Source organism: Vipera ursinii (assembly GCF_947247035.1).
Source record: "Vipera ursinii genome assembly, chromosome: 2".
Classification (NCBI taxonomy): domain Eukaryota; kingdom Metazoa; phylum Chordata; class Lepidosauria; order Squamata; family Viperidae; genus Vipera; species Vipera ursinii.
The window spans coordinates 252,055,191-252,127,279 of NC_139513.1; positions in this window are offsets into that span (position 1 = coordinate 252,055,191).

Sequence of the window (72,089 nt, forward strand, 5' to 3'; positions counted from 1 at the left end):
CATTATAAGAATCTGGTTCTGATTAAAATACCTTTGAAGCAACCTAGGACTGGATACTTAATAGAGCAAGGGTAGAGCACTGACTCTCCAGAGATTATTGAGACAATTCCCATCATGCCTAAATGTTATATTCAACATCAGAAATGCTAAAAGTTAGTGTTCAACAAAATTTTAAAAAGTACTTTAATACAAATACTTTTGGACCAGTGATTCTTGGGCTTAGAAAATAAGCATTGGCAAGCCATTTTTAAAAATCTTGCCAAGGAAATAGCAGGAACTATTATCAGATAGTCAAGACTGACTGACAGGCATACATCTACATATATATTTAGCATACTTATCATTAACAAGTATTCTTCAGAAATCTAATTTCTACCAATCAAGCCAACAAAGAACTGCTTCAGAATTTTTTATCTCACCCTGCAAATGTAAATCTAAGATTTTTAGGATTAACCCTATTCTTGATGAACTCATCATCCTTGTATACAAATATATGGTAATTCTGGTTGAGAATTCTGGACTTTGTAGATTGGGAATAGCACAAGTAGATACCTCTCGCTGCAAGTTATTACTTGAATGTTTGTTATCAGTGAAAATGGAATTCAGTAAATCTGCATTTTGGATAACAGGTTTCCACTGGAAACTCTGAGATTTTTAGATGTTCTGGCAGCCTTTCAATGAGATTTCATATTTCCCAGGAAAGTCTTCCAATCTAAAATGCACTACATCCATTTGTTCTAAGTTAACTGTCAATGATGAGTGATCAAAAGTCTATGGTAGGCATAAAGACTGTCATAACTGTCATCTATACCCTTTGATACATGAAATAATCCTCAGCCGAAGTTGCTGGCTGCCATCCCAACAAAGGCTCAGTGCTCTAACAACTGAGTGGCAGGAAAAAATTTAGTGCATGATGCATTATTCATCATGCCAGAAAAACTTGCAGTTGTTGAACGTGGATCTTTTTGTCAAAGACCAGATCCAATAGCAAGTGGGCAGGGGAGAGGAGCTGAAAGACATTTCTCTATTTATAATGAAACCAGTATAAAGATTTGGTGATGTTTACTTAGCTTACTCAGCGTTAACAGTTGCTTCTCCTAAAATTAATTTCTAGATGCAGTCTTATTAAAACAGTCATGTTCTTCACTTCTCTCTCAATCACAAGGGACATAAGGTCTCCTAAGGGAAAAAGGCAGTTCCAATGTACTGATATTTACATTTTGTTCTAAATTATGATATGGAATTAAGATCCCAATAGCTCCACCTTATTTCCCAGTGTTGCTCAAATTAGTTTGTATCAAAGTATATGATGTCCAATCTTATAATGACTTTAGATGGCTTATATCCATACAATTTAAAACAATCCTTAAATCTTGAATAATAACATTAAACCTCCACTGAGAGTCAGTGTGGTGTAGTGGAATAGACGTTGTCTATTCTAGACCACCTTTAGCAATGGAAGTTCAGCGGATGACTTTAATGACTCATTATTAACATGCAGAGAGCCATATTTTTACAAACTGAAGCTTCTAAATCATCTTTAAGGGAGGTTACAGCTGCAAGGTGATGGGAGCATGGACTCACCAAAATCCACTGATAAGGAAAGAATATAACTGGTGCACTAGTTGAAGCAGGGCAGAAGATCCCTTGTCCACAATAGCTATCTGTTGTACTGCTGATCAGGAATCATGAAGAACTCCAAACCTCAAATCCAATCCAAAGTTTTATCATGGGCTCTCTGCAATTGCTGCCTTCTGAACAGGGCAGGTTGGAAACAAAGTTGTCATGGTGATATTAGTCAGAATTATTGTGTTGATGTATGGCATCTTTCAAAAGCGGTCATCTCTGTCTTAAGACATTCACTATTTTTCAAACCCAATCAAATCCAGTGGCAGGAAGAAGGTTTCAAACCAACAGATAATTTCACAGAGAGATTAATTTCATGTTTGTCTTCTTTGGGGTTCACAGAATTAAATAAATTCCAGATAACCTCATAAAAGACATTATCTCTATTATCTTATTTGATTCTGCCCAACTGGCATTTAATTCTGACAATGTGACCAGTTTTGTCACAAACTACCTATCAAAAGGTCAGAGTGGTCTAGAGGGAAAAACAATAAGGGCAGATCAGTATCAATGCTTCCCTTCCCTTGCCACTAAAATGTACTGTAGACCCAAACATGATATTGTACTTATGTCTGGTTATGTGCTTCTTGTGTTTCACCAGCAGTGAAGCCTGTATAATGTCTCGTTACCTGGATCTCCTTAAAAAACTAAGTAGCACCCTTGGAGCATTGTATAGAGAAAAGCCTCTCTGAAGTAATCTTGTCATGTGCTTTCACAGTATTCAGCTACCCAACTTAACTGCCCATTATGGGAAATTCTCAGGCACCCACCAGAAATGCATAGAAGCCATGAAGTGAATGTGGCAGACTATCTTAATCAGTTCCTCCTCTCCGCAAGAGTCAGAGATGCCAATTAGCCTTCAGCCTTCAATTTCGATATTCCCTCTCTCTGCCAGCAGTTTCCTATAATGTATATCTTCTTTTTCTTCCCTTATTTTTTCCAGTGTCTACTCTGCTAATCTCCATTTTCACAATCAACATTAACTTTCACAGGTTCCTCCAATATGTTCTCAACCACTTTTCTTTCTGCTTGTCTAGCTCCTGCACTAAATATTCTCAGAGAAGAAAATGAGCAGGCCATAGTGGCACAGGGAACATCAATAATTCAACAACTACTCCAATACTAGATCTCCATTGAGATGTAGGAAGTATATTAACAATAAATAGCACAGAAGGCTACTAGCTAGTAACATGGTGCTTTAAGAAATGAAGATCAACAAATTCTAGAGAATCTCAAATGTTCCATACCTTCCTGAAATATGTTTTCTGTCCACTAAGGACTTTTATGCCAAGTGAAGCTACAGTATGAGCCAACTGTGGAAAAGTTCTAGTATGCTCAGTGCTTTTTTTGTAAAAGAAAAAGGTGCCGGAACTCACACATGTCATACAACCCGCCTTGCCTACCCTACAAGGTTCCATCCAAAAAAGGTGCCGGAACTCCGTTCTGAGCGTTCTATGAGGAAAAAAGCCCTGAGTATGCTACTCATTACTTTGGGATGTTTTATTTGATTCCAAATACAGTCCTGTGCACATTCATTACAGAATCATTGCAAAGGAAACTACTGGATATGGTTAGTTTTGTTGTTTGTGACCAGTCACTTGAATATGTTCTTTTGTTCTTATCTTGGAAACTCATGGATGCAAACTTTCATTGATATTATAGAACTGACACTAATATATTAATGTCTTATTGAAGAATCTCTGCAGCTGCTCAGAAGCCCATTATTTGATTTGATTAAATAACTTCTGATATTTTTCTAAAAAGTCTTTCTTTCTCTGCAAAAATCAAACAGAGAGATATTCCTATGACCAGTGAATCACCTAGGTTTCTGCACATCTGCTGAAAAGAATAATTTGTCTTAAATTGACTATATCACATAAAACCATTCTGCAGTTATAATGTCCTAGACTCCATTTGACCTTTCCTGTGTTGGATGATAATTTTTCCCTGTAACTTTAAGGTTTCACTGACCTCACTTAAAAGTAAAAGTTATCCCTTCTACCAGAGAAAAATCTTCAGACAGTTTACTGCAGTACAGTCAATTTTTAGACTAAGTGGAAGGTGTTCTAAGGTTACACTCACATTTGAAAATAACAGGGTAACTATTTTGCTTCATTATAGTGTTTATATTTGGGACAGTGACATGACAAGTATTTGATTTCTTGTTACTTTGTTTCATCTGCTTTCTATCACAGAATCCTTTGGGGGAAGACAGTGGTGTATAGTACTACTTGGACGAAGAGAAATAAATTTTCATCCTTTTTTCAGATTGATTTCTTTTAGTCTGTGCTTAGAAAATCATCTTAGAACCCTCATCTATAACTGATCATTCTTTTTTTGTAAATGGTTCATAGCATTCTTTTAAAAAAGCTTTGAATTTCATATTCTCTGTATTTTGTTAATGCAAGGTGGTCACAAAGATGTCATAACAAAAGCAGAGTCATTTCTGTATATTACTTTCCTTGGATAAATGCAGGGATAGGAGCCCATGATACTGAAGAGTTTTATAGTTGGAAACAATTCAGAAGATACTGGTCCTGTCTGTGCATCCTTTGAGTAAGATAATGAAGGAATAGCAGTCAATATTTGCAATCAATCCTGCAATCGATATTTGCATATGGAGGATCTATTGTTCTTCATACGCAGAACTGTTTGACCTCCATTCTCCTGTAAATAATTACAGATACAGAAAAGGTTTGATAAAGATGATAAAAATGGGACAATTTTGTATTTTCTTTATAGTATATTGCTTTCCAATCTATGATTTCAGGACCTTATTGAGACTTCCTTTAACTGTAAGACCAAAATGACTATACCAGTAATTTTCATATTTTCATTATTGTTTGCTAAGCAGTCAAAGACCTAATAAACAGGAGACTTTAGCTGTAATTTAGCAGGAGAAATCAGTTTCTCTGCTCCAGTTATCCATAAATTGAGAAAACTATTCACATATTTTCCATAATTGTATGAATTAAATTACTGGCATATTTTCCATAATTGTATGCATTCAGAACTTTTCAAAACATGTAAATAAAAAATAGACATAGAGAATAATATTCTCATAGCAGGACAGTAATATATATATATATATATATATATATATATATATATATATATATATATATATATATATATATATATATATATATATATAGTGTGTGTGTGTTTGTGTGTGTGTGTGTGTGTGCATGTGTGTGTGTGTGTAAATTATTCAAATTGCTAATAAAGAATTTTAAGGGAGGCTGAAAATTAAAATTCTTTATTAGCAATTTGAATAATTTACACAAATAATGAGCTGTCATAAGTTGTGACTATATCCTGTGGATAGCCTTGAGTTAGGCCAAACAGGAAAGAAAGAGTTAATTAGCAAGGCATATTCAAATGACTTGACAAATATTTCACACACACACACACACACACACACACACACACACACACACATATATATATAACTACAGCTGCAACATCAGCCACTTTAAACCCCTCCAAACCACACAATAAGCAAACTGACACCCACTATAAAAACATGGCACCACCACAAACACGAAGCCGAACAAAAGCAGCACAACTCACCAGCTCAGTTCTGGAGCTGGCGGCTGAGACCAGCCCATCCACTCAGAACACACCCCCACCCAATCAGAACACACCCACCATTCAAAACACACTCCCACCCAATCAGAACACACTTGGTCCCCTACCCAATCAGAGCACACCTCCACAGAACACACCCCCTCTGGCAGTTTAAAAAAGAGGAACAAAGAGCAAGAGCCACATGCTTCTCCCAGAAGAAGGAAGCAGAAGCCTGATGATGACGGATGGGATTCCGTCGAAACGTTGCGCCTACACCTTTAATTCTACGCGGGGAAAAACCCGAAAAACCAAGGATCCACATACAGGCACCCGCGAAAACCTCAGAAAACAAATATCTTACCTCTACGGGGAGGAAATCTACCAGCTAACCAAGACCTACGAAAAACTCGAAGTACGAAGAGCTTCCATCCTGTGTGACCTCACATTCCTACGCAACTGCCGAGACCAAAATTTAATCCCCACATCCTTCCAATTGAAATTCCACTCCAACTCTGCAGCCATCAAACGCATCCTGATAAGAACAGAACTGGCCCTAATCAGAAACGAACTCCACACAAAAAGATTCCTCTTGGACCGAATCAACAGAGACCTCCTCACACTTCACCTCAAACTCAGCAACAAGATCCACCCCACACTTTGGGACAAATTCAAACAAATCGCTGTCTGGAGAGCTGAAACAGAGACTGCCTACAAAACAGACACACACACCAATAAACTCCGAAGACTAAAGGAACGCCAGAAACAAACCCCTCCTCTCCCACAGCAACACATGAAACAAACTGTGCACAACATCTCAGATAGGATTCTCACCATAGCCGAAACCAACGTCCTGTCTAAAGGATTTAATTTTGCAGTCACTCCCAAACACATTCCCACGGAAACCATTATATGCGGAGTCGAATCCAGCCTGACCAAAATTAACCCTGATGATGCCAACAAAATCAGACTCGAAGTTACCAACATCCTCTGCACCAGCAAACCACCCAAAAGCAACTTACCCAAAGAGGAACAGACAGCACTACTTAACCTAAAAAATGACACCAGCATAATCATTCTGCCAGCAGACAAAGGCAACGCCACGGTGGTAATGAACTCATCTGACTACCATACCAAATTATCCAACCTACTCCGAGACTCCACATACAAACTCCTCAAGACAGATCCCACCACCTACCTGAAAAAACCACAAAATCAAAAATAAAAGCCACACCCATCAGTGAAGAGATCCAGAAAACAATCATTCCCAGAGAAAAATCATCCAGATGTCCTAAGCTCTATGGTCTGCCCAAGATACACAAAGAAGGAACCCCACTCAGACCCATAGTCAGCTCCATAGGCTCACCTCTACAAAATCTAGCCAAATTTCTTGCCAAACAACTACAGCCTTATGCAAATTCCATCACCTCACACGTACAAAACTCATTCCAATTCATAGAGATCATAAGTAAACTAAACTTACAGCCCTGGGACCTACTTGTGAGCTTCGATGTTGTATCCCTCTTCACCCAAGTACCAATCAAAGAAGCCTTGACAGCTATCCTAAATAAATACAACCCCCCAAAACACATCCTAGATCTGACCAACCACTGCCTATCTAACACATACTTCATCTACAATGGAAAAAGATACAAACAAATGGAAGGAGCACCCATGGGATCACCCCTCTCACCTGTCATCGCAAACCTCTACATGGAACACTTTGAAACCCTCGCTCTGGAAAAATCCAACCACAAACCCAAACTCTGGCTCAGATACGTAGATGACACCTTCGTAATCTGGCCACACGGCAAAGAAAAACTGGATGACTTCCTCATACACCTCAATAGCCTACACCCCAAAATACAATTCACCATGGAAACAGAAGCTAACAATCAACTTCCCTTCCTTGATGTCTTAGTCTACAAGAAATCCAACGGCTCCCTAGGACACACTATCTACCATAAAAAAACACACACAAACCGCTATCTGAACGCACTCTCACACCACCACCCAGCACAGATCAACTCCGTAGCCAAGACACTCATCTCCAGAACAAAACACCTAGCTGACGAACAACACCTAAAAACCGAACTACACACTCTCACTAATGTACTAACAGCCAATGGATTCCAAAGAAACACGATTACCAACTTAATCCAAAGAGAGACACCCACAAAAACCCAAGACAGAGAACAAGAAAATGGCAAAGCCCTCCTCCCATACTTAAAAGGGACCACAGACAGAATCAGCAAGGTCCTCCAAAAACACAACATCAAAACAGCATTCTACACAGACAGAAAAATATCCACCATCCTAAGAAACCCCAAGGACATAATTGGGTTAGAAAACCAAGGAGTATACGAAATCCCATGCACCACCTGCCCCACCACATACATCGGACAGACCAACAGAAGAATAAGTGCACGCATTGAAGAGCACAAAAACTCACTCAGAAAGGGAGAACAAACTTCATCCCTGGTCCAACACTTTGAAGCCACGGGACATGAAATTGATTTTAAAAAAACCAAAACTATCGCCAAAATTGAACATTTTAACAACAGAATAATCAGAGAAGCCATTGAGATAGAAAAACGCCCCCACAGCATGAATAAACGAGATGATACCTCTCGTCTACCAGCCATTTGGAAACCCGCCTTGATTGACAGACGAAGCCCAACCACCAAGAATGATACCAGACCCAAACTCATGATAACATCACATGACATCACCACCACACAACCATTCAAAAAGCAAATCCGAACCCACAACGATAAAGACACACAACCACAAAACAGAAACCTAACTACAGCTGCAACATCAGCCACTTTAAACCCCTCCAAACCACACAATAAGCAAACTGACACCCACTATAAAAACATGGCACCACCACAAACACGAAGCCGAACAAAAGCAGCACAACTCACCAGCTCAGTTCTGGAGCTGGCGGCTGAGACCAGCCCATCCACTCAGAACACACCCCCACCCATTCAGAACACACCCACCATTCAAAACACACTCCCACCCAATCAGAACACACTTGGTCCCCTACCCAATCAGAGCACACCTCCACAGAACACACCCCCTCTGGCAGTTTAAAAAAGAGGAACAAAGAGCAAGAGCCACATGCTTCTCCCAGAAGAAGGAAGCAGAAGCCTGATGATGACGGATGGGATTCCGTCGAAACGTTGCGCCTACACCTTTAATTCTACGCGGGGAAAAACCCGAAAAACCAAGGATCCACATACAGGCACCCGCGAAAACCTCAGAAAACAAATATCTTACCTCTACGGGGAGGAAATCTACCAGCTAACCAAGACCTACGAAAAACTCGAAGTACGAAGAGCTTCCATCCTGTGTGACCTCACATTCCTACGCAACTGCCGAGACCAAAATTTAATCCCCACATCCTTCCAATTGAAATTCCACTCCAACTCTGCAGCCATCAAACGCATCCTGATAAGAACAGAACTGGCCCTAATCAGAAACGAACTCCACACAAAAAGATTCCTCTTGGACCGAATCAACAGAGACCTCCTCACACTTCACCTCAAACTCAGCAACAAGATCCACCCCACACTTTGGGACAAATTCAAACAAATCGCTGTCTGGAGAGCTGAAACAGAGACTGCCTACAAAACAGACACACACACCAATAAACTCCGAAGACTAAAGGAACGCCAGAAACAAACCCCTCCTCTCCCACAGCAACACATGAAACAAACTGTGCACAACATCTCAGATAGGATTCTCACCATAGCCGAAACCAACGTCCTGTCTAAAGGATTTAATTTTGCAGTCACTCCCAAACACATTCCCACGGAAACCATTATATGCGGAGTCGAATCCAGCCTGACCAAAATTAACCCTGATGATGCCAACAAAATCAGACTCGAAGTTACCAACATCCTCTGCACCAGCAAACCACCCAAAAGCAACTTACCCAAAGAGGAACAGACAGCACTACTTAACCTAAAAAATGACACCAGCATAATCATTCTGCCAGCAGACAAAGGCAACGCCACGGTGGTAATGAACTCATCTGACTACCATACCAAATTATCCAACCTACTCCGAGACTCCACATACAAACTCCTCAAGACAGATCCCACCACCTACCTGGAAAAAACCACAAAATCAAAAATAAAAGCCACACCCATCAGTGAAGAGATCCAGAAAACAATCATTCCCAGAGAAAAATCATCCAGATGTCCTAAGCTCTATGGTCTGCCCAAGATACACAAAGAAGGAACCCCACTCAGACCCATAGTCAGCTCCATAGGCTCACCTCTACAAAATCTAGCCAAATTTCTTGCCAAACAACTACAGCCTTATGCAAATTCCATCACCTCACACGTACAAAACTCATTCCAATTCATAGAGATCATAAGTAAACTAAACTTACAGCCCTGGGACCTACTTGTGAGCTTCGATGTTGTATCCCTCTTCACCCAAGTACCAATCAAAGAAGCCTTGACAGCTATCCTAAATAAATACAACCCCCCAAAACACATCCTAGATCTGACCAACCACTGCCTATCTAACACATACTTCATCTACAATGGACAAAGATACAAACAAATGGAAGGAGCACCCATGGGATCACCCCTCTCACCTGTCATCGCAAACCTCTACATGGAACACTTTGAAACCCTCGCTCTGGAAAAATCCAACCACAAACCCAAACTCTGGCTCAGATACGTAGATGACACCTTCGTAATCTGGCCACACGGCAAAGAAAAACTGGATGACTTCCTCATACACCTCAATAGCCTACACCCCAAAATACAATTCACCATGGAAACAGAAGCTAACAATCAACTTCCCTTCCTTGATGTCTTAGTCTACAAGAAATCCAACGGCTCCCTAGGACACACTATCTACCATAAAAAAACACACACAAACCGCTATCTGAACGCACTCTCACACCACCACCCAGCACAGATCAACTCCGTAGCCAAGACACTCATCTCCAGAACAAAACACCTAGCTGACGAACAACACCTAAAAACCGAACTACACACTCTCACTAATGTACTAACAGCCAATGGATTCCAAAGAAACACGATTACCAACTTAATCCAAAGAGAGACACCCACAAAAACCCAAGACAGAGAACAAGAAAATGGCAAAGCCCTCCTCCCATACTTAAAAGGGACCACAGACAGAATCAGCAAGGTCCTCCAAAAACACAACATCAAAACAGCATTCTACACAGACAGAAAAATATCCACCATCCTAAGAAACCCCAAGGACATAATTGGGTTAGAAAACCAAGGAGTATACGAAATCCCATGCACCACCTGCCCCACCACATACATCGGACAGACCAACAGAAGAATAAGTGCACGCATTGAAGAGCACAAAAACTCACTCAGAAAGGGAGAACAAACTTCATCCCTGGTCCAACACTTTGAAGCCACGGGACATGAAATTGATTTTAAAAAAACCAAAACTATCGCCAAAATTGAACATTTTAACAACAGAATAATCAGAGAAGCCATTGAGATAGAAAAACGCCCCCACAGCATGAATAAACGAGATGATACCTCTCGTCTACCAGCCATTTGGAAACCCGCCTTGATTGACAGACGAAGCCCAACCACCAAGAATGATACCAGACCCAAACTCATGATAACATCACATGACATCACCACCACACAACCATTCAAAAAGCAAATCCGAACCCACAACGATAAAGACACACAACCACAAAACAGAAACCTAACTACAGCTGCAACATCAGCCACTTTAAACCCCTCCAAACCACACAATAAGCAAACTGACACCCACTATAAAAACATGGCACCACCACAAACACGAAGCCGAACAAAAGCAGCACAACTCACCAGCTCAGTTCTGGAGCTGGCGGCTGAGACCAGCCCATCCACTCAGAACACACCCCCACCCAATCAGAACACACCCACCATTCAAAACACACTCCCACCCAATCAGAACACACTTGGTCCCCTACCCAATCAGAGCACACCTCCACAGAACACACCCCCTCTGGCAGTTTAAAAAAGAGGAACAAAGAGCAAGAGCCACATGCTTCTCCCAGAAGAAGGAAGCAGAAGCCTGATGATGACGGATGGGATTCCGTCGAAACGTTGCGCCTACACCTTTAATTCTACGCGGGGAAAAACCCGAAAAACCAAGGATCCACATACAGGCACCCGCGAAAACCTCAGAAAACATATATATATATATATATCATAATTACCTGGAACAGAGATGCTAGAAACAAGGCTGACAACAAAGCACATCCACTAACCAGAAAGAGCGATTTCAAGTGACTGATACTATTGTGGTATGCAATACATATTCCATGTATGCGCTTATGTCCAAAGAATACCAAAATTATACATGCATTAGATGGAAATTATGTAAACTGCTACAGGAAAAAGTAAGGGGCAACTCTAGGCAAACCCCAACCTATGAAAGAAAGCTCCACCCAAACCGAACCAAATAATGAACAAATAACTCCCAGAGGATTTGACCCTACTGATAAACCCGCTGAGGAAGACAAATGGAGGTATGTCACACACAGAAGGAAACACAATACTTAAAGAAAGAAACAGCAGACAAAAAAACAAACCCCTTCTGCAGCCCCATTAAAACTGAGCAATTGATTTTTCCCCTTAGACGGAAAGACACAAACCTACAACCTCCCCCTCAAAGAAAACATGCAGACATCTAGCAAATAAACAACTTTAAATAACCCTTAAAAAGTCACATCAACAAACACAACTGAGATAAACAGAAAGGCACCCCAGACTGCAGCCCCCCCAAAAGGAAGGTGAGTGTTGGTAATAGGAGATTCTATTCTCAAAGGAACAGAATCATCCATCTTCAGACCATACATACAGTCCAGGGAGGTATGTTGTCTCCCTGGAGCAAAAATCAAAGATGTGGCTGAGAACCTAACCAAAATAATTAGGCCTACAGACTACTGCCCCTTCCTCCTCCTCCACACTGGGATAAACGACACAACAAAGAACCTGAGTACAATAGTGAGACATTACAAACAACTAGGCAATAAAGTTAAGAAGCTAGGAGCATAAGTAATGTTCTCATCAGTACTCCGAACGAAAGGCCAACACCCATTGAGGGGAAAAAGAATTCTAGAAATAAACCATTGGCTAAAGGGTTGGTTGTCACCAAGAAAACTTTGGTTTCCTGGATCATGGACTGCATTCTCTATGCGAAGGACTCTTGGCAAGGGTGATGGGCTGCACCTCATGAAAACAGGCAAAAATGTACTTGGAAAAAGACTGGCCCAACTTATCAGGAGGGCTTTAAACTAAAACTGAGAGGGAAGGATGACCAATCTCTAGAATCTCTAGAACCCAAAACCAATCACAAATCCCAAGAAAACAAATCAAACAATGAGGTAGGCAGTGATGAGAAAAAAAACCTCAAATAACAATAAGGAGATGCAGGAAAAATACCCATGGACAGGCATAAAAGTCTTAAATACTTATATACAAATGCTCAAAGCTTGGGGAACAAACAGGGCAAACTAGAAGCAATAGTACATGAGGGAGAATATGACATACTTGGGATAACAGAAACCTGGTGGGACGAAACCCATGAATGGAATGGACTGATGGATGGATACAAATTAAATTGTTCAAAAGAAACAGGTCTACAAAAAGAGAAGGGGGAGTTGCACTATATGTAAGAGAACACTACATATCTACAGAAAGGCACATGATCAAAGATAAAATCTCTCCAGAATGTATATGGGTCAATATAAGAGAAAAAATGTGACATTGCCATAGGTGTATATTACAGGCCACCCAACCAATCAGAAGAAATAGATGAACTCTTTGTCAACCAGTTAACAAACGTATGTAGGAAGCATATCACAGTAGTAATAGGAGACTTCAACTATTCAGATATCAACTTGGAGACAAATTCTGCAATGAGGGGTGGGGGGATCAAACAGATTCCTAACCAATCTAGGTGACAACTTTGCCACCCAAAAGATGGAGGAGGGAACTAGACTTAAAGCTATACAGGACTTAATCCTTACAAATAGAGAAGAAGTGATAGACAGAATTAAAATTGCCGGAACCTTGGGCGAAAGTGACCATGTCATACTGGAATTTAATATAATGCAAACACTAGGAATAGAAAACAATCCAACCAGTGTCTCAAACTTCAAAAGAGCCAATTTTAAACTCAGAGAGAAGCTAGGAAAGATCCCATGGATGAAAATCTTAAAGGGGAAAACAACCCAAGAAGTGTGGGAAACCCTGAAAACTATGATCATAAAAGCCCAGACCAGCACAGTACCATTGAGAAAGAAAAACAAGAAATTCAAGGAGAAACCAGCATGGCTACACAAAGATCTTTCTGACAAACTGAAAGACAAAAAGGACAAATACAAAAATTGGAAAGAGAGGCACATAACTAAGGCCAATTATCAGCAGACAGCCAGAACATTCAAAGATGAAGTCAGGAAAGCAAAGGCTCAGAACAAACAAAGACTTGCAACAGAAAACAAGAATAATTTAAAAAAAGTTTCTTCCAACATTTTAACAACAAGAAAAAAATCAAGGAAACTGTAGGCCCACTAAAGAGAGAAGATGGCAAGGAAATAACAAGCAACAAGGAGAAACCAGAGCTGTTTAACTCATACTTTGCATCAGTCTTCACACAAAAAAGAAACTATAGCCCAACATACCAAAAAAAATCACAAAAGACAAATTAGAAACAAAAATTAAACTAAGCAACAAAATGGTACGAGAATACCTATCTGACCTTGATGAGTATTGATCACCGGGACCCGACAGATTACATCCCAGAGTTCTGAAAGAGCTGGCAGATGTTATCTCAGAACCCTTTCACCACATCTTTCAAAAATCCTGAAGCACCAGGGAAGTACCTGAGGATTGGAAAAGGGCAGATGTAGTTCCCATCTTCAAGAAAGGGGGGGAAAATGGACCCAGGAAACTACAGACCAATCAGTTTAACATCAATACTTGGGAAGATCCTAAAAAAGATAATCAAAAAACAGATCTGCGAACAGCTAGAAGCAAACCAAGTCACAACTAGTAGCCAGCATGGGTTTGTTAAAAACAGGTCATACCAAACCAATCTTATTTCATTCTTTGATAAAGTGACTAAACTATAGACCAGCAAAATGCTGTGGACGTAGTATACTTAGATTTCAGTAAGGCATTTGATAAAGTAGACCACAACCTACTCCTTGGCAAGCTAGAAAAAGGTGGAATAGACCACATCACCCCCAGATGGATCTGTAGTGGGCTGGCAAACTGTATTCAATGAGTAGTCCTCACTGGCACTATATCAACACTGAGTGGAGTAAGCAGTAGTTTCCATCTTAGGCCCAGTTCTCAATAACTTCATCAATGACTTAGATGAGGGAATTGAAGGGTAACTCGTGAAACTTGCAGATGACACCAAATTGACAGGAGTATCCAATACCCTAGAAGACAAACTCAGGATCCAAAAAGATCTTGACAAACTTGACCAATGGGCCCTATCCAACAAAATGATTTTCAATGTGAAGAAAAGTAAAGTTTTACATTTAGGCAGGAAATATCAAGGGTACAAGTACAGATTGGACAAAACCTGGCTTAAAAACAGTAACTGTGAGAGGGACCTTGGAGTCCTAGCGGATGATCACTTGAATATGAGCCAGCAGTGTGCAGCAGCAACTAAAGAAGCTAATACAATCCTGGGTTGTGCAAACAGAGGCATAAAATCAAGATCACGTGAAGTACTAGTACCGCTTTATAAAATCCTAGTAAGACCACACCTGGAATATTGCAGCCAATTTTGGTCACCATATCACAGAAAAAGATGTTGAGAGTTTGGAAAAAAATTCAGAGATCAAAGGCCTGGAGACTAAAACATATGAAGAACAGCTGCGGGACTTGTGTTTGGCTAGTCTAAAGAAAAGAAGAAATAGGGGAGACATTGTAGCAGTATTCAAGTATCTGAGGGGCTGTCACAAGGAAGAGGGGATCACATTATTCACCAGAACACCAAAGGGAAGGATAAGAAACAATGGTTGGAAACTGATCAAAGAGAGAAGCAACCTGGAATTAAGGAGAAACTTCCTGACAGTGAGGACAATTTGTCTCCAGAAATCGTGGACACTCCATCACTGGAGATTTTTAAGAAGAGACTAGACTCTCACCTGTCTGAGATGGTGTACGTTCTCCTGCTTGAGCAGGGGGCTGGACTAGAAGACCTCCACGGTACCTTCCAGCTCTATTCTATTCTATTCTATTCTATTCTATTCTATTCTATTCTATTCTATTCTATTCTATTCTATTCTATTCTATTCTATTCTATTCTATTCTATTCTATTCTATTCTATTCTATTCTAATATTACAATTCAGTGATTTCACTGGGGTGGGGATGATTAAATCTCTTCCTGTGAAATCAGTAGGCCTATAAAGCTATTTATTTTGCCTGGATTCTGCCCTGATTGATAGCGTTGAACAAATACCATTAAGAGCTAGAATTGCAGCAAACTCTTCTCAAATGGTACAAGTATAATATGTTGAGCTTATAAGTCAATAAGCTACAGAAATGGAGGAAATGAATAATTATTGTAGAAAGGAAATTAACATTTTTTAAAAAAAAAAAAGTCAGGAAGATATAGAGCCAATATGACAACTATTGGGCTATTGTGAGTATCCTTTCCCAAATTGAAGTCAAATAATAGCTAATTATTACCCAAGAGAACAGTATATAGCATCTGTAGAGCAGAATATATTTATTGTGTCTGCTCAATTTCTAAAAGGGGAAAAATATATTTATTCATGGATCTATGTTGGAAAAAGACTATTATGTGTAATCAGTTCTTTTCTGAATGATTGCACTTGGTGACTAATGATGCCTGGTTTGTCCATTATCAGTGTAGGTGTGGCTGTTCAAATACGTTATCTGTTCAGAGTGAACATTACTTAATGTAATGGAACACATTTGCCATCCATATAGAGCCTACGCAACAATTTAGATTATCATTTTCAGAATCAATCAAATGTTAACAAGTACAAATTGGTGTCTTGTAATGGGAATGTACCCATCATGAATAAAAGCTTCCTGCATAATTTAGCCACAATATATGCATGCTTACCAAAATGTTCATGAAAACATGATGCTTTTTATTATTATTATTTTATTTTTCCCCATATGTAAGGGCATTCCTTGGAGTCTTCAACATAGATCTCCATTCTTGCCCAGTCTTCCCACAATTCAGCCCATTTACACTGAAATGTAGAAACAGTGCTCACAGACTCTAATTGCAGCTAAAAATCTGTCAGTTTGGGGAAATTAATTTAATCTATGTTGGATGAACAACCCAGTTTATGCCCAATTGATTTGAAAGGGAGCTAAATTGTTTATTTATTTAAGGTCAAAATTTTACCTGAGCCCCATGACCTATGCTAACCTTTCCAATTTAAAGAGGTCAAAATCTAGATCACTAAATTGAATCGATCAACAAAGCAAACCTAAAATTGTAGCCCAGTAATTCATAAAATATCCTGGAAATGGAAGAGAATAAATTAAGTCATAGAGTCTGACAAACTGCTCTGTGCAGGAATCTAAATGAAAGCACCCATCAGTAAAAACTACCACCTCCCTTGGTAATTCATCCTAACAGTCAATCAGAACCTGCCTTAATTCATCCGTTATGTTTTGTAATGTGGGGTGATAAAAAATAGGTCTTGGACCTCTTCTGTGTGATATCCTTCAGTTACTTGAAGAGTCCTATCAAAATATTCCTTCTCAGCTTTCTTTTCTCAGAACTAAATGCTCTGTTTTGCTTCAACCTCCCTCATAGGACTTAGTTTTAAGGGAAATTTTGGTTGATTTGGGGAATTAAAAAGACTCTCAGGTTGGAATTGGAGTGCTGGCTTTCTCAGGGCTTCTTTCTTACTCCCTCTACTGTTTTATTATTCATTCATTTGTTTGTGTGTTTGTTTTTTATGCTGCCCATTTCCTCTACAAATGACTCTGGGCTAAACGTAATTCTCTAAAAGAAATCAGATTTTGGTGAGAATGTCACCTTTTTGCTAGTTAAGACTGGACAGCTGCAAGCAGTAATGAAGCGGGTAATTGTATGGGCAAACTACATGTTACACCAAGACATGAATAATTGAAGCCTAAGATCTTTGGATATCACCTTAACAATGTACAACTGAGAATAAAGGCAAAGCAAATACTGTAGAACAGAGATCCCCAACCTTTTGGGCACTAGGGACCGGTTCCGTGGAGAGAGGTTTTTCTGTGGACCAGAGAGTGTGTAGTTTTGTGTGCTGCCTGCATGCCGCAGTCCGGTACTGATCCATGGAGCACTTGCTTGCTTTCATTCAGATCCAGTTTACCACACCATAAACACTCACCTTTGTGTTTCAGATGAGTTTTTCATTTCCAGTTTGTTTTTATGCAGCATGTGGTTTGAGCCAGCTCATCAGCTTTGTAACTATAGACTCATAAAAAACTTTTTTGGAATTTCTTCTAGATCTTCTGAATTATGGTATTCCAAGGTACAAATTCCATGCCTTCTCGAACAAGGTTCTCCCAAGATTTAAATGCCTTCCACCCTACTGGTATTTCTATGGGCCTTGAAGACATAGGTCCTTGCCGAGGCTTTTAACAGCGATGCCCTTTTCTTCTTTTCTTTGTCCCCATTCAGCTTTATTTTCTCTGCCATCTCTGTTTATTTGTTGCTTTAATTTTTTGGTGCTATTTCTTTGTTTTTAATCTTTTTTAACAATTTCTAAACCACCCAGAGTTGTTGGGAATCAGGCAGCATATATATTTAATGGATTATTGTTTTTTCTTGTTATAAATGATTTGTCTACAAATCTAATCACATAGGGATATGTCATATTTGTATCTATATTTTTTCATTTTTTTTAAAAAGGATAGCTATATTTAATTGCTATACTTATTCACTGCTGATTTCAGTTTCCTTGACATTGGACTGCTTTCTTGGAAACTAATGTTTATGCACAGGATGAAACAATATTACATATTTCTCAGAATTGTTGAGTATTTGTGAACTCATATATGTGTAACCATATTCCAATGCACATTGATTATAGAGAAATTATGGTAGCATAGCCAAAACATCAAGTCTGACATCTTTGGACCATTCCAATATACAATTCTGTCCACAAAAAGAATTCTGTCTAATTCAAAAAAGCAACACTACCAAAAGTTACAGAGGAAATTAAAAATATGTTGAATGAAGAAATTACAATGTCAGAGGTGATTACGGCCATTAATAAACAAAAAAATAATAAAGCATCGGGTCCTGACAGCCTCCCAATAGAAATCTATAAGGAACAACAAAACATTTTAGGACAACCTTTATTAGATGTGTTTAACGCGGTCCTGGATGAAGCAAAAACCCCAAAGTCATGGTCAGAGGTGAATATTGTCCTGATCCCAAAAGAAAACACAGACCATACATCAATTCAAAGCTATAGACCAATATCTTTACTTAATTCTGACTATAAGATATTTACAACAATTATAGCCAAGCGATTAAAAAGGTTTTTAAATGATTTTATACATGTGGATCAGAATGGATTTCTAGCCAAAAGACAAACTAAGCACAACATTAGGATAACATTGGACACGCTAGAATATATCAACAAATTAGGTATATGGATATAGGTGAAAAAATTATAAATATAATAAGGGCGATATATACTAATCAGGAAGCTAAAATAATAATAAATGGGGAAGCAACCAGGAAATTTCAAATACAAAAAGCAACACGACAAGGATGCCCTTTATCCCCATTACTATTTATACTGATGCTAGAGGTCCTAACGAGGATAATTAGAAATGAACCGCATATAAAAGAATTAGAAATTAAAAAATAAATTTTTAAACTTCAAGCATTTGCAGACAATTTTTTATTTATCATGGAGGATCCACAACAATCGGGACCGAAACTGTTGGAAGAACTAGATAAATATGGAGAAACCGCTGGGCTGAAAATAAATAAGGGTAAAACTAAAATGATTGTTAAAAATATGATGAATAAACAGAAAGAAAACCTGGCTAGGATTATGGATATACAAATAATTAAGAAGATAAAATATCTAGGAATTACTATTACGGCCAGATGCACTTCAATCAAAGAAGACAATTATGACAAAATAGTGAAACAAATAAAAGAAGACCTGGAAAGATGGGAAAACTTGAGCCTTTCACTGTTAGGGAGAATTGCTGTCGTAAAAATGAATGTACTACCTAAAATTCTATTCCTGTTCCAAAATATTCCTATACAACTTGATCAAAAATTTTTTGGGAACCTGAACAAATTGACACTAAATTTTATATGGCAAGGGAAAAGACTGAGGATTAAAATGAAATATCTGCAGGATGTTAAAGAAAATGGGGGTTTTGGACTACCGGACTGGGAAACATATTATCACGCAGCGGTGCTAACCTGGATTAGAGAATGGATAATTTTAAAGAATAAAAGATTATTAACTTTAGAAGGCCATGATTTGCAATTAGGCTGGCACGCATTCCTATGGAATGAGAAACAAGGGCTATATCATTTTCAAAACCATCGGATTAGGCAAGCGCTACTTAAAATTTGGAATAAAATTAGAAAACAAAATTACATTAAAGTACCAGTCTGGTTCTCCACCCTTGAAGCAATAGTTTACCCAAATTTGTTTAATTTGGAAAACAGCACTACATTCAAAGATATTACAAATGAAGTGGGAGAATTGAAATCTAGATAGGAACTAGAACAACAAGGGATAAAATTGGAATGGTGGGCTTACCTACAGAAACAAACACGATATGGGAAAGATAAGAAAGAGTGGGGGATAAATATTCAAGAAACTGCATTGGATAAAAGTTTATTGGGGCCAGATGAGAAACAAATAAGGAAATTGTATAGTTTGCTATTGGGGTATAAAATGATTGAGGAACAAGTTAAAGAACCAATGCTGATATGGGCTAAAAATTTGGGACATGGCATTGATTTTGATATATGGCAAACTCTCTGAGATAGAAATAAAAAGATAACGCAGGCCTCAGTTTATAAAGAAAATTTATATAAAATGTTTTACCGGTGGCATCTCCCCCCAGCACGATTAGCCAAAATGTACAAGACAATATCCTCTAGCTGTTGGAAATGTCCCGAAGAATTAGGTACTTATTTTCATGTTTGTTGGTCCTGTAATAAGACGCAAAAGTATTGGCAAAGGATACGGATATGGTTAGAAGAAATATCAGGACGGAGAGTAGATTATAGACCATAACTTTTCCTACTAGACATAACAACAGAGAGGCATACCAAAGAAGAGTTATATATAATGATACACATCATCACAGCAGCGAGAATGACGTTCGACCAGAAATGGAAAAATAGTGAAATACCGGACCAGAGTGAAGTGATAAATAAAATTTGGGCGTGCACAGAAATGGACAAGTTAACTTTGGAAATTAAAAACAAAGATCAGTCAGATTACTACAAAATTTGGAATACGTTTTACCTATGGTGGGAATAGAAAGGAAGGTCTCAATAGAAATATACAGGATGCTGATTTCACATATTACTAGAATAAGGTGGTTGATAAGATTGAATATTGTATAACTGTATATAAATGATATGTACATAAAGTGTATATATGTGTATAAAACACAAAAATGATGTAAGGCAAGAAGGAATGTCAGACTGTTAACACCTTGTCCAAAGTTTTAAATAATTAAATAATAAAATTTGCAATTAAAAAAAAGAATTCTGTCTAGTGTGATTTCAAATTTGCTTTTGAAAATTTATACTACTATTCTTGTCCTTCCTGTTCATCTACTTCTCTTTTTGTTTTCCTTCTCCTCTTTCGTCAGTCTTTCCAGAACTTTTTGAGTAACTGCTATAAAATTTCTTAGTTGAAAAACATTCTTCATTTAGCATCTTGTATTTTTTTCTGAACATTTTGCTGTTGCTATTTAGGCTATTTGTAGTTTCATTAATTTTACATATTTAATATTATTCCTATTGTGGTACAAAACCCAAGTTAAAATAACTGCAAAAAGAAGAACACTTTCATTTTATTGCAGCTGCCACAATTCCTTTTAATAATCTTTCATCATTAGTATTTATGTCTAACTTTTTAAATATATAGGGTTTTTTTATTTAAAAAGTTTTACAATACATTTTGACTTTAATGCCCCCCTCCCCCACCCCTATCTAGCCCTCCCTATCCCTCTCCCCCATTCCCTCCTCCCCCCCGACTTCCCAGAGCTAAATACAGGGTATAAAATCGAAAAACAAACGTAAGCACCCCTATGTTATCAACAATAAACTATTAATTCTATCTCCCTCTAGCTCATATAAAATGAATACAAACAATATTAATATTACAAATAAAGTAAAAAAGAAAAAGAGGAAAACAAAAAAAGAGCTTTACTCAGAATAGATTTTCTTAATCCCAGTCCTTATTCATATTAATTTCAAAAAAAAGAAAAAAAACCTTTCACCTACTATTTGCATTCTCCCACCTTTCTCTAATTTCTAAACAAATTCTCAGTTACACGCCAAAAGCGCCTATCTCTGTTAACCTTAATAATCTCCAACTAAACTAAACTATGATCAAAAATAATTCTTGCATGTATCACGCCAAATGTCTCGCAGTGTTCAACACATACCTTTAGTCCATAACCCTAATATACTTTTCTAGCAAGCAAATAACATCAATCTTAAATTGTGTTAAATATTAAAAAAACTTTCTTTCTCCTCTATGATAAATTTAATCCATTGACATTCTAATTTAAAAATTTAATCACCAATCTTAACGCTCCAAAGCTTTTGGAGCACGTCTGTCATGACCCCCAAAACTTCTTTGGACTGCGCCCCTCCCACAGCTTCACTGTATGTACACTTTGGAGATTCCATAACTTTCTGCTGGTCTCGCTCTTGCTCTCGTCTCGCTCTTCTTGGGGCGGCACGCGTCATCCTCTGGCCTCCTGCAACAACCGATGAAACTGTAACTTGATCCCCTCCAACACCATTGTCCTCTGTCTGTCTATCTGCAACATCTTGAAGCTTTCCCTCGCCGTATCCCTTTACAGCTTCCAAAAATGATAGGGGGGTTGCTTTTAACACATTGCTATAAAAATCACGTGCCTGAGCCACAGTAACCAGACGATGTCTTTTACTTTCGTGCGTCACCACCAGTCCAACTGGATTCTCCCATCTAAACTTAATATCACATTTCTTAAGTTCCTGTACTAGAAATGCAAAATCTTTCCTTCTTCTTAGGATCTTCGGAGGAATCTCTTTTAAAACCAAGACTTCTTGCTCAGCCACTACCAATTTAGTATCATAAGCAGCTTGAATGACTTCATCTCTAATTACTCTCTTTGTAAAATAGACCACCACATCTCTGGGTAACTTCCTCTGTCTTGCAATCCATGAATTTACACGAAAAATTTTGTCCATATTTCCCTCAATTTCAGATGCTGGCTGGCCCAGTACCCCTTCCAGAGCCTCAGAAATCAGCTGCTTTAAATCTTCTTTACAATTCTCCTTTAAACCCCTAATTCTAATAGCATACTGCATCTGATTATACTGAACAAGGCTCAATTCTCCGTCCATTTTATCCCTTATATTTTCATTTTCTAATACCTTTGCTTCTAATATAGAGTTCTTTTGACTGAGATCCTCCACTTTTACATCCAGCTGTTGCACACATTCAGCTACAGATTCAATCATAGACAACATGTCCACCCTCATTGCTCTAAATTTCTCTTCCATCTTCTTCTCCAATTTCTCCATTTTCTCCTCCAGCTTTTTCAACTTTTCATCCATCATGTCAGACATCAATTGTGAATGCTTTCCAAGAGCATCTTGTAAATCCTTAAGCGTCAATGTCGGAGGAGGTGTAGGAGGAAGCAAAGCTTGCAATGAGGTCTGTTGCACCAGGGAAGACCCCACATTCCGAAGAGCTTTAGAAGTTTTAGCCGCCATCTTCCCCCACTTTCACTTATTGCGCACTTTCACTTTAAAGCTATAAAATCCATTGAGCTAGAGAGTAAAGATAAGAGTCCACATCACCTTGACCTCCTGTACCGCTCTGCCTTCATCTTGATAATCAAAAGTATTTCCTTTTGGCAGGGGTGGTTGCTAATGCCTGGCTCTGCTCCAAAAATCCTGGAGCAGGGGCGCTGCGCAGCTCGGAGCAACCCAGGCTTCGGGGGGGCTCATCCTTCAGCCACCCAAACTCTCAGCTCAGGCAGCCCCGGAGAGCTCAACCCCTACCTGGGGCCTCACCCCCTCCTCTTCTCCTGAGGAGGGGGCTTCAAATCCATCTAAACAGCTGATCGGCGCTGTTTACGATGGAAAAACACAGCTGCGGAGCGGGCAGCCCGAAAATGGCTGTCTACGGCGTTGCGTCGCCACCGGAAGTCCCTATATAGGGTTTTTTATTTTGTGCCTTTGAAGTGAATTTACTCTGTCATATCCGTTGTCATATTGATCCAGAATTCTGAGGATTCAAATGAAAATAAGAACAGATAAAAAAATTTTGGAGGATGATAATGGATATTACAATAAAATGGCAATTATTTATATTAGATAAATGATTAGATAAATCTTCTTTAGATTGTGGCCCTTCAACTATATTAGACTAGTAAGCAAGCAACAAATATCTGAAGGGGGTTTAAATATTTGCTAGAAAAATTGCATTTCACTCAATGCATAGCCAGGTTGCTAAAAGTCAAGTACCTGCTGTGGCACATCAGCCATGGCAACCTTAGCAAGGAAAAGCCAATGATATTTAATCTACAATGCCTTTCTTCAACCTTGGGAAAGAAGCCAAATAATTATGGGGACAATTTTGCCACAGCAACCACTAAATCCCTAAGTGGTTTGGAACTGAATCAAGGATTACTTCTCTTATTACGAACTTTTCTAGAAAGTAACATAAGGAAAACAGACACCAAAACTAACTGGGATTCATTTATCAAGGAACACAGGGCAGGATCCTTCTGTGATGCTTCTAAACACATGGATGTACTTTCTTCAGAATTAATAGAATAGAATATATGTAGTTTAAGGTTGAATTGTGGATTGTGGTTATTCCATCATAGTTCCTCAACCAAGCTCAGAGAGCACCAAGGATTCTACGCTTCCAAATTAACTTAGTTCTTGGTTTTTATAAAAGTGTTAAAGGACGTATTTTAAAGTGGCTTCTATTATTATATTCTGCATTTATACTTGCCTTAATTTAACCATTTATTATAAATTGTTCAGTAAAAATAATAGCACTGATAAATTTTTAACAGAAATTGAAGCATATTGAATGTGATGTTTATAACAACAGCAACAACCATACTAAAACCCTGCCTTATCTAGATCTGAGAAAAATATTCTACTGATGCTGCACATTGGACAGTACCATCATTCTCATACCTAGAATTCTGGGCCATGGAGACAAATCTGCCTAATTTCTCTAAGGATGAAGCCCCTAAGGGTAAAGGATGAAATACTTTGACTTTAGCAGCTTTTTTCCATAATCCAAGATGTAGGGGAGGGTTGAAGTTGATCAAGAACCATTATTTCTACATGTCTCTTTCATGTCTAGACTTAACACTGAAAAATCATTCTTCTGATAACTTTTTTCTCAAATCCAACCTCTGCCAAGCCCAACGTGAAAGCCAAATGAAATAAGAATGAAAGAAATAATGCATTTTGCCCAATGAGAAATGTTGGATAATGCTGAAAGCAAAATAATACCACCTTGTCCTATACTTTTTTGATTTAGAATTTCAGACTTGAGCCCAGCATCTTGTCGATTAAATACTGTAAAAATTCACATCTTGTCCATGGTGTGGTAGGAAGACAGTACTTACTAGGACATGGGGACATTACTCTTTTAAACATAAGCTTCTAATATTTAATAGTTGCAAGTATCAGAGCAAGGCATTTTGCCATAAGACTATGAGACTTCTAAAGACAAAGCTGAGATGCCCAGAAGAGAGAGATCCATGCTGGAATGAGTTATTGCAGTCATCTGTGCTGAGATATAATATAATGCTGGGTAGCAAAGAGATGCAGCTGTCTGACAGCAGATGGGCTTTTGGGTTGTTGTTGGGGTTTTTTTTAATGTGAAACCATGCCAAACATATAACAAGCAAATGACTGCTGAACATTTTGCCACATGCCTTCTCTTCAGACAGCATCAAGACTTCAGGAGTTCAATTAAAGAGGAAGTTTATTAGCATAATTTTCTTAGCAGGAAGTCAACAGGAGTGGGGAAGGCCTGAAGGATGAAAATTATATTAGATAATTTAAATAAATGATTGCATGCTCAGTAAAGAAAAGAGTGACAGAAGGAAATCAAGTATGACTATGACAAAGAATATATATATATATATATATATATATATATATATATATATATATATATATATATATATATATATATATGTTTCAAATGTTAACTATTTAGATTACCTTGCTAGGCCCCAAACATGGGGCAAATCTTTATTTCCTGTTTTCAGCCTATCTTGAAGGCTATCGAACAGGCAGTAGTCACACCGGACAATTCATATATTTGTGTAAATTACTAATTTACCTTTAATTCTTTGTTAGTAATTTACACACACACACACACACACACACACACACACACACACACACACACACACACACACACATATATATATATATATATATATATATATATATATATATATATATATGGATAATAATAATAATGATATATGGATAATAATAATGATGATGCAAATGAAAACTACACATATGAAATTTATATTTCAGTATGTTAAAATGCTGATTAAATGCATCTCATATTTCAGTGAACATTATTTTAAAAATCCACATATAAGATTACAACTGAAAAAAGAGGAAATACTTGGAACTATATATCCCAGGCAATCTAGAAAATTTTACCAGATGGTCCCAAATCTTCTCTCTTGCATTTATTAAACCTTAATCACATGTTGACACAAAGACATATGAACAATCTGCAGCTACAAATCAAGTGTAAAATCTTTCTACATTAGAATTCAGAATTCTTATATCCAGTGCATGTTTTTTGTCTTCCTATTTGATTTCTTGGTTGTTGTTTTTTTAAAGTTCTATATTCTGTAAACATTCACCCAACCATTATCTATATATTTCTTCTTTACAAATTGTTCTTCATAAGCAATCTCTGATATTTTTGTCCAGTCAAAGTTCAGCAAGTGAGCCTGAAAGCGCTCAAATGATTTCCTGCCCGTTTCCTGCCCTGCAGCTGGATTTCTACTGCACTCCATTCCTTTAAGGAACTCATTTCCTGCCTTAATGACAGGTGGTTTTTGAGACCACAGAACTGCACAGATACCAGAATATTATTATAACTTGGATATTTTATGTTAATTTTTCTAATCACATTTTCTTGTCTGGCATGCTCCTCTGCATCTTATATCCCTGATTTGGGAGAAACTGAGTCGGACAAAGAATCAGACCTACCAAAAATAGGGAACAAATAGATCAAAATTGCTAGGAAATGCCTATTTAAACACTATTTTGGCCAGACAATTCTTTCAAGAAGGGTTTCTGGAACTAACTCTTGATAATTTGAATACTCTTATCAAACACATGGACCCTTTCTGAATATACGGAGTTATCTGCATTTATCTAAAATACAGTCTGTAATTTGTAATTACTGATCTCTTAACTTATTTTTGAGGGGGCATTCCTCTAGATATCCTCTTTTTGAAAGGCTCCCCATCCCAACTCTAGGTAAATATAAGAAATTAAGACCGTTGGACCAATGACCATAGGACATTGAAACTGTTCTGTACCAGCCTGCTACCGGCCCTGCAGAAAAGGCAACCCCTTTACAAACGGCAAGAGTCTGGAATTACGCCTGCCAAATTTATTACTACAAAAACAAACAAGACACGAACCAAGAAACAGGAGCTTTAAGAAACACTATCCGAGCGGTTGCCTTCAGCAAACCAGCCCTCCCAGACATTCCCCTTATATAGAGTTCAGGGTGTGGCTTCTCTCTGCCTCCTTCCGAGAAGCCCCATTGCCTTCCTCTGTTTACTCCTAAATGACTGCCTCCTGCGTTGGGCGTCCTTGAACAGGGCCAGCTTTGGGTCATCTTCATCCACACTGTCAGGTTCACACAGCTGGGTCTCCGTGGTGACCAAGTGGGAGGGGCCTGGTTGAGGGCTATCATCAGCAAGATCTTCAACCCCCTCAGCAAGGTCTTCAACACCCCCCTCCTCCTCTGAGTCGTCCGACCCAACTGCCGAACCCACAGGCTGACCCTGAATCACAACAGAAACACAATAAAAGAAGCATGGGAAATGAATGGCTTTTTAGCACTGAGTTTTCTGAAAACAGTGGTCCAACTATTGTAGCAGGTGTGTCAGCATAGACCATTGTAAAAAAAAATCTTGATCAAGGTTTTTCTTTCTTTTTTTTAATAACATTGCTATTTTCACCATGGAAAGAAAAAGAAAATTCTCTTACGAAACAACATATTTTTCTAAAATAATCCATGATGTCTGTTTCCTAACATTGGAGTCAAGGATTGTTTTTAAGCCAAACTAGTTCACAAGCCTTTAAAATGAGCTCATTAAGAAAACAGCAGAAGTGAAAATAATTTTCAAAACTCCTTGAGCTACATTGTTCATTCTCTTGTTTATCTTGACCTATATACTTTCTTCTTCACTGCTCTCACATCATTTGATCCACTTTCCTGGCTAGGGTTCAACAGATGGGATGGAGAGAGGAAAGAGTCCTTATAAAAATATAGTAATGCAGATTTTTATTTTCAGTGAAAAAAGCTTCAGAAAGGGTTTTGTGGCTAAAAGAACAGGGAAGCTGTGTGCTGAAGCCATTTCAGAAAAATAGATCCCCTTCCTAAAAAAAATATTGTTCTTGTAGTTCCTGATTATCCTTTATTGGCTTTCAATGCAAAGGCTAATTGACTCATCCATGACTTTAAAAACCACTCTGAAATTATTTTAAATATATATTCTTTTTCTCAAGCTAGATTTCCATAAGGAAAAAAGATTAAGGAGCTGGGAGGCAATCAAACACCATTGGGAATGGATATTTATGACCCAAGAAGCTATGATGTCAGAGAGACAACCCACCCAAATGCATTTAAAGCTATAATTAATATATTTTATTAGTGTGCTATTTGATGATATAGTTCCATTTATACTTTTCAAAGAAATTGCTTAGCCACTCCATAAGCAAGCTAAACCCATACATTAATATTTTTATAATAACATTATCTATACCTATAGACTTACTGTTTTCCAGTATTTTCACATTTATGACTTTTTTGTCACTTTTATCATACACTCTATTTTGAAATCACAGTCTTTTGAAATCACAGTTAGCCCAATCATCTCATTTCTGATTACCAAATTTGTGACATTACCAAATTTGTGGCATATTTTTGGAAAGATGTATTTCAGTTTAAATGCTCTTTATCTTCTGTTCATCTTCCAGAGTTGGATGGAGACACAGAGAAGACAAATGCCAACTTAAAGCAAAACATATGTGCTCTGTAGCTCTACCAGCAAGGCAGTTGGCCTAATCTTTTATCTATGGCTGTCTTTGCTGCAATATTAGTTCAAATGCTGACTTAGATATCATCATTTCAGGCTGCACATAGTTACCACCTTACCAGTTATCAATTAACAGTCCCTGCTTTAAATGCCTCTTGTTTTCTCCAGAAACTAAAGTTGTTCAGTGTTTCTTCTAGATCAACTTGCCTGGCTTTCCACCAGATATTTCCCTTCCATATCACCATCTTAAAATCTGGATGGTAATTTATTGGGCTATTTCCCATCATCGAACAGATTGTTGTTGTGACATTTCTTCTCAACGTTCAAATATACTGAGCTAAGTGGATCTGTATTCCAACTCAGTGAAACGCAGTATCACTTTAAGCTGATAGCTGCCCATGTGTTTTTCTCCATGTGTTCATCAAAGGATGCCAGGCTCTTAATCATAAGCAATCAAACTCTTAATTTATATGAATAGACTTAATTATTTGTATTGTTTTAAGTAACTCATCCTAGTGTTTCATAAAGTGCTATAAAATATTTTTGTATATTATATATGTATATTTTTGTATATATTATATATGGAAATATTTCTTTGAAATGGATGGCCTGCTTGTATTTATTACAAGACGCATTATAGTATCAAAAAAATTTCTTCTTTTTCAAGTACTAGTACACAGGCTATATATTTACTTTATAAAGTAAAGCTAAGAAATTGAAATAGCTTCTTGAAATCCCCCTCCTGTTCACGCAAATTTGTATTAAGATGGGTTCATTGATTATTTTACAACTGAGTCTTCTTTTGGATGCCAGAACGATCATTAGTAATGACATGAGCAAGATGATAGTCTAGTGAATGCTTCTAAATGTCAATAAACATTGAAAAGTAGAATCTGATGTATCGTGTATGACATTCCTGTAGCAGGTGTGGTCTCTGCTCCCTCATTAAGATACAATTCTAAATTCTCTCTTGTTTCTTTTTTCTTCTTCCTTTATCATTTTGGAGCTGATAATTTTTCACTTCCAAATATTGGTAGAGTGAATCAGCATTCAGTCAAAAAAATGAGCAGGTAAGAAAATTCAGTAAGTGAGTATTGGAAAAGCTTCGGAAAACGTCTTAGTTAAATTTACCACTGTGCCGTGTTTTTTTCCTTCTTGTGTGCATAACTAGATTTTACAATTGTTACACTACATTTCCTCAGACTAAGTAAATGTAAGTAATGGAACAGCTTTTTAATAGTCCAGTATCTCACAGTGGCCTTATAACCCTTCAGTAGAACTGGTTTGTAGCTGACAAATATGACAAGCAGAGCTAGTAAACCCTTAGGCCAGCAATATTCTCATCCCTAATCCATCATACACATCAAAAAATAATGAGATCTCTTGAAACAGTGCCAGAAGTGAGCTCATGTGACACTGAGATGATGAATTAACTCAGCTACTTAAAAGGCAAGACACAGTATCCTGAGAAGTGTCAATAATTTCATGGTTTATGAAGTCTTTTCTTTATGGGAAAAGAAACGAGCTTAGAGTTATTTCTCTGTGTATCCTGATCACTAAATCAAATCTATTTCCATTTTATCCCTTTAATTGAAAAATTCCATTTTTTTGCTATTCCATATGGTACATGTACATGTGCTGCTACACATCATAAAAGCTGACAATAGGATATGACAAGATGCTCTAAACCTTCCCATTTTCTAAAACATACTAAAGGTGTTTTGTACTCTATGTCCACATCAACATATAATCAAAGCATTTAAAATCTAGAATTTCAATATCCTGAAATTTGAATGATGATAATATTTACTTTTTGCTGTAAAAATTTTCAGATATTTTATCTATTGAGGTAGATTTGAAAATCTCATAAAAATAAGATAGTTGATAAAGACCATCCATACCTTGAGGTTGTTTTTGGTTTATTACTCTTCTTATTTCCTACATAGCCGTGTTCCCTGAAAATAAGACCGGGTCTTATATTAATTTTTGCTCCAAAAGATGCATTAGTGTTTATTTTCTGGTTAGGTCTTAATTTCGGGGAAATACGGTACTAAATGTGTCTGTCTGGCTGACGATCTTAACTGGGACTTATTTGGAGTAGGACTTATGAGCATCCTGAAAAATCATGCTATTTTTCCGGTTATGTCTTTTGGGAGGGGGGGGGAACAGCCTATTAGAAAAGCTGATACAACCAAAAATGCTTGTCCTGCATGTAGCTTTCAGCAGATAGTACCATGACCAATGGCAACTGAAGGAAAAGGAAAAACTTGCATTCCACAACATATACTGAGACAAATCACTATTTAGTTGCAATGCCATCTAACTGGTGGTGCCTTATCAAGTTCTTATTCAGAGGCACTTACTTTCTCGCCCTAGCCTTTTTCAAGAATATTATAATATTATAATTAGGGTTTTGGATTCTAAATCCAAATCTTACAAAGAAAGGGATCTATAATGCAAATATAGCTGTTCCCCCCACTATTTTTCTATTACCTATTTATGATAAATCTCCTGGTGAAATCCCACCAATGTTTGATACAATCTTTTTTTATTAGCAACTCTGTAATAGAGTTATTACTTTGCTTTTCTAAGAAAGTTTTGTTATATTATGAATTAAGACTGTCTACGTGAAATATCTTTATATAAGCAGCCATAGATATGGCATTTATATCTCCTGTTTCTAGGTCAGACTTTAAAAAAGAATTACAAGAATGGGAATTTTAGAATCTGGAACTAATTTCAGGGACTGATGCCAATGCTTAATTTAATTTGGTTTCTAAAGTGCAAATGCAAAGCTTAGAAAGCTCCAATTCCCATGTACCAAAACCCTTGTGTAAGTTCTCCAGAGAAAAAAGATAAGGCTGAAACTTGAGACAACTGGGATTCACAAAACTCTAATTTAACACTTGTCAAATACTGCAGATCCTCCAGGCATACCATATTAAAAGCCATGTGATACTAGAAAGGAAACAGCTGGACCTATCTAATAACATGGGACTGATCCTGTTCAGTTCCTCCAAGCTTGGTAATTGCAACAAAGTTACTTGTGGAGATTTTAAGGAATCATTTTTGTGTTAACATTTAAATCAAACTAAAGGCATTTTGCGTTTTAGCAATCAGGAATCTTGCATCTTCACATAGAAGGGAAATCCATCAATAGCCTGAGTAGAGGATTATATTGTTCATGCTAGGCAATTCATGCTAGTGGTGTGGCTTTCAGAGTCCATTTGATCCGTCTTTTGTCCTAGGCAACTTAATTGCATATACCTGACTTTATTATCTCTAACTGTTTCATATGTATTGAACAAAAACTTTTCCTTTCCTGGTAAAAGGTAAAACTGTCTGAGAGCAGTAATAAATTGAGACATGAAGTACGATAAAATTACACTTTCATAACTAAAGATTCACTGCATTTTCGTTTTTAGTTGTTGTTGGTAGGGAGAGAGGGAAAAGATGAAGATAGTGATTTTCTACCTTGAAGAGAAAATTGCTTTAACCTTCTAGTTATTATCACAATTCACTGAAGTGCTCCAGTTATATCCCCTATTGCGAATTAAGATCTTTTTCTCCATTGTAACTTAGGAGGAACATATTAATTCATAAACAAGAAATGCTATCCAACACTGAATGAGGTGGAGAACTTTGCTTTCTGCAGATACAATGCTACTGACTGCCTTTCAATGATGTTTATATGCTAGATTATTTCCAAAGGCTTATTGTTCTTCAGGGGCACTGTTGTCTTTATTATTGTCTCCTAGAAAACACAGAAAAGATGAATTGAAATCATGGTATAGCAATCCACTTAAGGCTATGTTGCATAGCAAAATGGCATGATGTAATAAGAAGGGACTACATTCTAAAAAAGGGACGCGGTGGCTCAGTGGGTTTGGACGCTGAGCCTGTTGATCAGAAGGTCAGCAGTTTGGCAGGTCGAATCCCGAGTGCCGCGTAACAGAGTAAGCACCTGTTACTCATCCCAGCTTCTGACAACCCAGCAGTTCGAAAGCAAGTAAAAATGCAAGTAGAAAAATAGGGACCACTATGGTGGGAAGGTAACAGCATTCTGTGCGCCTTTGGTGTCTAGTCATGCCGGCCACATGACCACGGAGATGTCCTCGGACAAGCACTGGCTCTTCAGCTTTGAAACGGAGATGAGCACCGGCCTCTAGAGTTGGAAATGACTAGCATGCATGTGCGGGGGAACCTTTACCTTTACCTTTACATACTAAAAATGTTCTAGTTACTGCATCTTTTTTCAAGAGGAATCTAACATCAGTGGAAATATTTCAGCTAGTACACTCACCAGATTAAAAAAAAATCTCATGCCAAGAAATTTCATTTCCCCCCCCCCTAAAAATGCATTGACTAGATAAAAGTTGAGTGGCACAGTAGAGTTAGCTGACTGCCACGCTTGAAGTATGCTTTCCACTCACACTATATTAAAGCTTCTGGTTTCAGCTGAAGGTTTATGTGGCTTCTGTGGCTTCTCTACTATCAATCAGTATCTGAAGTTTTATTCTATGAAGAAACTAGATACCATTTACCAGAATTTGGGAGAGACAGTGTCACTGTACAGTAAGCAAAGCATCTTGCCTGCTTCAAATTTGGCTCTGATATGAAGAGAAGCAACAGAGCTTCTAAGCTTCTAAGTTGCAAGTACAATAGCAAGAACAACAAGGACAGTTTTGTAGAGTTTTTTTAAATTGAAATTGAACAGCTGAACAGAATCCTACTGGAAATGAGTACAGAGTCCTCCACTGATGCTTGGAATACTCAGACTGAGATATTTAGATTGGAATAATATTGGGATTTAACAGGCCAGTTGGGGGAAGAGTAAATCAAACCCATTGTGCCAGTTTGTTGATGTTCTATAAAGATGTCATAGTGCTGCTGCTGCTGCTGCTAAATACCAAGTCAATCTAAAATAAGATCTTGTTTATTTAATTGAATTTAATTAATTTAATTTTAGATTGACCTCCATGTTTAAGTAATACCTGGGATGTGAATGGAGGAAAGTGTTCACTTATTCCCTTTAGGACATTTAGCACTGTATCAGCAGGATGAACAAACCTGTGGATTTCCTGTTTAGCAGAATATCAGTTTGAAGTGTTTGTATCTAGGATTGGGCCCACCAGATAGGATAAGGATATTGTTAACATACTCTCACCTTGCTACTCCCAAGTCTTCCTACCTTAACTGGTTAATATAATGCTTGCATCCCAATAATCAGAATATTATTCAAGTAGGACATTTTTCCTTAAAACCATTTTTCAAGGAAGGATAAATCAATCAGGCAGTTGATGGAAAGCAAAAGTAACACTTTTTCCAGGCACAATTCACCCAGAACCTTTTTAACAAAATTCATTGAAATAAAAAGGATAGGATCATGAGAATTTCAGCAACTGGATTTTGGTAGTCTTTTTAAAAGCTTTTCTATGAACTATTAAAAAGATGGGTCATTTTGCAGGATATTATTGCAAATGTTCATATTATAAATGTCCTGTATCCTTATTAGCCAATGAACAACTCTTAACAATATCCATATCACATTCCCTTTATTTCATCCCTAGCATGCAGGGAAGACAAATTAAATTCATATTAATCTGTTCCAGTTTCAAAGTATTTTCCCTACTTTCTCCTCCACAAATAATCTATTACAAATAATCTATGGTGCCTCATTGTCAGTGCTGGTGGCCATGCAATCAAAAGCTAGAATAAATCCAGTTAATATTGGTCATTTTAGACTGCTGGGGGCAAGCTTCCTCTCCTCCAGTTCCTGGACATTGCCTTCATGAATGTTTTGGCTTGGGCTGACCAAAATGTTTTTGCAATGGCAAACCACTTCTAAAAAATCTTGCCAAGAAAACTGAACGGACCCAAGCAGTTGCCAAGAGTCAAAAGCCCATACAGTATGTACTGCCTATAGTAATAGACGGACATATATGCCTCAGGACTGCATATAAACAGGTAAAAATTCAAGAGGATGAGAAACAGCATGTGTGAATTATTAATTACATTAATCAAAGACTGACAGTAACAACAGAATAGTCCTTGCTTTAATTGTGTGGTAAATTCTTTCCCCACCTTTTCAAAAGAGCAAAGGAAGACTGGAAAGAATTGCATTGCTAGAAGAAGAAAAAAACCACAGATACTTAGTTCAAAACAATTCCATTGAATTGGGACTTTTTTCTGTACCAAAAATATTCATGTCAAAGAAAAAAAGGTGAGTCCAAATCTCTGGGGAATCTCATGTTGAATCCAGGCAAGAGTCTATTCTTCAACTATGCTCTGTATCTTTTCTCCAGGAGGGCCTTTCCAAGGCATTTAGCTGCCTGAAATAGAACAGCAATTATTCCTTCCTGATCATGTTGAACACATAGTACCTAAGACTGATCAAATTACTCGACCATATGTTCGTTAACCTTTCCCCAGGAATAGAAAACTAAATAATAAACCATTTGTTCCTTTTTACATGCAAACCCAGCTGCCTCAAGTATGGCTTGAGTAAACCACAGTGAGAAAAACGGCACTCTTATTTGGAATTTTTTTCAGAATGAAAAGAAAGGAGAGATCTCATATAATGAAAACTAGCAAAAACAAATGCTTTTCAAACAGTTGAAAATAGTCTTTTAAACAACCTGATGTAGTTACAGAATAATATTTTTGCCAAATTTCAAAATGAAGACTTAATGGGGTCATTTTTAAACACAGAAACACTATATTTGATCTGATTCAATGCAGGACTTTTATATAGTTAGTTTAGCCCAAAGTTATCCCACCTGCTTGGAATAAAGAGTTTCCTGAATAGCTCCAGAGAGTCCAAAGCTTTGGAAAAAAAAGGAGGAATAGAAAGTTGAGTATGAGTGTGGGAATTTGGAATTAGCACCTGGATTATGTACAAGGTGACCATGGTGACAAAGAGTTAGGGTATCATTTTTTTGTTTGGTGGCATTCAAGTATAAATTTGGTGATTTTGATTTTTACTAATTGTCCCTTTTGCTACTATGATTGATTTGACAATTAAGCAACCATTGTAGGGACAGTATTCAGGACTTCTCACTACTATGGGAATGTAGAAAAATATGTTTAAATTTTGATAGACTAAAAGATCCTAATTCCATTAATCAGGATATGGACTGGACAGAAAAAATATGAACCATGCTTTGCTTATCAAGAAGGATTTCTTTATAATGTTTAAAACTTATTTCTTCAGATAGTTAATCTGAAATTTAATCTGAAATTTAATCAAAACCATTTCATTTTCTAAATTTCAGCCAGTTTAAGAAGACTATTGATATATTAAATTTAAAGAATTGAAAACATCATCTTGGGATGCCACATATATTTTAGTTTAATGTTTCTCATCTTAGGCAACTTCTAGGTGAGTGCACTTCAATTCCTAGAATTCTCAGCAATGGCTTTCTCTGGCTTAAGAATTCTGGGAATTGATGTCCAGACATCTGGAAATTGCCAAAGTATCACAGGCTTCATCTTGCTGTCTTCTGCTTTATTTGATGATTGTAAAATATTGTGAGATTCAGGAAAGGTTCAGAGTTTACATTTGATAAGAAGATAATTAAGGACAAAGTGCAACAGTTTCCGAGTTTCCATTTTATCTCACTATACAAACACACATGTGTTTTTAGATCATTTCTTTTTTCTCTTTCTCTTTCTATATTAGTTATTCATGTTAGAATAAAAGAAATGCAGTGAGTGTACTGTGAGTAGATCCTCTAATGGTCTAGTATATTTTTCCCATTGGACTGTATGAAAATAAATTACTGCACTGTGACTTCTTGATAAAATGAAATGACACATTAGTTGCTTGATCTCACATAACTTAAGTTGAAGCAAAAAAGAAATACCTTAGAAAGGCATCCAAAAGATAAAAAGTAGACACACCAAAATTACCTAAAGCTTACTCTTTAAATGTAGGTAATCTTGGAAGGTAGTGACCACAAAACTTGCCATATTTTATATATAACACATTCTGTTTGATTTAAATGTGAGATTTTGAGAGCTATAATATAATATGACTGTCTTGCCTGTTTCTGGCTTAGCTACAGAAGCTAGCAAAATCTTAAAAGATCATGCATTTTTATCAAGTTTTTTGCATAATTTCTTTAGCAAAAGTCTATACTCGCTAAACCTATTTTTTATCAGACAAATTAAAATATTAATGGGAGAAAAGGGACAGGAGTTGGACACATACAGTAGCAATAGCACTTATATACTGCGCCATAGTGCTTTACAGCAGGGCTTTTCAACCAGTGGTATGGGTACCACCTGTGGTACACTGGCACCTGGCAGGTGGTACCCAACCATCCTAGAAAAGGGGTAGAGGGGGAGGGGAATGAGCTGAACTGGTGGCAGCACCTCACAAGCCTGAGCAAGAGATGGCTAGAGCTGCAGGGCTGTCAGGGCTCAGCGGAAGTGCCAGGATCAGTGCCGCTTTCCAGCTGATTGGTACTTATTCGGGGCTGTCAGGGCTCAGTGGAAGCTCCAGGATCAGGGCCAGGCTCCAGCTGGAGCTCGACACTGATCCTGGTACTTCTGCTGAGCCCTGAAGAAGCACCAATCAGCTGGAAAGCAGCACTGATCCTGGTGCTTCTGCTGAGCCCAGAAGTAGCGCTGATCAGCTGGAATGTTGCAGCATCTCCAGGGTCTTGTGATTTACATTCAGATGCTTGGCAACTGAATCATATTTATGAAGTCACTGTGTCCCAGGGTTATGTGAAGTGACCAAAACCTGCTGCAACCACCCAGCAAGGTGGGGAATAAAAACCAAACACCCACCCCACCCAACTCCCACTGCCAATCCTCAACAGAAATGCTCACAACAATGAAAACCTCGGACAGGAGGAAGAGTACTGCCGGGTGGGCAGGCAGGTGTCTTGCTCGGCTGTGGCTTGGGGGACACTTTTTTCAGTGCCATTGTAACTTTGATCAGTCACTAAGTGCACTGTTATAAGTTGAGGACTACCTGTACTTCATCACTTTTTTCCTTTTTTTTTTTTTGGTCATCAAGTTTTTGACACCTTCCTAGGCAACTAGTGGTACTTGGATGTTGCCATATCCTAAAAGTGGTACAATGGGTGAAAAGGTTGAAAAACCCTGCTTTACAGTACTCTCTAGGCAGTTTACAATGTCAGCATGTTGCCCCAAACAATGTAGGTCTTGGAAGGATGGCTCAATCTTGAGCCTTCTCAGATTGTGGGCAGAGTTTGCCTGTAATAGCCTATCAAAAGGCCAAAAGAACCATAAAGAATAATTCAGGTATGGAGATATTTTAAAAGGAACCACATGAAATACATCCTTGGTGTAATGTATTGGGATTTTACTTGAACTGTTTCACATGTCTGTTTGAATGCTGCTTAAGGTTGCTCAATTGGTGTGTCTGTGTAACGGTCACTGACTAGCCAGACTTGCTGTCTCCAAGAAGATCATTGGATGATTTGGAGTTGGAATGGGTTCCTTTAAACCTATTGGCCACTGCCTAGTGGCCAACCATATACGTAGCTGCGCAAAAGCCTCTGTTTCAGTTCTGTTCCTGTTTGCCTCAATAAAGCAATGTTCCTGTTTGCAACCTCTCATCTCACTTATTGCCAGCCAAGAACTCACTACACAACACTTGGGGTATCTCAAAATCAAGAAAATAGAAACTTAGCTAAATCTTTTTTTACAGAGCCTAGTTAATCAATAGAATTCATTATCAACAAGAAAGTGTAGAAATGTACATGAAAAATAATGCTATCAATTGATAGACATTGCCTTTATATGCATATTTTTATGCTGGTGCAATGATGGAGAAATCCAGCCACGCCAAATGATGCTGAAAGCATCTAAATATGGAAAGCAGAGTATCTCTGTTGCCCATCATGGTTGATTGCACAGTTGGGACAATCCCATGAAGGCAGTGCCTTCTTGGTTCTGGTATAGCCCTTTTTCCATTTTCTTTCACTTCTCCAAACTCATTGTCTCAGAAAATTTGATAATTTTTAATCATAAAGCAAAACAAAGCCAAATAACTACTGATTTTTATTCAACTATGATAAAAAGCAGGCTAATAAAAAAACTGTGCAAGCTAGAAACATAGAGGCAGATGAAGAAAAACAAAATCTGTGTTTTTCCATCTCACATTTGTGTTGGAATGAGCTTATGACAGAAAAATAAAGCACTTTATTCCAGGAAGGATTATCACGTTCCAGGGCCTAGAAAACTAATGGATGTTCCATGGAAGGAGATGCTAATGGGAATAGTAACTCAGGCTGGATGACAATTCCTGAAAAGAAAATACTAAATACCCAGCAACAAATAAAAAAGAAATGGGGGAGATGAAGGGCACTACAAACCAATGAGATTATAGACTGTGGCCATACAAACACAAAAATTAATGAAGACTTGAAAGTTATTTAAAGTTAAAACCAAGGCTTTTTTTGTCATAGAACGCCCAGAATGGAGTTCTGGCACCTTTTTTGGATGGAACCTTGTAGGGTAGGCAAGGAGGGTTGAATGACGTGTGTGAGTTCCGGCACCTTTTTTTTTAAATTTACAAAAAAAGCACTGGTTAAAACAATATGCAGAAGAACAGATCAATAGGAATACAGAGGTAGCCTGGCCAGGTTCATTTTTGTTTTTCACTCTTCTTCACCCCCAAAATCATGCTCCTTTCTTTTTCATGACAAGTTTTCTTTCCTGACCCTTTACCAACTGCCAACTTCATTGTACATGCTATAATTTTACAAGATTCTTCTAACTAGGGACTTTAAACTTAAATCTGCACTCTCTTTCCTCATTATCCCCAATCTCACTCACACCATGTGTTTTTAAGTCAAAAGAACAGTCCAACTTCATCTGGGTAGATTGTTACGCTTTCAATCTACAGGTGAAACTCGAAAAATTAGAATATCGTGCAAAAGTTCATTTATTTCAGTAAGGCAACTTAAAAGGGGAAACTAATATATGAGATAGACTCATTACATCCAAAGCAAGATAGTTCAAAGCTGTGATTTGTCATAATTGTGATGATTATGGCGTACAGCTCATGAAAACCCCAAATCCACAATCTCAGAAAATTAGAATATTACATGCGATCAATAAAACAAGGAGTGTACGTAGAACAATATCGGACCTCTGAAAAGTATAAGCATACATATGTACTCAGTACTTGGTTTGGGCCCCTTTTGCAGCAATTACTGCCTCAATGGGCGTGGCATGGAAGCTATCAGCCTGTGACACTGCTGAGGTGTTATGGAAGACTAGGATGCTTCAATAGCAGCCTTCAGCTCTTCTGCATTGTTCGGTCTCATGTCTCTCATCTTTCTCTTGCCAATGCCCCATAGATTCTCTATGGGGTTCAGGTCAGGCGAGTTTGCTGGCCAATCAAGCACAGTAATCCCATGGTCATTGAACCAGGTTTTGGTGCTTTTGGCAGTGTCGGCAGGTGCCAAGTCATGCTGGAAAATGAAATCAGCATCCCCATAAATCTCGTCTGTGTAAGGAAGCATGAAGTGCTCCAAAATCTCCTGGTAGATGGCTGTGTTGACCCTAGACTTAATCAAGCACAGTGGACCAACACCAGCAGATGACATGGCTCCCCAAATCAACACAGACTGTGGAAACTTCACACTGGACTTCAAGCATCTTGCAGTGTGTGCCTCTCCATTCTTCCTCCAGACTCTGGGTCCTTGGTTTCCAAATGAGATGCAAAAGTTGCTCTCATCAGAAAAGAGGACTTTGGACCACTGAGCAACAGACCAGGTCTGTTTTTCTTTAGCCCAGGTAAGACGTTTTTTGTTCAGGAGCAGCTTGACAAGAGGAATACGACATTTGAAGCCCATGTCCAGGATCCGTCTGTGTGTGGTGGCTCTTGATGCACTGACTCCAGCCTCGGTCCACTCCTTGTGAAAGTCCCCAACACTTTTGAATGGCCTTTTCCTGACAATCCTCTCCAGGCTGCGGTCATCCCTGCTGCTGGTGCACCTTTTTCTTTCACACTTTTCCCTTCCACATAACTTTCTATTAATGTACTTTGATACAGCCCTTTGGGAACATCCAACTTCTTTTGCAATTACCTTTTGAGGCTTTCCCTCCTTATGGAGGGTGTCAATGATGGTTTTCTGCACAACTGTCAGGTCAGCAGTCTTCCCCATGATTGTGATTCCTACTGAACCAGACTGAGAGACCATTTAAAGGCTCAGGAACCCTTTGCAGGTGTTATGGCTTAATTAGCTGATTAGAGTGGGACACTTTGAGCCTAGAATATTGCACCTTTTCACAATATTCTAATTTACTGAGATTCTGAATTTGGGGTTTTCATGAGCTGTAAGCCATAATCATCACAATTATGACAAATCACGGCTTGAACTATCTTGCTTTGCATATAATGAGTCTATCTCATATATTAGTTTCCCCTTTTAAGTTGCATTACTGAAATAAATGAACTTTTGAACGATATTCTAATTTTTCAAGTTTCACCTGTACTTTTGTAGCCAATTAGTAAGCCCGCTCAGAAAGAACTGGTAAGAAAGGTTTTTGGCCATTCACACTTGGGAAAAAGGTAACATTGAGAAGTCATCTGAAAGTAGCAGTATTGAAATTAACAGGAAAAAAAAATATAACAGGTAATAGACAGCTCATTTTGTCCCTCTTTTTCATAGGCAGTTCACTTACTGGTTTGAATTTCACACATTTGCCTAGGTAGAATTCTTAGTTGTTAATGAAAATGAGGTGATGTGTGCTGGGTAATTAAGTGCAAGACTGATCTATCACAAGGATGTGAATCATCCATATTATATTTTTCAGAAAGTTGAGAAATAATGTTTTTAGAGAATAAAATTATTATTGCTGAAGTTACTATTCCCAGACCAAAATCAGGATCCTACTGCTATTAATCTAAAAAAAACCTTTCATAAGTTGGGAACCTAGTCCATGATGGAATGAATCTTCCTGGGTATTCCTTACTTGTACCGTAAGAGTATTTTCAGAAAACCTGCTCTTCTATTATGAGAACGATAACATTAGCTTGGGAGAGTCACTGGTACCCACCCCCATATACACACAATTGTCTTTTCATCATCAAGTCATTTCCCCCACACATTTTTAATCAATTTATTTATATTAATTCTTAACATATTGCTATTTTTAAAATGTAACTGTTTCTGTTGTTAATGTTATTGTTTCTATATATTTTGATTGTGCTATACTGATTATTAATTGTACATTTTGATGTCTTGATATTTTGTCTGCTTGCAGTCTGCTGTAAGGTGCCCTTTTAAAGGACAGCATACAGATAGTCCTTGACTTATGATAAGTCATTTAGTGACCATTAAAGGTTATGACAGTGCTGAAAAAATTGACTTATGATTGGGGCTCACATTGGTTGCAGTGTCTCAGGGTTATGTGATTGCTATTTGTGACCTTCCAAGATAGCTTCAAACAAGCAAAGTCAATGAGGAAGCCATCAGGGAAAGTTGCAAATCATGGTCAAGTGGTTTTTTGCTTAACTACATTGTGTAATCATGGCAAGAAAAGTTGTAAATCAGTTGTGTTACTTGATATCTCACTTAATGACTGCACCACTTAACAATGAATTTTCCATTTCCTATATGATTATGTGTTGAGGACTACCTGTACAATTCTGTTAATAAATAATAAAGTTGTAAACTAAGGTTGATGCTAAGCATAGCAGCTATTGAAAACATCTCTGAACATTTTACAGGGCATAACTCATCAGGGTTTATTTCTGCCTAAGGCACAGTACTTACCATATAGTTTATTTTTTATATACGTATTTACTGAAAGTAATTGGACAGATTGCAAAATTACCATGTCTTAGAACTACTGTAGAAGACTTCATGAACAGACCTGTGGATATTTTCAAAACATTGCAATAATGCTTCTAAACATATATGATCCTGGAAGGACATTAGCTGATTTGTAGTTGACTAGGAGGAGCAATCCTAGGTAATAATAATAATAAAGTTGGAGGTCATCTAGTCCAACCCCCTGCTCAGGCAGGAAAGCCTATAGCATTTCAGGCAAATGGCTGTCCAGTCTCTTCTTAAAAACTTCCAGTGTTGGAGCATTCACTGCTTCTGGAGGCAGGTTGTGTTCTAACTGTCAGGAAGTTTCTCCTTAGTTCTAGGTTGGTTCTCTCCTTGATTAGTTTCTTGTCCTGCCTTCAGGCACTTTGGAGAATAGCTTGACTCCCTCTTCTTTGTGGCAGCCCCTGAGATATTGTAATACTGTTATCATGTCACTCCTAGTCCTTAGCTTCCAGTCCCCTAATCATCTTTGTTGCTCTTCTCTGTACTCTTTCTAGAGTCTCAACATCCTTTTTACATCGTGGTGACCAAAACTGGATGCAATATTCCAAGTGTGGCCTTACCAAGGCATCGTAAAGTGATATTAATACTTCACGTGATCTTGATTCTATCCCTCTGTTAATGCAGCCTAGCACTATGTTGGCTTTTTTGGCAGCTGCAGCACACTGCTGGCTCATACTTAAATGATTGTCTGCTAGGACTCTGAGATCCCTCTCACAGTTACTACTATTGAGCAAGTTACCACCTATACTATACCTGTACATTTGGTTTTTCTTTCCTGAATTTTATAGATAAATTTTATAGATAACCCCTCTTGCAGTATTTACTACTGTACATTATTATTATTTTTTGCATCCAAAAGTAGAGAAATATCTTCAATATTTCTTATTTCTCATTTCACTGTGGAAACACATGATCTTCAAAGAACTGCAGCAGGTAAAAGAAATCTGCTCTTTTGTTGAAATGTCTGCTGGCTGGTATTACAAAGTGGTTTTCTCTAGGCTAGTGTTTCTCAATCTTGGCAACTTTTAGATGTATGGATTTCAGTTCCCAGAATTCCCCAGCCAGCAATTCTGGGAGTTGAAGTCCACACATCTTAAAGTTGTCAAAGTTAAGAAACACTATTCTCGTCACTCGACAAGTATAGGATAGTCTCCAAGTATTGCTGCTATTGCTCTATTACTGCTCCTGGTGTTGTCTCTTGACCTTTTTTAAATATCAGAGGAAAGATTTCCCCCTCCTTATCCAAGAATTTATCACACTAAGAAGAAACCTTTCCAAATGTCAGTTAAAGCTTTACTTAGTTCTCTGCTTATGTCCTTTCGGCCTAATGGAGCCTGGCCACCTGGAAATGTTCACAATCTACAAATCAACAAAATTGTTCCTTTTGTTCTGGAGATGAATTTGGCTCTCTCCTTTTATCTTCAACAAAGAAAGAATCAATATCTGAGTATTTACATGTGCTTACTCCATATAGGAACATTCTAATATCTGCTGCTTGCTGCAGATATCGTGAAGCAAATTATGTCCTCAAATGACTGAAGTTTGCACTTGCTACATTCTTTTCTGCCCAATTCAGACCTAAGTTTTAGATAGAATCAGCCATAGTCATCCTTATAGATAGCTTCCAGTATAAGAGAAATAGCTAATGTTATTTTGCTCAGCAGTTTTAGAGACATAAAATGCTCTGACAATTTAATTGAATTTGGGGACTCGGAAATAGAATGGAACATTGTAAATAATATAATTTGGACTCAGATTAATGTATTAATCATGAAATTAAGAAAGGGGGAATCTACCTCTGAACAAAATTCCATAAAGTTGCATTAGGTAGAACTTGGAGAACAAGAAATTACCATTCAATCCTTGTCTAGAATTGAAGTCTTCTATTATGACCATAGAAGCAGAAAGAAGCAGTGTAAGTTGTTGACATACACTTCTGCCATTAACTGGATTTCTAGAACCTGGGGACAAGAATTGCTAAGAGCAGGGGTGTCAAACTCACAATGTCACGTGAGTGTCACAATATATCATGACTTTTTTTCCATTGACGGCAATAGGGTGGGTGCAGTTTTGGCTTGATGCATCTGGCCTGCGGGTTGGCAGTTTGACAACCCTTAAGAGGGTTAAAACATTTATCAACAGCAAAATTCTGATTAAGCAAGTTGAGGATGGCTGCCAAGGTCATTAAATGTTATAATCAGTTTAGTGGAATAATCTTGATGTTAAAGCTAACTGAGTCATAGATAATTAATCCTTTATGATGTGTCCCTTGTCCTGGTCCAAGCATTGCTGAGAGTGACAGGGATTTATGGTGTTCAATATGCAAGTCACTGATTGCCAATGTTTCCTAGTACAGAAGAATGTCAAATCCTATAATATATTGCCAAAAGGCAAAATCCATTCTTCTGGCTTCCCAACTAGCAATAGTCCAAGAGAGCAATGACAAAGATTTATGAGATGCTGTTAGGAAAGAATACTTCTCAGTGTGGTTGCTCTCAGGGCTGCGGGAAATAGTTGAGGTGTCTAAACATTACGGGCACAATAGGAAACACTGAAAACATTGTCTTGTCTACAAAAATTGTCCGTAAGGCCAGGTGCACAGAGATCAGGAAAGTCTGAAAAATGGGTCATAGGCTAAAGATATTTCTTTAGCCTGGAGAGCAAATGAGAGACAAGAATTTTTCTCTTGTTGCAGCTGAGAGTTGTATGCTTTATGACCTAAATATATTAATACACAGAACAAAACTTTAGGGAAAATACATTCAGGGACTTAAAGGGACACACTGTGTCCTTTACGTTCCAGTACTGAAATGATATAATAATAATAAATAAGTAACAAAACTGCAGAAGCACTTTATGTAAACAAACCAGTACACTCGAATCAGCTCCTGGTGAGAAAACCCTAGAGCTTAGTCAGGAAAAAGCCATGTAGTATAGTCAGTATATAAGACAATCCCACATAAAACCTGTGAGGTGATTACAATGATTAAACATAACTGCATTTGAAGAGCTTTTGGTTATTATTCCCTTTTCTTTTATGGGTTATTTTTGTGCAACAGCAAAATTCACATGTCAGCCGCAGAAGGTTCATAGAAAACAGAACTAGGGCACCTAGGAAAATAACAGAACTGCTTTCAAACAAGTTCCCTCTAATTCCAGTCGCTTTAGGTAAAGGTAAAGGTTCCCCCGCACACGCGTGCTAGTTGTTTCTGACTCTAGGGGCCGGTGCTCATCTCCATTTCAAAGCCGAAGAGCCAGCACTTGTCTGAGGACATCTCCGTGGTCATGTGGCTGGCATGACTAGACGCCAAAGGCGCACAGAACGCTGTTACCTTCCCACCATAGTGGTCCCTATTTTTCTACTTGCATTTTTACGTGCTTTCGAACTGCTAGGTTGGCAGAAGCTGGGACGAGTAACAGGCGCTCACTCTGTTACGCGGCACTCGGGATTCGACCCGCCAAACTGCCGACCTTCTGATCGACAAGCTCAGCATCCTAACCCACTGAGCCACCACGTCCCTTTTTCCAGTCGCTTTAGCTAACAGCTAATTATTTGCTCATAGGTACAAAAATACAATATTCTGCTTTTAATGAAGCTGGTATGGGGACTATCAGCGATTTCCTCAAGATCAAGCTTTAACCAAAGTGGCATTTACTTTTTTTTATGGTATTTGTATTAAAATTTACAAAAAGATAAAATAGTAATACAAACTAAGGACAAGAAATAAAGAAGAGAAAATGTACAAAAGAGATAGAAAAAAAGAAAGGAAGATATACATAAAAGATAGACTTTCCTTCTTCAGCATCTTATTCTTTCCATATCTCATGCCTTATCAATAACCAAATTGTAGAAGTACTGTATATCCTTCAGTCCTGATCAGCAAAAGTATATTAAGAACTAACAAAAATACTAATATATGAATTTTAATCTAATTTGGCTCCCCCCTCCCCCCCAAAAGCATTTTGTATTCCAATTTATCACTTTCTCTAGAAAATTACGCAGACCAAATTTCTCCCCATTTACAAATAGATCTTTAAGACCTGGTCATTCAGCCCTGGTCAAAAAGAAATCCCAGTAATAGCTACTAGAAACCACAACATATATATTTTAATCCTAACTGAACAAATTCACTTTGTAGTCCTTTGTTTACTTTTAAATAAGCTTGATCATGAGTTCCATCAAACAATGTCCCACAAGCTGATTTCTTATTATTTTTTTCTTTGACCCCTTTTAGGAACAGCTTCTGTAATTTATTTTGTCTGTTTTTCAGAAAAAGTTTCCTTAATTTCACAGCTACCTTTAGTAAATCCAAGATAAGAAAGCTTTTTAGACCAGACCACTCTTCTAATTTATTATTTATATATACCCCTTTAAATATTAAGACCTCAACTGGTTTCATTTGTAGATCCATTTTAGCATCTTTTCCCATATCACTCTTTTACCCTGGAATTTTAAAATACATTTTCAGACTCACAGCATCTTTTTCCATATCACATTTGTAATCCAGCATTTTTAAAAGATTCTCAATCCCCATTGAAATTAGCCTCAGTATTTGTTTTATAAAATCTATTTATGCATTTATTTATTCATGAAATTCATTGACTGCCCATCTTAGCACAGGTTAACTCTGGGTGGCTTACAATATGAACTGTATAAATAGTATGCTACAAAACTATAAAAGTACAAAATATAAAATAGAACATACAATAGCTAAAAGATGGGGAGGGAGTAGAATGAACGGGGGGGGACTGGGATCTGATATTAATCTCTAAACCACTTCCAACATGAAGCTCCTCCTTTGGATCACCAGGCCAACTGACAAAGCCAGGTCTTTAGGCTCTTATGGAAGGCCAGGAGGGTTGCTCCTCATTATGGGGAGCAAGATGCTCCAGTGGGCAGGCACCCTCTGTAGTTCTGTTGTTCTTCTATATCCTATGTCATAGTATCAAATGATTTTGGAAGTGATTTCTGAGCCCATTGTTCCCAAATAGCTTTAATTTCTTTTATAGTTAAACAGTATTGCCCCCTTGCATTAATTGGGCTTTTGTCCTTTAATTATAATTGTTTGGTCTTTCTGGTTCCAACATCTAGTCCAGGGGTGTCAAGCTGCTGGCCCACAGGCCGGAAGCAGACATCCGAAACCGCACCCATCCCATTGGCGGCAATGGAAAAATAGTCACGATATGTCGCAACATGTCACATGACGTTGTGAGTTTGACACCCCTGGTCTAGTCAGCCTTCAGTCTCCTCTTATCATCTATTTATTTTCCAATCAACAAAATTTTCCCAAGGGGAGAATTTCTTACAATTAATTTCTTATATATATACATATTCTGTTATGTACTGGGCTTTTGGAATATCACCACGTGCTCTGCTGGAGAACCAACGGTTCTCCAGCATCTCAGACAGGATGGCGCCAGTCCTGCTATTGGTCAACTTTGGGCGGGAAGTATAGCTTCAATCCGATTGGTTAATACCATAGGGCCTGGCTATATAGATTGAGGCAGGGTGACTCCAATCTCTCAGTACAGTTTCTGCTTAAATAAAGTATGTGTTCGTCTGTATTCCTCTGCGTGTTCTCATTCCTGCTCATCAGAGCCCACGACATAATATATTCTTTTATAAATTTTTAAACAACACCAGAAATATTATTTCAAGTCCATCTAGCCCCGTGGTGGCAAACCTATGGCATGTATGCCACAGGTGGCATGCAGAGCCCTCTCTGTGGGCATGCAGGCTGTCACCCCAGTCCTAGGCCTTCAGCTGGGTTTTAGAAAACCTTTTCACTTTAGACCTCTGCCGCCGTGTGCAAAAAAAAAGGTTCAATCAATCAATCAATTTCAACTTATCGCGGGGAAAGAAAAAGATCTCGCAAAGTTGGAATTGATGGATTGAACTTTTTAGTCCCACCCAGTCTGCCGTTACCACCACAGCCATGCCCACCCAATGGGCCACACCCACCCAGTAGGCCACACCCACTCAGCACCCAATGATACATAAGTGGGGTTTGGGTTGCAGTTCAGGCACTCGGTCTCTAAAAGGTTCGCCATCACTGATCTAGCCCCTTAACCTTCCATAATTCACATTCTAGCCTCCCTTCTGCTGTTTTCCAAAAGTAAAGTTTTTCTTTTTAATATTTAAACCTAAATGAAGCTTGTTTCATCCAGGGTAGAAGGAGATTCTCCCAGTGGCATAATGAAACTAGCCCTTTGCAAGGTTTTTAACCTCTAAAAAGTCAATAGGCAGATCTCTAAAGTAGTTAAGAGAGGAAGTGGGCAAACCCAGTGTCTATTTGAAAGGCATCAAACTATGGCTTAGGTAAGATGAATTTATCTTGGGATCCTAGGCTTTTCAAGTCTGCTGGAGATCACTATTTTACACTCTCTTCGCAGGGAGATTCAGTATGGAGCAAACTTGTGAGGGATCATTTTCCTTTCTTTGTTCCAGAGAAAAATGTCAAGCAGCTGATCCGTTCCTATTTTTGCCCCAGTCATTGACCACACAAAAGCAGATTCACGTTTCAATTTGCCATTGCTATCCCAAGAAGTCGTTCAATTGGCATTTATACTACACATTGTTTCAGTGTCAATATGCATATTTAGGATTGTACTGTGAATTATCATTTGAAAAAAAATTGTGTGCACCATAATTTTAAAACATTATCCCCTCTTCTGGCATATTAATATAGCAAAGTAGTGGTTACTCTGCGCTGTGGATTTGTATGTGTAATAGGAACAGTGGTATAAGAACATCCTTTGCTCAGAAGGTAAGCCCCACTGGGATGCCAGATAAATCAACATAGTATTATAGGCTAAGCTACAGAGATCAGACACAATTCACAAGGCATTTCTGCTATGCAAGTCCCACTGATATTATTTATTCATTACCGTTATTTCTTCCTTTTCAGTAAGAAGCTGCTTTGCAAGATAAGGTTCAACAAAGGATGAACTAAAAACACAATGCTCTTTAATAAAGTGTGAAAAGAACCCAAACAAAATCAGAAAAGTTGAGATTAAACATTAAAAATCTTCTGGAGGTTTAGCAGAATAAAGAGGTTAAGATCTTGTTAAAAAGTCATATATCACATACACTGATTTACTAGCATGTTTCCCAAGCCAGTAAACTTCAGAACTATTAGTTTGCAAGAATTCCCAATTAGTAGTTCAAGCCCTCTTTAGGATGCAAAGTTAGGAAAAGCTATGTTTAGCCTTCTCTGGCCCCATCATATTGTTAGTGAAATAGTACAAAATTCAGGGAACACATTTGGGGACTAAAGATTTTCATGGTGGTGTCTGCCGGTAAAAGCTTATAATTTAATAATTTACTTTTATAAATAAATGCAATTTTATCCTTGTAGTTTATTATTTATTTTATTATTTATTGTTGTATACTCTTGCAATTTGAAAGGACTCTTAATGTTTTACATCTAGACAAATGTATAATGATGTATAATATATAGTATATACTGTATAGGAACGTATAAAGTAATATATACTATTGTGTAATATAATAATGAATATTAAAAAGAAATGAAAACATGACACTATAATTAAAAGGACTATACAATTTTTTTAAAAGAGTAAAATTAAATGGCAAAGTCAAATTATAACCCAACTAAGATGGAATTTTGGTCCAACGCTGTCTATTACAGCTTGGTTTTGAGCTGCTTCTAGAAGTTAGTTGTCAAGTGCCGGGGAACTCAGGAGATTCAGGCAGTTCAAATGAGTATAAAGATTTATTGCAAGCTTAAGCTGTCTACAAAATCCTGAGCTACTAATGGCCAAGGGAATGAACAGGAATTAAGAGGTGTTCAAGGTGGCCTGGACTTAGATCTTTTGCGGGCATGCAGGGACCTGTGACTTATGATGCATTTGACCCTTCCCCTCAGGTTCAATCTGGTCATCTCCTACTTCAGCCAGAGTGGGAAACAGCTCGAGGTCACTGAAAAACTGTTCCAAAGGGGAAGTGCCACTACAAGAAAGCAGTGCCACTGAGCCTAAGCCTTCCTCATTTCCCTAAAATGAGGACTCATTTGTAGTTTCTTCCAAGGAGATCGAATTGGCCAGGCAAGGAATAATTTTGGCAGCACAACCTTTCAGAACTTTTTGTTAAATCAAAAAAAAACCCATACACAATGGGCTTGTAACATAATTCGTTCTATCTCTAATTGAAGCTAAGGAGAGCTACATGACTAAAATCATGAGCAAACACGATTCTCCCTCCCACTGATATTAAATAGCCAGGGAAGTGTGTATTTGATGCCTTTTGTTCTTTGATTCCAATGAGAAACAAAAGGACTTTAGGATTACTCCAGACTATGGAATATAATGTTCTACAATTCAGGTAGAAAAAACAATCTAAAATATCCAGATATAGAGAAAGCAGGTAATCAGTACGCTAAAAATATTTTATTTTATATATTCCTGAATATACCACCATTTTCACTCAATGAGTCTACCAATTCTTCCTTTGCTTACACACGTTCTTTGAATCTTAATCACTTTTCTCTGACCTTAACACCCTTTGGGGAAACTAGCGAAAGTTGATTTCATGAAGAATCAGCCTATAGTTGAAGCTGTAGAAAACATCTTTCTGCAAGAACCAGATATATTTTACAATAAGAATTGTAGTGGGGGTTTTTCTTTCTCCTGGGTTAGTTTTGTGTTGCTTTGTTGTTGTTTTTTCAGATGGACGCAATATTCCCTGAGAAGAAGCCATCTTTTTTCTATAGAGAGTCTTTTGGCAAATGGCCATAGCTGATTCATTTACATACCATCTTTGTAGAAATGGTTACTGTATATTTGCATGCTGCTGAAGCACAGTAAGCCATTATTTATACCAATTATCTTGAAACTAAATAAACACAGTGTGAATCATGGAAGAGAAGATTAGGACTCTCACTTAATGTAATCTTCATGTGAAACTTAACCTTGCAATCTATATTTGAAAATATCTGACAGCTGAAAACTCTAAAATCTGAAGGTTAAAAATCTATGAAGCTTCTAAGAAAATTCAAAGAAGTATTTTAAGTGCCATCAGCACTTCAATTAATATGTAAGCTACAAATATAAAGGGAAAATAGATATATTTACTAGAACCAAAAATTAACCAATACACTACAGTTGACCTAATTTTAAGAGAGCTGCTATTATAAAGGGATTTTTTTTAATTTATATATTTCATCACCAGATTGTCCCAATCTATGCGAAGAAAGCAAATATAAAAATCAAACATGTCTGATAGACATAATTGTGGATAAGTTAATATAGTCATATAGTTTTACATACTTCTCTGGTTAGATGCTTAGGATGATTCTCAAATAATGCACATTAAAACTATGTTCTTGGGGGGGTGGGGAAAAGATCAAGCATAATTCATGAGGTCTAATTCTTTATTGAAAGTTTATACTAATATATATACCGTACATCTATACATATGTATGTATATTAACCAATTGTTGGGAATTAAACTGTGCTGCTTTTCTAGATTAATGCTATAATCTAATTTGCTTTTACTGAATTAGATAGGTTGGCATCATTTACCAATGCAAAAGCTAAGGAGGAAGTGCAGCAGGCAAAAATACTTTTATGACAAAAGAAAGAAAACGTCCAATAGCCTAAGAGCTTCTCTTAATTAGTTATTTGTAATATCACTGCAATGGCTTGGCAACTCCAATTTTATCCTGTCCCCATGTTTATTGCCAGGGCAATGATTTATACAGCTTTATCCCATTGTTTACCAGCCAGTCATTAAACAAAGAAGAAAGCAAAGAGAATCAGGATAATACATTATTATGTCAATTCCTTCTCTTACTAGACCAAGACTAAGATTCTTCTAAAATGGGGAAGGCTAAAATATATACAGTAACTTCTTTATATATTTGTCCTCTTTTTCTTTATTATGTTCTTTTTCTTCTTTTCTTCTTGAATTTTTAATTCCTTTTTTCTACTCTATTCTCTTTAATCTAACTAGTTTGTATTAGTTTTTACCATTCTAAACCACATTTAATAAAAATTATATTTTTAAAAAAAGGGATAAAGATCTCATAAAGATATTTTATATAGAGAAAAAAAGAATGATCAGAGAAATAAAAAGGAAGTCATAAGAAGATAAACTGAGGAATATTTAGCCTTCAGAAAAGATTGAGGGTAGAAATGATGGCCATCTTCAAATAGATGAAAAAGTATCACCCAGAATATCAACAATGTTCATCATTACTGCAGAATGTATGACACAAAATAATAAGGCAGATTCCAATTTAACATTCAATTGGTTAGGGGAAAAAATTATAGAATAGTTCAAGAGGGAACAATTAAGCACAGAAGTCCTGGGCTTTGTTACAAATATTGATAACTGAAGGTAGATATGTTAGTCATCTCTTGAGAATGATTTTATTTGGATTCTGTCTGAATCTGAAAGACAACCCATTGAATATCTTTATATTTTAGTAATTCTGACAATAATATTTCCCCCCCTCTCCCATAAAAATATCAATGAAAACATGTGAAAAGATTTATAGCAAAAAAAAAAATAGCTTAGGGAAATTGTATTCACGGATTCTCACTTCCTAAATTCCTTATTGTATTTTTAGATTATACATTTATTTTGTTTGAATCCAGAATGGGATTCTTATTAAAGCCCAAGCCAAAGTGCTGAAATATATTAGAGGTCTTAAAGATTAAAAAAAATCCTTTATCCTTGCACGCCCTATCATAAAGCCTCATTACTGAGCATAATCAATATAAGCCTCCTTCATTACCTTTATTTTAAAATACAGAAAATGGTGATCTCTCTACATTAATTTCTAGCAAGCTAAGGATGAACCCACAGTTTTTATATCAGCTTTGCCTGCCAAACCAAGCAGCTATCAGCATGATTTGGTTCTACTGTCTACACTAATTAGAAATTAGCACTTCCATCCCAGCACCAGAAAATGTAATCTAGATATTCTTTTAGCTACAGCTGTGTGCCTATTTATTTATGCATTCAATTTTAATCCTTCCTCTGCTATGAATATTTCCTGAATCAGGTGACAATAAATACAGGTTTTATCAGTCAAATATAAAAGCAAATCAATCAGGAAAGAATTTATTTTTTGTCTCTTTTTCACTTTTTCCTTTTATTGATTTTTAGATTAAAAAAGATTATTAAAAAAGATTTTACAAAGATTTTAAAAACTACAGAAACATGGAAATATAAATAAAATTTTTATAAAACAGTAAAAGAAAAAGTAAATAACAAAAAAGCAAGAAACAGAAAGATAACCAAAGAATAAATCATATTTTCAGCAGTTACAAACACCCATAACAAACTTCCCATAAACTTCCTATAAACAAACCTTTTTAATCAATAGATCCTGAAATTAGCAGTTCACTTTTACACATTTTCAGCAAAAAATGTATATAGGGTTTCCAGTAATTTATAAAAGTAATTGTGGTTCCTCCAATTGTTACTTATCTTACAGACATACTCTTATGTCATTGTTTCAGAAATATTCCCTTACCAGATTCCTCAATGCCTTTAACAATGGCAGAGTTTCTAATATACTGAGAAAGTTCTTAATAATTCAGAGAAATTTAGAGATGTATCTACTTTGAAAGATATAGTGCAATCAAACATTAGCTGTTGACCACAGCAAATGTTCTACAGTCTTTTGGATTATGTCATAAAGTGATTCAAGATAACTTCTATGTTATGAATGTTTTATAAAATTTGCCAAATTTCAATTCTATATGAGTCACAGGTCCTGGATTTCGGATGCATTCTGTAAAAGTTATCCCATTAGAAGTACTTTGGTTTGCTGTATGATGCACTATTTTTTCCAGGTGAATGTTACAGACACAAAAGTTTTAGTAGTATATACTGTAGATATTCTGCTAGTCCTATCAAATGAGGACCATGAATCTTTAGGTTTATTAGCGCCAGAGATATACAGAACATTTCCTTACTGAAGTCTAGTGGTCAGCTACATTTATGCAACTTAAATATACCAGATCTGTATTTCAGTAGTCTGAGTATTTATCCAGAGCTCTATCCAATGGAAACAGAAAGAACACCAGATAACTGTATTTCGCAGAAATCTTTGCTTCTAGATTATGTTTCTAGAGCTTCCTAGGTATTAGAATGAGGACAATAGAAAAGTAGGATGCTTAGGTATATAAAAATGTCCTGTTTCCCTAGAAGGAAGAAGAAAAGGGAATAAATGGAGAATGATGCTCTCACAACACTAGATGACTATAGTAAACTGTGGAACAAAGCAGTGTATAAGCCTACACTGGAAACTGAAAAGATTTGCCCCCACCATCAGATGCATATTTATTTCAACCAAAGTCATCAGTATGACAATATGCAATATTAAACCCTTCTTTGTGTCCCTCTGGCCACAATTGCCAAAACTTACTGCCAATTTGAAGGGGAAGGCAGAAAAAATTAGTCTGAAAGTAGCAATAGCAATAGCACTTAGACTTATATACTGCTTCACAGTGCTTTACAGCCCTCTCTAAGCAGTTTACAGAGTCAGCATATTGCCCCCAACAAGCTGGGTCCTCATTTTACTCACCTCGGAAGGATGGAAGGCTGAGTCAACCTTGAGCCAGTCAGAATCAAATTGCTGGCAGTCAGTAGAATTAGTCTGCAATACTGTATTCTAACCACTGTGCCACTATGGCAAAAGTAGATCTAACATGGGTTTAAAAAACAAAGGAAATTCTGCAAAACTTTATTCTACCAGCCAAGGAAAAAATATATATAAATACAGCCCATGTAATCTGAGATGTGCCCACTATAGCTCACCCTTCTCAAAAAATGTTATGTGTACCAGAATATTTCCTTTCTCTAAAGTGAAGTGAGCTCAGCTAGAATGTCAGACTTAAACAATATCTGAAAGCTCTATATACAAAACTGAACAATTTAACATGAGCCATTTTACGTATAGCAATATTTATTTGCAGCACACTGCAATTGGTCTTGAGAGCATGAAATACATCTACAAAAACAGTTCACCTGAATACAGAACCTTACATTTTCACAAGCACAGTGATGCAGATAATTTTCAAAGCATTAACTATCTTGGCAAACGTTGCCAAGCTCCCTGTGCCAATAATTTAACAGTGATGCTGTCTGAGTATGATTGCATCCCTTTTATCTTTTTTAGCCTTCTGTGTTTTTGGGCTGTGCAAAGCTTCGAGAGAATGCTTCAGTTCAATGAAGCTTTGATTGGATCATCCTGCTGAAGCAGATTCACAAATCAAAATGGGGATCGACTTCAAAGCAGCAAACTGCATCATGTGGCTTTAATGTACTTTGTAACCTTTCAAACTTCATATGTGATGGATTTTCTGCCACTTCTGAAGTGGCTATAGACAATATTAAATGTCACAACTTCACTTTTCTACACAGGAAGATTTTTTTTCCGGGATTGAAGGATGTGATGAGCTCCCTGATGGTGACACTGTAGCCAGCCAAGTGAGTTTTTGTCATCTTAGACTCCCTATCCTACTTCTTTTGGAATGAAGAACCTTTGCAATTCTTTCATATGTTCACAGCTCAGCTTCTATAATGAGGCCAGCCACACAAGTCTTGATTTTGTTCATAATGTTATATTTCTCTGCTGGTTCTGCCAACGCACCTAGGCATTCAGGTTATGACTCATAATCTGCACATGTGTTTAAAAAGTACATTTTCTTGGGTCAAATATTATTTTGAAGTGATACAGAATTGGGACTGTACCCCAGCAACAAAACTAGCATAAGTGCTGGCTAAAATCTTTTTAAATGATAGGTGATAGCAAGGCCGTTTTGGCGGCGGAGAGGGCGATTGAGAGTTATCCTAGCGGCGATGATATTTCCTGTGCCGCCTTGGACCGCTTGTGTTGGCAATGGCGTCTTCGGACCGCTTCAATGGAGCAACAGGCGGTCTTTATACCGCTTTTGGACCGTTTTAACGGCGGCGACGCTTTTAGACCATCTTTTTCATTTTGCCCCGTCTACTCTTTTGCCTGAATATATAACTTTGTCTGCCTCCCCCTCTCCCTTTTGGATTCGGTCGGTCCTGGGTACCAGCCATGGTGGGAGAGTGGCTGACTTTTACATCTGCAGCCCCATAGAGGTGGGAGCTCTATGGGGCATGCCTACCCAGAGTATATCTTTGACCACCCCCAGGTACAGAGTTTCAACCTGCCGTGAGAGGGCGGGGGTGACCTGTTTACTGGGGCACCCAGCTAAGTGGCAGTACAGCTGGGTGTGGATCCAGATATTTTCTCCTCCGGCCTTCGACCCTCCTATGGACATGATCACCTCCGGGACTGCCTATTCTGGACTTGCTGGACTAACATGCGACGATATACGAGCACGGACTTGCTCGCCCTCAGGGGGGCCCCCCTCGCCTGGGTGCGACCCGCCTTTTTAAATCCTAACCTCGATGAAGGGCCCGAGTCTTGGGTCTCTGAGAGATGGCTGGGCAGGGGTAGGGGCCGTCAACATAAATTTAGTAAGAGGCCCCTGATTATGTTTTTATCAAAAATTTTTATGGGGTTGGGGAGGGGGGTGGGAGATAGAGGTTGTCTGGCTTTGGGGGGCAGCCAATCAACCATAGTCCAGGCTAGACTTGGGTCCGACCGCGTGGGGGGAGAACGAGGGGTCGTTGTCTCCGGAGCTCATGAGCGGGTCGTGGGGTTACCAATTCCCACGACGGGGAATGGCAGCAGGCGGATAGACAGGGGGCCATATCGTTACCGGGAGCGCCGTCTCCGCTATTTGCAAGCGGTGGGGCGCTCCGACCCTCTGCTTCTTCCCCGAGGTTCCGGGAGCGATGATGTGCAGCCTCCTGAGCTCCGGCTGGTGTACCTAAATGCCAGGTCCGTGGTTAACAAAGCTCCCCTTGTTAGGGATTTGGTTGAGGGTGAGCATGCGGACCTGGCTTGCATCACGGAGACTTGGTTGGGCCCAGAGGGTGGGGTCCCTTTGGTTGACCTTTGCCCACCAGGCTTCCGGGTGCTACACCAGCCTCGAGCTCAGGGTAGGGGTGGGGGTATGGCGGTGATTGTTAGGGAGACCTTATGTCCGCGGGAGACCACCGTTCCTCAGATAGTCGGGTGTGAGTCTCTCTTTATGAGATTTGGCTCTGGGGCGCAGCTGGGCTTGCTGCTCGTGTACATTTTGCCTAGTCGCGTAGCGGCAGCCCTGCCCGAGCTGCTCGATATCCTCTCGGGGTTGGTGGTTGAGTTCCCCAAACTTATAGTTTTGGGAGACGTCAACCTACCATCCCTGGGAGGTTCATCTGAGCTTGCTCGGGAGTTCATGGCTTCCATGACAGCCATGGACCTGACGCAGGTAATTTCTGAGCCAACTCATGAGGGAGGCCACACCCTTGACCTGATTTTTTTATCTGGACGGTGGTTGGATGATCTTGGTGGGGGCTTTCCATTTATTATGCCCCTGTCATGGACCGATCATCACCTCCTGCGGCTGGTCTTCCATTTTGCCACCCCCCGCCGTGGGGGTACGGAGCCAACTAGATGGTACCGCCCCAGACGCCTAATGGATCCTGATAGATTCCAAGCGGCGCTGGGGTCCCCACCTGCCTCCATTGCTCACAGCTCGGCGGATGCCTTAGTGGAAGCCTGGGAAAGGGCAGCCACTGAGGCACTCGACCGGGTTGTACCCTTGCGGCCCCTGACCCGGCGCAGATCCCAGCGAGCTCCATGGTTCTCCGCGGAGCTCCGGGAGATGAAGCGTCGGAAACGGGGTCTAGAGAGCTGCTGGAGGTCCAGCCGATCTGAACCCGACCGATTGCGGTTAAGAACCTACATTAGGTCTTATCTCGCTGCGATGAGGGAGGCGAGGTGTAATTACTTCTCCACCCTCATCGCGTCCGCAGATAATCGCCCGGCCGCCTTGTTTAGGGTGACTCGCTCCCTTCTTAATCAGGAGGTGAGGGAGGATCCCTTGCAGGGTCGTGCCGAGGAGTTTAGTCAACATCTGTCGGATAAAATCGCTCGGATTCGGACCGGTTTGGACTCCAGCTGGGCAGAGTCTGGCGATCAGGACACGGGCGGTCTTGTCAATGTTATCTGGGAGGAGTTTGATTCTGTGACCCCTGATGAAGTGGACAGGATTATGGGGAAGCTGAGTTCCACCACATGTTTATTGGATCCGTGCCCTTCTTGGCTGGTTTATGCAGCTAGGGAGAGGACACGAGGCTGGCTCCAGGCGGTTATATCTGCTTCTTTGAGTGAGGGTTATTTCCCCACCGTCTTGAAGGAGGCGGTGGTGAGACCGCTCCTCAAGAAGCCTGCCTTGGACCCAGCTGTATTGAACAACTTTCGTCCAGTCTCCAACCTTCGCTTTCTTGCGAAGGTTGTTGAGAGTGTGGTGGCGCATCAGCTCCCTCTGGTCCTGGATGAAGCGGATTATCTGGACCCTTACCAATCGGGTTTCAGGCCCGGGCACAGCACGGAGACGGCATTGGTCGCACTGGTGAATGATCTCTGGAGGGCTCGGGATAGGGGATATTCCTCTGTCCTAGTCCTATTAGACCTCTCGGCGGCTTTCGATACCATCGACCATGGTATCCTGCTGCAGCGTCTCAGGGGATTGGGAGTGGGAGGCACGGTTTTTCAGTGGTTCTCCTCCTATCTCCTGGGACGCTCGCAGTCGGTGTTGGCAGGGGGGCAGAGGTCGACCCCTAGGACTCTCGCTTGTGGAGTTCCTCAGGGGTCGGTCCTCTCGCCTCTCCTGTTCAACATCTATATGAAACCGCTGGGTGAGATCATTCGTGGTTTTGGAGTTGGGTATCATCAATATGCTGATGATACCCAACTTTTTATTTCGACCCCAAACCACCCCAGTGATGCCCTCGCTGTGATGTCCCGTTGCCTGGAGGCGGTTCGGGTCTGGATGGGGAGGAACAGACTTCAACTCAACCCTGACAAGACTGAGTGGCTGTGCATTCCGTCTCCCCGGGACACTTGGGATGTTCCATCTCTTTCTATGGGGGGTGAGCTTTTACCCCCTGTGGATAGGGCTCGCAACTTGGGAGTCCTCCTAGATTCACGACTCACTTTGGAGGATCACATAGTGGCCGTGACTAGGGGGGCTTTTGCCCAGGTTCGCCTGGTGCGCCAGTTGCGGCCCTATCTGGACCGGGAGGCCTTATGTACGGTTACTCATGCGCTCGTGACCTCTCGCCTAGACTACTGTAATGCTCTCTACATGGGACTTCCCTTGAAGACTACTCGGAGGCTCCAACTGGTACAGAATGCGGCCGCGAGAGTTGTCTTGGGAGTTTCCCGGTACTCCCATGTTACACCTTTGCTCCGTGAGCTACATTGGTTACCGGTTGTCTTCCGGGTAAGGTTCAAGGTTTTGGTTATGATCTTTAAGTCCCTACATGGCATGGGTCCGCGATACCTCGAGGACCACCTGCTGCCGGCGTCGATTCCCCTCCGCCCTGTGCGCGCCCACAGAGAGGGCCTCCTCAGGGTGCCTCCTGTCAGGGAGTGTCGACTGGTGGCCCCCAGGGGGAGGGCCTTCTCTGTGGGTGCCCCGGCTTTGTGGAACCAACTGCCGGTGGAGCTCCGGACGACATCAGACCTCCGATCCTTCCATCGCGGGTTGAAGACCCATTTATTTGAACTAGCGGGTCTAGCCTGATGGGGGTACATGGGTTTTTATTGGCTTGTTTTATTCTTGTTTTAACTTGGGCACTGATTTAATTGTTTTTTAATGTTTGTAATGTTTATATTGTTATTTATATTTATGCCCTGTAAACCGCCCTGAGTCCCTTTGGGAGAAGGGCGGTATATAAATCTCAATAAATTAAATTAAATTAATTAAGGCCACAAATGCAAGTTCTTCAGTGTTAGCCTCTCTTTCTATGGTCTACTTATTTCTGATGTTCCTATCTCACTGTACTAGTTTGCTTCTGCTACCTCTTTAGTTTAAATAATTAACTAACATAGAATATTGTCAGCAAACCACAATAATAACACACTGAGTTTGGCCACTGATAAAGCTTCCTTTCTAGAAGGAGCAACTTTATCAGTCAGCTGTGTCCATGCTTCTGGTGCCCCACCAAATTTAGAGTCCAGACGCAGTAATGCTAGACCACTCTAAGAATGTAAGTTGATTATCATTCTTGCAAGTCTAGACTGGAAGAGGTCTGGTTTCACCAATGTTCCCTACCTACCACTACCAAAACCAGTGATAAGTTGCCTTCCTAGGAGATGTCAAGCTTAGACATTCTTCCAAGCACTCAACACCCAAAACAGCAAATTGCATCACCCTCACAAGGGTAAGTTACTATATCATGCCAAACCTTTTCAGAAAATAAATGCAAAGTAATATCATACTTTTAAGCAGTTTTTAAAAATGTATTCAAGGACAGTGCTGGATCGATTCAATACAATTTAAGTCAAAAGTTGCTATGATGTCCTTTCCTCACCTCTACAATAGTTGCCTTAAAAGAGGGGCAGGGGGAAATGTAAAGTTTACTGTGGTAAAACACTTAAATATGTCCATTTGAAATTAAGCAGCATTTAAAACTTAGAAAAAGTCAACTATCACATTTGGCTAAAAAAGCAGTTGCAGATGCTTGAAGCTTTTCCATTATAATATATAGATATTTCTCAATGCCATTAATTTCGTTATGTGAACAGTCCCAGAATTATTATTCCCCAAGTCTATCTGACTAGAAAAAATAGCAAAAAGCAATCCTTCCAATCCATACCTTCTCAACTTGAGAAATGTATGTCCGACAAACTAGTAGAAACTACTTTACACCTACCCCAATCAATTTTGTTTTGAATAAGTCATGAATCAAACAACCAGAATTTTATGGGTTCAATTTGATGAATAACTGGACTAGTTGAAATTCCCAATATTTTATTTCTTTGTTGCTCATTTGTAATTTTGATCTAATTGCTAGCCTCTGTAAAACAGAACTTTTAGTGTTCAAATTTAATCCAATGAGTAGAGAATTTTCTGAACTGCCTTAAATTGTGGCAATTTTGCCATTAATAGCACTTTGAAATTGATGAAAGAAGCATCTACAAATCAATTTCTATAATAGGAGAGAAAGTGGTCAAAAGGTTTGCTTGGTTCCCAAATCACATACAGGCAAGGTAGAGATATGGTGGTTGGGTGGGCAATAATAACTCTTAGTGTGTCTTGTGATTTGCAAAACTAGAGTATTTTTGCAAACACCAACACCACCCTGCTAATGTTTCCCAAGGATCAATAGATGGACTATTTAGTTTAGAAGGACTTAGTATCTGGCCATAAACAAAATCTCATGAAACAGTGTTGAGCCAAAGGACTGCCTTCCAAAGTGAAAAGGTGGAAGAAATCTGAAGATATTTAATATATAATCCAGTATATTGAATTACAATATATTGTTTCTCAAACTTGACAACCCTAAGATGCGCGCACTTTGAGATACTGGCTAGGGAATTTTGACAGTTAAAGTTCACACATCTTAAAGTTGTCAGATTGAAGAAACATTATTCTAGAGCAAAAGAGCAGGAGGTCCAATGTATATTGACTGAACAGGATGAGAAATATGTTCATCCAGAAAAAAGCAGCCAGAGGTGCAGTACAAGAAAATGATGCTGGGGCTGCAGTAACAACAATAAAACAAAGTTCCTCTGAAAGATTTCACAACTTTCCTCACTCCAAAGCAAGATCCCCATATGCTTCTGATGACATCTACAAGAAGAACACAAAGATGGGACTTCAAGAAGGCATGTCTGTGGCATTCATTCCTAGTTTGGTAAAAGCCAAAATGGCAAAATTATACAATAGTATCCCAGAAAGAGGGGATGATATTTATGCTATAATTAAAGAAATTGCCTATAAGGAGTTTCAGCTTGATAACACTTCAGAATCTCAAGGAATAGTTTAAGAACTTAATATCAGCAAAGAAAATCCTTGAGAGAGTTTGGAGTATAACTAATGCAACTTTTATACACATATTAAGACCAGGATATACTAGAAATGTTTCAAACATGGTTCATTTGTCTGAGGATAATACCTGCCTTCCACACCTACCCCTAATGAAGTGTTATTCCAATCTGCACCTTAACAAAAAAAAACCTTTGGGTAATATGGTAGAGTTGTCATAAATGTTTGAGGTGTGGCATCTGCTCTGATGAAGTGAAATCTTAAAACGAAAACACCATATGGTTCAGCACTTCACTTTCCATATTCTGCCATTTCTGCAGCATATTTCAACTGTCAAATTACCGATTATTATATAAAATGTGCTAAATGAATCATGAGTTAAATGTAGGAGGTGTAAGGGATGAAAAATACATTCTTGGCTTTTGAATCAGTGGCCAAGATGCTTTTTCATTCACAATAAGTACATTCCCTATCAAGGTGAATCAAAAACTGTGTTTAGTAGCATAATGTTTTGATATTATTACCAAGGGTTCCATATATATTTGAGAAATATTGGACAATTTGCTTCTTTGCCCATGGCTTTACTACGCACATGAATAGTTTCCTTGAGTATAACATCTATGGTAGATTAGAAATAACTTAGGCAACATATTACGTATCTTTCTGTGTGATGCAACATAGTGAAGTAGCCACTATTGTTTGCTCAGTCCAATCTTGGATGACCAAATTAGAAAAGGATGCAAATGAGTGACTTCACCCATGTGTGACTTCACCCATGTGTGGCCATCCATTACAGGTATGTCACGTTTTTACAAACAAGATATTTTGTATATTATTTGTGTCTTGTGTCACAAACATGACTAGGGAAATATCTCTTCCTGATGGACCCCCTTTAGTGGTAGGTTCCACTAAAGTTTAGTTGCGTACAAGAACTATTATAGTATTTGTTACTATGTACTATATACTTATAGTCTCTCTCTCTCTGTCTCTCCCTCCCTCTCTCTCTCTCTCGTAAAATTTGTTGCTAACTATAGTTAACTTTGTGGCTTAAATTTACTTTTACTTTTTATTGCCAGCATTAGAAGTAGGGAGGATGAATAAATATATTCATGTAAATGAAGATAATAGAAAGATAATATGCAACCCTTGATCCCTAGAAAATACTTGGAAATTCTTGATAGAACTTTAAATCTACTACTAGCAGAACAAACCTACTATTTTATGATGAAATCATTTGCAAATGAAGAATAGCTGTTACACACCTATATGACTTCCCATTAGCAACACTCAGAGACTATTTTTTTCACCCTGAAACATAATATCTGTCACATTTTATTACTTAACATGAAGTGAGAGAGCTGCAATTATCTGCAGCTTGCAAATCCTTTTTATGTGAATTACATTCCATATTCTCTTTCCATTTCTGTATTTATGTTCATTGTTCAATTTTTCAGGAACATCACTGAGTTTAGCTATCATAAGACTGCAGATATCTTTTGCCCCTTTTTATGTGATGGGGTGGGAATTGCCAGTCCTTAGTCTGTCACTTCATTGTCTTTAATCCTTAGATGTCTTTTACCTAATTCAAGACTATTGAATTTAATAATTCTTTAAACTCATTTCTCCTTTAAGCACTAGAAAGATTCACATTTTTCTCTTCTTGCTTTTATTTTAGATTTTTGCATGTGCTATTTAAATAAGGTATTGCTGTATATCTAACCCATTTCGATGGCTAGATGGGTATCTAAATTCTTAGTGCTACATAACTGTCATACTATTCTGGTCCATTGTCTGTATTATCTAAAACGAATAGCAGCTAAGAGGAACCAAAGACTAGAATAAAGAAAATACAATCATATTCTCATTGTTTCCAAAATTGATGAAGTATTTCTTAATTATTTATGCTCAGAAAAAATAATAATTTTATACACTATTTCTTTACCTTAAAATGCATATTGCTTTCCAATGTTAAAATTATATTCACAACATTTGCAATACCTCAAAATTCAATCAAAGATTAAAATGTAATAAAAACATGATTTGAATTATCTTAAAAACTAAAATCAAAAGCCATGGTAAGGTCAGTTTAACCAAATCCCTTGGAGTTATGTCTTAAGTTGCAATTTAAAAACCCAGTACTAATCTATCTAAAGTTTATTCTGATAAATTTGTGATAGGGGTCTGTGGAGACTGTCATGCTATGATTTAATGACTCTTTTTATTCTGGCTTGTTTTCTTTGGCTATGTTTTGTTTTAATTATTATTAGGTTTGGCAAGCCACTCCGAGTCTGATAGAGTGGCAATTATTGAAATGTAATGAAAACTTATCTCCAACAAGACAATTTCCATCTATGTTGTAACAAGTATGCATTTATTGTGTTGTGTTGTGTTGCGTTGTAATGTAAGAGATGAGCAGGCTGAACTGGAAGGCAAGGCTAAACATATCATAAGTTTGGAATCCTTGTGCTCACACAAGAGACCTAAATCCAGTCTTTTGTGAATTCTATTGACTCTTACCTAGCGCCAATACAGCTTTGACCTTTAGTTGGCCAGATTCTTGTGTACAGCTAGCACAAGAATCTGATTTGAACATAATGCTTTTAGTGAGTGTTCATGGTTCTTGGTTCTTTGCACCTGACTGTATTATTATTATTATTATTATTATTATTATTATTAATAATAATAATAATAATAATAATAATAATAATAATAATAAGTTGGAAGGGACCTTGGAGGTCATCTAGTCCAACCCCCTGCTCAGGCAGGAAACCTTATACCATTTCAGACAAATGAGTGTCCAGTCTCTTCTTAAAAACGTCCAGTGTTGGAGCATTCACCACCTCTGGAGGCAGGTTGTTCCACTGGTTAATTGTTCTAACTGTCAGGAAGTTTCTCCTTAGTTCTAGGTTGCTTCTCTCCTTGACTAGTTTCCATCCATTGCTTCTTGTCCTGCTTTCAGGTGCTTTGGAGAATAGCTTGACTCCCTCTTCTTTGTGGCAGCCCCTGAGATATTGGAACACTGCTATCATGTCATCCCTCACCCTTCTCTTCATTAAACTACACATACCCAATTCCAGCAACCGTTCCCTATATGTTTTAGTCCAGCCCCCTAATCATCTTTCTTGCTCTTCTCTGTACCCTTTCTAGAGTCTCAACATCTTTTTTACATTATGGTGACCAAAACTGGATGCAGTATTCCATCCAAAACTGGATGCAGTATTGTATTGTATTGTACTGTAATTTACTGTACTGTATTTATTATGCAGATTAATGTACATATCCAGCTGTCCCAGAGCAATGAGAAATGATATGTTGTTTTGTCTTATTGGTTTTAGATTGTCATAAAAAAAGTTTCATTCTCTGTATGCTGTTCAATTCATTTATCTCAATAAACAATATAACATTTGAAGAAATAATGGATTTCATTTCAAAGACAGTCATTTGAGTAATGCTCTGTACAGTAAGATTCTTTTAATTCCAGTATGGGCTATCTTGGCAAACCTCATGTCCTTCTACTGATATATGTTATAAAGTTTGAGTCGTTCGTAGCTGCTGCTATTTTATTTTAATTTCTGAATAGATTTTAAGGAGACACCAAAAAATACAGGGGAAATCAGTTAATATTTGAGGTATACAGCCAATTGCAATATTTGAAGTTCTAACAAGATGCCATAGAAATGACTTATTGACTCTAAGGGCAGCTAAATATTATTTAAAGAAAATAAGCTGATGTCATGAAAAGGAAAAAAAAATAAAGCCCAACTCTGAGGAAGAAGGTCACATTTTATTGAAATAATAATCATTGGCTTCCAGCTTATAAAGTAAGAGGAATCGATAACAATTGGAAAATAAGAACTTTTATATGATTTTTGAATTGTAGAACGGGAAATTCTGAGGTTCTGATTCTCTATCTGAATCTTGGGAAGAATAGATGGATTTGATTGTGTAAGGCGAGCCATCTTATTATTAAGAAGAACTGGATTATTAGAAATGGCAGCACTGTTAGAAATAGCCGTTGTCTCTTGCTAGTGAGCAGAAGAACATTGATAGGATCAGACTCATATAACCCAGATTCTTGTTGCAATTTCCTTATTAGCTTTGATTGATTGATTATGTGTCATCAAGTTGTTGCTGACCACATAAATCAATCTTCTCTATGATGATTTGTTCTTTACCTGTCCTTTCAAGTCTTCAGGTCTGCACCCATTGCCATTGTAATTGAGTCCATTCACCTTCCTCTTTTTATTTTCCTTCTACCCTTTCCAGTATCACAGCCTTTTTCAGAGAAAAAAAATTTCATACAATGTATGAGAAGAAGGATAATTCAGATCTGGCCATTTGTCCCTTTCTGGATTGATTTGCTTGATGGTCCTTTTGTTTGTTGTTCTGAGGACTCTTCTATAGCAACAACATTGAAAGATGTTTGTACTCTTCCTATCCTGCTTCTTTAAGGTCCAACACTTGTTTCCATAAGAGTGTCACATAATTCTGATCTTTGCAGGCAAAGACCACATCACTTTTCCAGGGCCTTCATAACTGCTCTCCCAAGTGCTAACCTGCAATGTATTTCTTAATTGCTAGTTCCTTTACTGTTGATGATTGATCCTAAAAGGCAGAAACTTCCTTTGATATCTTTATTATCAATTCTGGTCATTCTACCTGTTGTCATTAATTTGGTCTTCTTTATATTTAATTTTAATCTTATTTTTTCACTGTGCATCTTGACTTGTATTAGTAGGCTTTGTAGATCCTTTGATATTCAGTTGTTGAATGAGTGTCATCAATACAGTGCAAATTACTGATGTCTCTTCCTGTAGTTTTAAAACTATCATAATAGCATTTAGAGTTATATATCACTCCATAGTGCTTTACAGCACTCTCTGAGCAGCTTAGAAATGTCATCATATTGCCCCCAACAATCTGGGTTATCATTTTACTGACCTTGGAAGGATGGAAAGCTGAGTCAACCTTGAGTCAGTCAGGATCGAACTCCTGAAGGGGGGAAGAGTTAGCATGCAATATTGTATTCTAATCACTTTATTTATTATTTATTTATTTATTATTTGGATTTATATACCGCCCCTCTCCCGAAGGACTCAGGGCGGTGTGCAGGGCAATTAACTATATACCACACATAATATACAAAAATTAAAATAAATTAAACCAAGTAGCCCTAAACAATAAAACATGTTCTAAAATTTAAAATTTAAAATTCAAAATCTAAAATCCCAGTCCCTCAGTCTAGGCCGGCAAGTTCAAATAGCCAAGTCTTCAGGTCGTGGCGAAAAGAGCGAAGGTCGGGAGCCATCCGGAGCTCAACAGGGAGCTGATTCCAGAGGGCAGGAGCGCCCACAGAGAATGCTCTCCCCCTGGGGGCTGCCAGTCGACATTCCCTGACCGACAGCACCCTGAGGAGGCCCTCTCTGTGGGAGCTCACAGGACGATGGGAAGTTAACGCTGGCAAAAGGTACTCCCGTAAATAACCCGGGCCCATGCCATTTAGGGCTTTATAGGTCATCACCAGCACCTTGAATCTCACCTGGAAGACAACTGGAAGCCAATGCAGCTCATGGAGCAGAGGTGTTACATGGGAGTATCGGGAGACCCCCATCACAACTCGCGTCACATTGACCCCCATCACAACTTTGCCACATTGGCTCCAATGTTCATTTTCTTTCAGCCTCCCTTAATATATTGTATATTCAACATAGAAAATTAATAAATAAGGCTAGAGTATACAGCCTTATCTCACTGTTTTGCCAACCTGGAACTCGTTTGTTTTGCCATGTTCTTTCTGTACTGTGGTTGTTTTTTTACTCGTATACAGATCTCTTATGAGGATAATAAAATGTTCTGGGATTCCCATTTTTCTAAGCACATTCTACAGCTTGATGTGATCCATACAATCAAAGGCCTTTCTCTAGTCAATGAAGGTCATACCACTTTTTGGTATTCTTTGGCTTTCTCAGTTGTGCAGTGTGTATCACCAATAATTATGGCAATAATGTCTTGTATTTCTTGGCCTTTTCTAAAGCCAGCTTGAACATCTAGCATCTCCTTTTCCATATAGGATTCTAATCCATGTTGGATGATTCTTTTGCTAGCATAGGAAATTAAGACTACTGCTTCACGTCCTCTAGTCAATATTATTCTACCTTTGATAATGGTGAGCAATATTTCTAAATTGGATGTGTGTTTTGTTTAAAGACAAGAATAATACCTCTGCATATGTCAGGCTTATGTAAAATGAGAACTGCATCTTTACAAAGCCAAGGGGAAGTGTCCTGGAAATAAATATTCATCTCATTTCAACCATAGGAATCATGAAATTGAAGAAAGCACAGTAGCAGGAATGCCTTCCAGTGTAGACTAGCATCTTATAATGGCCTAAAGCCATTATAGGCTAACCTAATTTAATTCTACTCATATAAGCAGGCATAAGAAGATATATGACATAAAAAGGTGGAATGAGAACAAAACGATGATAAAAGTCTGCCTGCTTCAATAGGCATTTAGAGATTCTTAAGCTCTGATGTGGTATATCTGAGATGGAGAATCTGTGGTTATAAGCATCTTCTCTTTGATGTTTAGTTTCATTAGACTTGCAAAGCAGGCCACATAATGCTTTTGAACTGCCCAAAGCTTTCTAGGTTGGGTAAAATCAGCATAAATGGCTCTGTTTATTTGTTTAAAATAAAGCATTTTCACTTTGTAATAGAACTGAATATTTTTAGGAAAGCATGTTCACTCTTGGATCTTTTGCGTTTTGGGAACATCTGTTTTCCTGCAGAAGAAATTTAAAATACTATGCAGATTTTTTCATATCATGTGGGTCACAATCAAAATAATACCTATCTGCCTTCTGACAAAAAAAAACAATTAAAAAAATTACATTTAATTATGGTTAAAATAATTCAGCAATATTATTTTAAATAGCCTTGTTGTTGTTAGTTGCAAAGTTGTGTCTGACCCATCACAACCCCATGGACAACATTCCTCCAGGCCTTCCTGTCCTCTACCATCTTCTGGAGTCCATTTAAGCTCATGCCTACTGCTTCAGTAACTCCTTCCAGCCACCTTATTCTCTGTGGTTCCCTTCTTCTATTGCCCTCAATCTTTCCCAGCACTAGGCTCTTCTCCAGTGAGTCCTTCCTTCACATTAGGTGGCCAAAGTATTTGAGTTTCAACTTCAGGATCTGGCCTTCTAAAGAGCAGTCAGGGTTGATCTCCTCTAGGACTGACTGGCTTGATCATTTGCAGTCCAGGAATGACTATTTTTCAGTTGATGAGGACCAAACAGCTGAGAAGCACCACACATCAGAACTTAGCCTAAAACAGTGTCACTGCTTGCCACTTTAGCAACATCCAAATTATAGTTGTATTCAAAGTAAATATGCTTGTGATAGATAAGTGTATTTTTGAATAAAGTACATCCCACAGATTGTGGCTTTTAACATGCTGTTTTCTCAGAGTGAGGAAATGGTCCTTGGACACCATTGCTGATCATGGCAATACTTTGAGATTACCTGTGTCACAGAAGGACATCAGAATATGAAAATGGCATGGTAAAATCATAGTATTACTAGAATACCACTTACAGGTTTGCTTATAGCCAGAGACCAGAAACACTTCATTGTCCTAAAACATAAACATAAAATAACAAGATTTAAACTGTATAATAGTATTCATGTTGCTCTGTACAACTCAGCTATATAGCCTTGCAACCAACTGCAGTGGTGGAAAGAAAAATAAAATGGCCAGTCTCTTGGAGATCATCACTTGTTTATCACCCAAAAGATAAGGACATGTGCTGTGAATGTGAAAGCTGTCCTTTTTTTGGGGGGGGGGGGCGATAGATGCAGGAAAGATAGAAGGCCTCTAAAATAAGCTGAGCTGAGCAATTCTGGGTTGGAACTTAGATCTTTCTGAAGGTTTTGGCTTAAAACCTGCTGTTCTAGCTCTTTCAGAAAGATCTTTCAAGGCCAATTGAGCTCAGATATTAACAACAAAAACAATCCTCTACTGGACTGGGCCCATCTAATCTAGTGGTCTGTTCTCTCAGGGACACAAGAAAGCACAAGAAAGTTTCCTAGCTTCCCATAAGATGGCTTTCAAAGGTAGTTATGTTGTCATCAAAGCTAATAGTCAGTGATCTCCGAGACTTATATAAATTGATCCAACCCATTTTTTGAAGCTATCAAAACCTGGTAACTATTCCAAAGCTGAATCATGCATTGGTTTTAAAGAAATATTTTGTATGTCCTGATTCTTCCAGGATTCAGTTTCATTGGGTGATCTTCAATGTACACTTATCTACTTTAGATATATCGTGCATAATTTGGTTACACCTTAATCATGTCCCTTTTTATCTGCCTCCTTTCTAGACTAAAAAGCTCCAAATGTAGCACTTTTTGTATGAAATCTGCTCCAGCATTTAGATTATTTTAATTGCCCTCCTCTGAATCACACCATTATATTCCTTTTGAGGGGCGACAACTAGAACTACACACAGTATTCCAGGTCTGGTTACACCACTCATTTATATGTGGACATGTTGAATAATAAAAAAAGGAATTTAAAGTTGTTTTATACCACTTATCTATAAAGAATTTATCCCACAGAGTCAGTGAGGCAAAGGGATTTCAAAATAGATAAATCTCAGCCACTATTTTAAATAGCAGAGCTGTACGCACACCTTTATTAAAAACCAGCTTCTTGTCTTTTGAAGAGGGCACATCAAGATTCAAACTAAGCTTATCAGGATCCTTAAATTGTTTGACTGAACAACTCTGAAGGGTATTACATCAAGATTTTTGCCATCATGTGCCATTGATAAGCACTTATGGCCTTGTTTATAGAGCTGAACTATTATCAGAAACATATTTTAAAAAAATTGGCTTATATAAAGATGGCCATTTTTTCTTTCTTCCAAAATGTAAAAACATTGAAAACAATTCTAAGGCATTTGAATAATATAGTTTGGTTGATACAAATACACAGTGTTCTTGAGAATACCATTTCTTTGGTTTTGTTTTATCAATAAGGCCATTCACTCTGCAATAAAAGACAAATTATGTGGATCATTGTCTCAATCTTACCAGAGAGACATAAACGAGTTAAACAGACCATATTCAAAATCTTGTTGACCAACACAGCGGAATCAAACTTGCACCAAATAGTATATACAACAATCAGAACAAATAGGTTCTTCAACACATGCTTGTTTCAGTCCTTTTTGAATCAATAAAGAACAGAATAGTATCACGTTGAACTTGTATTGTATGTTTCTCATGAATCCCCAATATAATTATTAGGTACCATTACTATTCTAGGCAGTGATTTTTTTGTAAAAGAAAAAGGTGCCGGAGCTCACACATGTCATACAACCCACCTTGCCTACCCTACAAGGTTCCATCCAAAAAAGGTGCCGGAACTCCGTTCTGAGCATTCTATGAGAAAAAAAAGCCCTGATTCTAGGAGTTTAACACACCAAAGCCAAGTTGTGAACTGGTACTTGACTCAAGGGATAAGTCATAGAGTATGTATTAACTATGCATGTATTTTTATTTCAGTCTCTTCTTAAATGAAAGGCTTAACAA